Source organism: Patella vulgata, chromosome 2, assembly GCF_932274485.2.
Source record: "Patella vulgata chromosome 2, xgPatVulg1.2, whole genome shotgun sequence".
Classification (NCBI taxonomy): domain Eukaryota; kingdom Metazoa; phylum Mollusca; class Gastropoda; family Patellidae; genus Patella; species Patella vulgata.
Genome location: NC_065880.2, coordinates 23,639,806 through 23,711,894, shown reverse-complemented (window position 1 = coordinate 23,711,894; position 72,089 = coordinate 23,639,806). Strand labels below are relative to the sequence as shown.

The following is a 72,089-nucleotide window of genomic DNA, read 5'->3' as shown; positions in this document are numbered from 1 at the left end:
GCGGTCCATACTGTAACTGATAACAGATCTAAATCATAATTCAGAATAGTTAATTAACCATACTTTCAGATATAAATCCATGCGATACATACTACACACTACTCGATATGGGTAGAGATAGGCACTGTGAAGTTAGCTCGATTTTCGTTTTACGATATCGGCGAATAACGAAAAACAACTAGCTCGTTTTCCGATATTGGCGAATGAGAATATTCAAACTTGAATCTCAAAAAAGTAGACTTGATGGATATCTACAGAATGTCTCCAAAACAAATTTGATTAAATAAGTTTCCTAAAACGAACTAAAGATATCATAAATGAGGATGCTTGATCGATGGATTCACATACAAACTTCACTTTCTCCTTGTTTTTTGATATTGGCGAATGCCGAAAAACTAGCTACTCGTTTATCGATATTCACACTTGATGGATTTAATGGATGTATATCTACAGAATAGGCATTCATCAAACGAATCGACGCCATGCTGATTGACTACAGTTAGATACGCTTAGTCATTTCAAGGTTTTAACTACGAGGCGCCGCAAAATACAGAGAGATACATGTGATCGGGCGAGTACGTGTCATTGGAAGTCACAAATGTCAAGGTCTGACTGGGGAGGTAAGTTTGTAGGCATCACAAAGAAAACTTAGGTTTGTGAACACCTTAAGCTTTATGGTGACGACCCTGTTATCAACTATTTCAGGAACTTGGCGAAGGCGTGATCATCTGAGCCGCTGAATGGTGACTTGCCTCCGCAGGTCAAGGAGTTGGAGAGATTTGTCTATCAAGTCTACTCTTCAACTGGCCCATTAGACAAAGTCATTTATGTACCTGTGCAGAATCTTGCCCTGCCTGCCCCTCGTGCCCTAACTGAACTCACAAAATGTGTTTGTAAAACAGGATACAGTTCCCACAATAATGGTCTGCTTTGTACATCTCTCTGCAAGAGTTGTGATAGGGATTCTGTACCAATGTGATCAGGGATCTGCAGGGGGACGAGGCTGATGAATAACTGATATAGTGGACTGCGTTACATTTATTTCGTTTCTGGCGACCTCTGGCTTATGTTTACTAGTTACAATTGTCAAACTTGTCTTGGATCTCATGACAGAACATTCCAATTCTCCAAAAGTGACTGCATGAAACATTTTACCATGCTTCAATATCCACAAAAGGTGGTATTGCGAGATAAATTTCTCCAAGCTGAAATCGATCAGAGTTTGACACCGGAAATTGGTATTTCCCACCGGAAGTCAATGAAAACTACTTCCATTCGCTTTAAGTGTATTATTGATGGGATCGGCACGATGAAAATAACCCGTAATGAACTTCAGATCATGAAAATCTAACTATTATTGGCGGAGATAGCCATGGCCCCGGTCAGAGGGGGCCCCGATTTAAAAAATACCCCCCCCCCCGAAGGGTTAAGGGGTCGGAAAATTTGAACCTCGACATTTTTTGATAGCTTGGTCCCAAATCAACTCAAAACAAAAGAAAATAATCAATTTTAGCATACAAACCCTACAGGAGCTGTTTTGATGACATGTCATACCGCAGTAATAGCAAAGTATATGTAAAATAGATCCCTTGAATAGCGATTTAAGGTAAGACACTTGTTTAATTGGATAAATTAAGGATTTTTACTTATTAAGTAGACATTAATTAACCTTTCCAGACAATAATCAACCTTCGATCTTCAGTGGATTATGAGCCGATTTACTGCATAACTTTCCTTCACGATTTAACGATTTAACGATTAAATGGATAATCGAGACTATGCTGTTTATCGTACTGACTTTAGTAACGATGATCGAGGCTAGGCGAACATATCTATTGCTTAGTTCTCGGTTCATAGTGGATCAATTTGAATGAAATTTTCAGCAAATTGCCTTTACATTATCTAGTTTTTAACTATAAAGTGAGAACTGCCAACTCGTTATCGAATCTCCCATAATGTATCTTTAATATAAGATATTCTTTGTTATTGTTTTTTTTTTGGTTGTTTTCATTTTGGAATTTAAAAAAAAAATCCCTGAATCTCTTCAAACGTGTATCTTATAAATTTCACGAAAATCTTTCTGTATATAATAATAGCTTGCTTGAAATAATACCCGCGGTACATGATCGAGGCTAGGCGGACTTTTCTATCGCTTAGTTCTCGGTTCATAGTGGATCAATTTGAATGAAATTTCAGCAAATTGCCTTTACATTATCTAGTTTTTAACTATTAAAGTGAGAACTGCCAACTCGTTATCGAATCTCCCATAATGTATCTTTAATATAAGATATTCTTTGTTATTGTTTTTTTTTTGGGGGGGGGGGTTGTTTTCATTTTGGAATTTTAAAAAAAAATCCCCGAATCTCTTCAAACTTGTATCTTATAAATTTCACGAAAATCTTTCTGTATATAATGATAGCTTGCTTGAAATAATACCCGCGGTACATGAATTATAAATACTTACTTGTCGGGCCAACCTTTTGTTATGTCTAACGGATACTTTTATCCTGAAGGGGAATTAAGACAAATCAATTGAAACAGAACAATAATGTCACCTCAACGCCAGATACACACTTTAACACGCTTGTAATTTGTCCTAGTACTACCCCTTAAAGTGGGCTTAATCCGAACAATAGTAACTATTACAATATTTATGTAGTTCAACTATACGTTGCACGCGTGATTGTCTTGTATATATTATTTACTTAAGTTCTGAATTTGAGTTAGTAATTTGCCGGAATAATAAAGAGCTTTCCTGGGGGTATTGGATCAGTCTAGAAAATCATGGTATGTTCTGGCACCCGTTGTTGTAACATCAGCTTATCATATAAGATTTTTGTTAAAGATGCATTATGTAAGATTTAGATAAAGAGTTCACAGTTCTCATAGTGATATACAGGGCCATCACGAGGCCTTTGTTATAGAGTCAGTTTACAAGACCCTAACCCTAGCGAAACATAGGTCCACCACGCACACGGAAGCTTTAAATCCAGGGACAATCTAGCCTTTATGTCCATATGATGCAGGTCATAAGTGCAGGTCATAAGTTTACCGAACGGTAAAAACGAGTTGGCGTGCATTCCTTATTAGGCCGAGTTATTTCGTTATTATTACCCTGTTCTAGAGGCCCGGTCCCAGTGGCCGATGGACACAAAACGTATGCAAAAAGGACACAGCGGACGAGCAAACTTTCGGGGGTGGCTCCATCCGTTTTCATCCCCTCCAGAAATGGACAAAATTGACGAAAATTTGCAAAAACAGAACGGAAAAGAACGAACGTGGGAAGTATGTAGCGGGGATGTTAAATGGATGTTCATCGGAAGACTAGCGGATGAAAGCGGATGGAAGTGGATGACAGCTCCGAATGGGTTAGGCAAACTCCAGACATCCTTCAATATACCAGATACATCCCAGATACAAACGCTTTGTCCGTTTTGGAAACTTTATATACGAGATGCATACGCTTACATCCTTTCTATTTCTGTGCTACTAACGATGTATAGACGTTCCATGTACCTTATCTTTCCTCCCCCTTTCCGTTTTCAGCTGGAGCGGATGTGAGTTGCGAGGATGCAGAGAGGATACAGTGGGCGTTTAACGGATGATAACGGACATGGAACGTTTGGTGCTCGTATATGTCGCGCATTTACATCGTACACGGCAGAAAGTTCATCCGTTATAAAAGTTTTGTGCAGCTCAAAACGTTTTGCGCGGATGAAATCAAAGTGAACGGATGCTCGATGGATAGAGCGTATGAAACACGTATGCAATGAGTACACAGCGGATACATGGCGTTTTCAAACGGAGGGCACGTTTTTTCCCCGTTTTACATCCTCTTTGCATCCGTAAGTGCAGTGGGACCTAGCCTTAAGCGGTACCAATATTGGAATGTGTGTATTTTTCGCTTGTTATTAAGATAGTGTTTAAAACAGTTCTAATCACACTTGATTACTTGCTAAAGCTGTTAAACCAATATCTGAATATTATTCATAATATTCGAAATTCAAAACACGAATTATAACTCAATATTGGTTCATTTCAATCAATGTTAAATCAATATTTAAGACACAAATCTGTACACGACGTCGTGTAATCTATGGATTCGAGCGCAATTTGCAATGAACAAAGAAAAAAAAAATAAAATCATTAGACAAGGCGAAAATAATTAAAAATGGCTGATTCACAAACGACAAAATAATAATAAAAACACTTATAGAATGGACTAAGCAGGCGCAAACGACTGTTGTTCTATTGTGAGTATTTCACCGAACATAACTAAATATATTTACACCTATAAGAACACATTCACAGTGAAATAGCTATTGTTTTCTTTTTCATTTCATCGCTGTCTATAATCTATTATATTATTATACACGACAAAACGGTCTTTTTAAATCGCACATAGATGAGTTTTTTGTATTCTCGGAAATAAAAAAAAGAGAATAGAAACCTGATAAACAATCAGAATTGTAATCCCAGTAAAATTACAGTACAATCGATTTAAAAATTAACGTTTGTGAGGAACTGGTTCACAATTGTTGAGCGAGAATTTTATACATTGTCAGCTACTTGATGTCGAGTATAATGCTGCAAAAAGAACGGAAGTGAGGCAGTGGCAACATTCATCATTTGACAAGAAACTACGAATATTACATTATCGGACAAAATGGGTCTTGTGGACCCCCTCCCCTTTCCTTTCAACATTTTGCTGGTTACAAGTGTCTAATCTATTCTGCGCTTGGTGCTAGCTTTGTATTTGGAATCTTTCTTACTGATGATAGTGGGTTGGTCATTCTAGTAATTTAGATCTGAAAGCAAATCTAGGTATTCTACCATCCCCATCAAAAGACGATTCTACATGGAACATAACAATTAAGTTATTTGTAGATTTGTATGGTTTCAAAAATACCTTACAATTCATATCGTCACTGGTAATACCTCAAATGTTCATTTTTACTCTGATTATTATTCAGTCTTTATATGAAGCTCTAGTTTGATCGTATTTGAATAAAATTATGCATCCAAAAAACATTTTATGTCTGGGGTCTTAGATTACCTCTTGTTGCCGACAATGTTTTTCGTGCGACGTGCCCGCACAAGGGTTAATTAAATTTTATAAAATAAAAGATGAAAAGCTTTATTTAGGTGATTTAAACAAAACAAATCTATGTTAAGATAAATTTTTGGCCTCAGTGTTTATGGATAGAAATGAATTATGCTTCAGACGTTCTCTTACCAATTCACACGAAGGTCTAAAATCCATAGAAAGTAATGGGAACAATTGATTAATTTTAAAGGAGCCAAGTCTTTAACTCTATAGCATCCACAGTCTTGGACATTGCAAACACGACTTATTGGTCAATTTAAATCAACATTGATGTTGTTATCTTATTATGAAAAGTTGGGCTCATGATATCAAGTAATTTCTATATTTACCTTCTAGTTTTAACAGTTTCTCTGGAAAAGTTACGATTTTCAGCAATAAATGGAACTGAAAAAAAAAGCAAATAGAGAACAAGACTGAACTTGAATGCGATGATAATTATACTCGAAACATGTTACAGGTTCATCAACCGCGCAAGTTCCAAATATGATTATACCAGGGACGTGTTCGGGAATTTAAGGGGTCCCTGGTGGAGACTTAGGGTGAGATCTCAAGGATTAACTGAATTTGATAAACGCTGAGACGATATTTCTATGCATTTAGACGCATAAATCTATACAATAATGGAGAGTGTGACCTAAACGGCGTTATTCGACGTTATTTCGATGAATGTAAACAAATATGCTCTGTTAGTACGAGCAGGAGAGGAACTGCCCCCCCCCACCCGACCCCCGATCCCCGATCCCCGACGCTCTAAACCAACCCAAGGTAAAGTACTATACTTTTTCCACAATTAAAAGCTCATCAGGGCATGTCTGTAATAGAGTATAAATGGTGCCCATTACGATAATAATCATAATGGCTTTGATTTGACCTTCATTAATGATACATTGCCCCGAAAATACTTATCGGGTGGTTATTTATTCCAATAAAAGTATGGTAAATTTGGTATATATGGAAAATATATACAATGTACGAGCAGGAGAGGAACTGCCCCCCCCCCCCGCGACTCCCGACACCGACCCCGAACGCTTTAAACCAACCCAAGGTAAAGTATATATACTTTTTCCACAATTAAAAGCTTATCAGTGCATGTCCGTAATAGAGTATAAATGGTGCCCATTACGATAATAATCATAATGATTTTGATTTGACCTTCATTAATGATACATTGTCTCGAAAATACTTATCTCGGGGGTTATTTATTTCCAATAAAAGTATGGCAAATTTGGTATATACGGAAATTATAGACACCCAATCTTACTAGAAAAATACTGGATTGCCCGAAAAACACCCATGGGGCAAGCACTGGGAAAAAATGTCAGGGTATCACTAACTGGCAACCGGTCTGTTGTCTGCCAGCTTACTGTGTGATAGTTTGACTGAGGGGGCGATTATTATTTCTTGATCAAATGGTTAGGCGGTTTGTTGAACATTGAGGAGTGTCAGAGTACAAAAGACTCTGCGGAAAAAGAAGTCACAGAAAATAATTGAGAACTTACTTAGGCCTCAATATGTATGGTAAATGGACAGTAAATAATGAAAAACAATTCTGAAAAATGGACCCTCACTCAATGAAGCGAGGAGACAGGACTAGATATATTTGTTAAGGCCAACTCAATTTCGTGAGATGTTAATAAAGTTTGGGCACGTGATTGTTGGCGAGATTGTAGGTTAGCGTTAGAGTAAGAGTTAGGGCTAGGTCCAGGCTTAGGGTTAGGGTTGGAATTAACGCTAGCCCCGTTTACTTCTCGTGACATTGAAGTTGGCCTTATCAAGTATATCTAATCAGGTGACATCCATGGTCTCTAACGTCAGTTTATTTATAGCTTGAGGTATTCCCCCCTCTCCCACGCGTATACAAAGGTTTGAGAGGGATTTGAAAATATAATAATTAATAATCGTTTTCTATAGCGCTGAACATTCAGTCAGTCTGACTGCCCTGTGGGGCGTTACAATGCAAATTATGATTATAAAATAAACGTACATGTATATACAAATAAACAAAAGAATACAAAGGAATAGTCAAGTTACAGTATACAGATGGAAAGTGGAACATTTAAATTAAAGTTCAAAAGTTTGTTTAAAAGCAGGGCTTTTCGTTTAAAATAGAGCCAAGTTTGGACTATTGTGGACTTCCAGGGGCAATTTGTTCCATTCCTTTGGTGCTGCGTACGCAAAAGCTCTCTCACCAAATTTTGACTTCTGTACTGGACATACAAGTTGTTTTTTTATGAGATGAACGTAAGGAACGAGAAGGTGTTTTATTTAACCAAATCGGATAAATAGGATGGTGCCAAGATGTTTAAACAATTGAAAGTGATTGTGTTAACTTCGAAAATGATTCGTTGATGAACCGGTAGCCCATGTAACTGCTTTAAAACAGGTGTAATATGGTCAGATGGTTTGGTGAGAGATACAATCCGAGCTGCTTTATTCTGGATCTTCTGTAGCTGACTTACAGGAGTTTTAGGAAGAGAATACAATAATGAATTACAATAATCTAAAGATGACATAACAAAAGCATTTATTAACCTTTTAGTGGCATCAAGGTCAATGGGTCGAATTTTGCCAATTTTATACAGATGAAAGTTCGCCTTTTTGCACAGCCTGGATACATGAGTTTTCATATCAAGGGAGAGTCAAAGAACACACCAAGATTCCTGACACAGTTGGATGGGGTTATGGCAGTGCTTCCAATAGTTACATGGTTGATGTCGTCAATGTTCTTTTTATTCCCGATTCAGATTCTAATTTGTTCAATGCATGCCTCAAGGTCTGATGTAGTGGTATCTGGTGAAGGATCAAGTTCAACATATAACTGGTTATTATCCGCATAGAGGTGGTAATTAAGACCCATCTCACGGATGATATTTCCATTTGGTGCAGTATATGCTGTGAACAAAACCGGCCCAACATATTCCCTTTACATTATCTATTTCTAAAACTATTATAGCGAGAACTGTCAGCTCTTTATCTAATCTTCCACAAGATTAATTATATCTGGGAATATACGTCATTCGTTTTGTCACCATAACACACATGTGTTGATGCCCCTGCTGTTTTCATATGAACCAAACAATTGTTTTCAGATTCTTTTGTGTCCTCGCATCTTCCCAGAACTGGTTAGACCTTAAATTATGTCAGCTGGATTGCACATGAAGTAAGGCTTATGGATATCCGAGAATTAACTGCCGCCTTTCCTGATCAATACGCGCAATACGGCTAGTGTTAGCGATTGACAGATTCTAAAGTTATTACGATGAAGATGCAAGGATTGGCGTGAGCATACGACAGTAGAATAATTTGTCGTACTGGTAATGTCAGGTTTCCACTGTCGTGCGATTGCTCCTATTGAGTCCACGATCTGCTACATGCAGATAAGTTCGGATACGTTTTGATACGTTCAACACGGTTGCTATGACTGACCTCAATACATAAGACCTAATAAGATCACCACGATTACTCCACGAGTAAAACCACGATTTCAATCGTAGCACGAATCGTGATAGTGGGTACCTAGCCTAGCATAAGGTATCAAACTCTAACGATGGTGTGACCTTTAAGGCGAAGTTTTGCGGGTGACGTCAAATCCAATAGTTTGCCATGTTCTTCAAGCTACCACCGCAAGTTTTACAACATCCCACCATGGCTAGATTAGTCTGAAATTCCGAGCTTATATAGGTACGTTATATCCCTTTACCACAGACACGTGAACAATAATGTTGCCCAATCAGAGGTCGTGACACAAACACAATCAAATAAAAAATGGCGACCTCCACGAAAGCCTTGACATTGAACGAACCTTGAACTTTGCAACTCGATTATTCGCGATGATATTTTCTATCGAGAAATTTGAGACGTCCCCAGCTGGGTCAGTAGCCAATCGAAATTTGTGGCGAAATATGCAGGGTATTACGTGAAAGCCTTGATAAGATTTACCTTCTATTGAAGATGATAGTTTGCAAACCATAATACGATATCAAGAAATACATTTATGTTTCTAGCTTATGCAGAAATTTATAAATTTATCCAAAACGACATAAATTCAAGACTTAACAACTGGGCCCCCAAATTTCGTAAGAACATTTTAGGATCCGCCAAGTCCGCCATCGCGTATTATTTATGTATTCATTTATACTAAATATGAAAATATTTTTTATCCAAATATTTTCTTATTAATCCAAAAAATGTTAGTATTGACGCCTCACTGTCCCTACTTTATCGCTCTCAGTGATAACAATGGCTGAGCGAATATTTACTGCGCGTCACATTAGTAAGAAAAAATGGGCGGCCAGTTGCTATAACAGCCCTAGTAATTTGATTACACGAATACATTCTGGACTTGCGTAGATATCAAGCAATAATTGTATCACAAAAAGTACATGCTTATTACGTAATCATACCGAAAAATGTCCTGCCCACTTCAAGTAAATGTAAACTTCCCCAAAATAACTTACATAAGATTGCCAACAGCAAACTAGTTCATGATAACGCCTCACTTGCTTAATGTGCAATAACAATTTTTTCAAAGATATCTAATTATTTTCAACAGTTTCGTAATGGGTTAAATCCACATAAGCGAAATCAATTTCTTAACACATTAATTTCCCATCTAGAATTTATAATTGATGCATGCTGACGATAACATGTCATTTGGAAATCACCGATAGATAAATATTCAAATTTCCTGTCCTGTCTTGTCATGTCATGCAGAAGAGGAAAATATATTAGAATTACTACTAAAATGAAATTGGGGTTAATTTGTCTACACCATTTGGACTAATTCAGAGCAATTTGCTCGAACAACGGCAATGTGATCTAGCCTTATTTCCATTTCCATATGTCACCGAATGGTTAAAACGCCTGCGCGTTATATCATAAGGCCATTTATTGAGTCAAGTGGGGTGGTTTCCATTCCCTGCTTGTACGTGACAAGAAGTAGGATCGCCTGTCCAACCTCGGTTTTCTCAGACTGCTAAAGACCCCTACGCGCTCGCAAATTAATGAAATCGAGAGTGAACGTTAAACCCCATTTCTCGGGATCTCGGGTTCTCCGAATGACTAGACGGCCTACACCGGAATCATACCTGAGAGCTGGTTAGCGAGCCAGCTTGTTACTCACCGAACCATTGTGGTTCCTAACATTAGTACATAATTCGTAGAAATTGTAATACGCCGCTGAATATCGGGGTTGCATTTCAGGCGTTTAAAGGTAAGTCGCTTGCTCTCCAGACCTGTCCTATGCTAATGACCGATGAAAACGTTTTTGTTTGAAAATAGGGAAAATGACAGATATGTTATAGATATGCATATCCTACATATCATGTTCAAAAATTTAAATGATTTTATAAGAGTTTGACAAAATTAAGAATAACTGAAATTTTGACAAAGCAGCGTAATACCGACGGGGAACAACGATAGCTTATACTGGATGGGTCCTACTCCCAAAATATATTGCAAAAAGTGAAATCACTTAGATTTTTGATATGATGTGTAGAATATGCAAATCTTTACTATATCTTTCCTTATCGGCCACTTTTGCAATATTTTAGGCGATATTGACACAAACACTCTTGGTGATTAGATAAGGTCATTTTTGTCAAAGTTTCAATTATCCATAATTTTGTCACCCTCTTTTTATGAAGCCATTTAAATTTTGGATCCCCCCCCCCAGAAAAATATTCTAATCCTGTGATATTCCACTTCTAATTGGGTGAATACATAAGTTTCATCTATATTAAAGAAGTGGGTGACAGTCTGGGGCTCTAAGGTATAACGCTGCAATCTATTATTATAGGCTGTCAAACTGAATCTATGAAGCTACGTTTACATTAAGAATTAGTACCACACTAAAGCGGTTACGATACACTTCGCGACCAAACCAAGAAATGCGACTCCAAATAATCCCAGGTGAAACACTAGTGATTTCACTAGTATTACCTGACCTCGTGTATTCTAAACCTTTAAGTTATTGTTAAATATTTGGCAACAAATTGACATCGAGTCGCAACATAGTCAGAATTCAATTCCTTCTGTCGTCATTACGTTTGTTTAAGATTTTGCAACTGGTTCTAAAATACCTGTAGTGTATTACAATTGGTCTGAAATCATTTATGCAAATATCTTTTCAATTTCAGTTAAAGCCAGATACATACGAGGGGTGATTGATAAGTAGTGAGTCTAACACAGAAAGAAACAAGAAATTCAAATCAAATGCATTTATTTTTCAACATACTCCCCTTCAATGTAATACACGTCTACCATCGGTGTTGCAGAGCCTTTATTCCAGTTCTGTAGAAGTCTTTGTCTTGGGTGTGTAGAAAATCATCCACAGCGGCAATGACGTCATCGTCAGACGGGAAATGCCTACCGGAAAGACATTTCTTCAGAGCAGGAAATAGATATAAGTCTGAGGGAGCTTAATCAGGAGAGTGGGGTGGATGATGAAGAAGTTGATAACCACAGTCATGGATTGCTGACATGGCAACAGCTGATTTGTGCACTGGCGCATTGTCCTGGTGGAAAATCACACCTTTGGTCAGCTTTCCTCGTCTTTTGGTCTTAATTTCTTGCCTCAACTGCCTTATAAGTGCTGCATAGTATCTATCGTTAATTGTTTGACCCTTTTGGAGGTAATCCACCATGAGAACACCCTCAGAATCCCAGAATACTGAGGCCATCACCTTTCCTGCCCATGAAGCAGTCTTTGCCTTCTTTGGGGTCGGCGACGTCACATGTTTCCACTGTTTTGACTGCTCTTTTGTTTCTGGCTGAAAGTGGTGGACCCAAGTTTCATCCATAGTAACAACTTGTTTTAGGAAGCGGTCAGGATCGGTTTCAAATAAGGCTAGATTCTTTTCTGACATGATGTGTCTTGAACGCACCCATCGTGCTGAAACCTTTGTTATTTCCAAAGTTTCAGTGGTAATAGAATGAACTCTCTCCTGGCTAATACCAAGTACCCCAGCTATGAATCGTTCAGTAACTCGCCGGACATTCATTATCAGATCATGGATGTTTTGTACCATTTCAGGTGTTGAGAGTTTTTGGTCGACCAGAGCGTGGTTCGTCTTCAATGCTGTCTCGCCCACGCCTAAATTCAGCTGACCACCTTTTAATTGTGGCATATGAAGGAGCATCATCTCCTAATGTCTCAACCATATCATCATGTATGGCTCTTGGTGTTAGACCCTTTTTATGCAGATACTTAATCACAGCTCTCGCCTCGATATGGTCCATTTTATGATAACAACAGACCCTACTTGATTGTTATGACCTGTCACAACCAAACAGTTAAACCGAATGAGATGAAAAATTGTGACAGAGCCCGAGGAACATAATAGTACACGTGCAAAACGGTTTTCCAATCGAGGCTCATTACTTATCAATCACCCCTCGAATTTAAGACTTCCCAAATTTTAATTGGGCGAAATTTGCGAATTTTCTTCCCTGATTTATGTTTACTTTTGTTTGTATTAATTCAGTTACTGACGTTATCTCTTAAGACTTCCAGGAACGATTTGAAACTTGAAGAATAAATTTGTAGAATTTTATCTCTTCTGGGATGTTTGCCCCATTTCCAATTTGCTGACATGAATGGTTTTCGTTGTCTTTTATTTCAAGAAGTCTAATGCACATGTCTAATACACTGTCGCGAAAGTGTGGCTAACTTTTAATTAGACTGCCCACGGATATGAGTTTTTCTATCGGACATCTTCCCACACCCATCAATACCAGTCTTCAACACCCAAATTAATCTTTCCGGAAAGAAAAAAGCATGAGAAGTAGTTTCGGTCATTCAACTCTATTTTTGTTTGATTGACAGTTCAATGATTCTGTAAACCACATTTATCGGCTGACGGTCCCATTACTTGAGGGTTAGTTTGATTAAATCAGACTGCAAAAACTTAACAAATAAATGAGAATTAGTATAAGATATACCCAGTTTGGATCACCTCCCTGTACATTGTACCCAAGAGAAAAAATCCCCAGTTATATATAATAATACTCACAGCAACTCATTACTTATAGAAATCACCCCATATCTGCTGTAGGTGATCATAATCAAACTCACTATACAAATATTTGTTTGATATAAAATAAGTAATTCAAAATGTATCTTACAGACTAAATACTTGGAAAGAAAGTTACAATGCAATCATGCGACCGCGACCACTAGGCAGCCGTCTTAAAATAACTCAATACACCTTTTAATTACAATCAGTCACGTTATTGGGTAGGGGGACCTTTATTGAATGGACTTCACCTCAATCTGGAAAGGGAACCTTTGTTGAATGGACTTCACTTCAATTTATTAAGGGGGGGGGGGCTTTATTGAATGGACTTCACTTTAATCTAGTAGGGGACCTTTGTTGAATGGATTTCACTTCAATCTGGTAGGCGAAACTTTGTTGAATGGATTTCACTTCAATCTGGTAGGCGAAACTTTGTTGAATGGACTTCACTTCAATCTGGTAGGGGAAACTTTGTTGAATGTTCTTCACTTCAATCTAGTAGGCGGGCCTTTCACTTCGATCCGGTAGAGGAACCTTTGATGAATCGACTTCTTTTCAATCTGGTAGGCGCGGCCTTGGTTGAATGGATTTCACTTCAATTTGGTAAGAATCATCATTAATGAATCAAGATAACACGTAGTTAAAATAAAACAGCTGGACACCACAGAGGCGGAGAAAGACATTGGTGCGACAGAGGACCCCAGGATTGGATCAATGGATGGATTTCAACTAAATTTTGTAGCTATGTTGATTGGGTGTGACTTTCCACAAGAAGGGAAACAGAAGAAAACCCGAGCAGTGATTAGGCCACGTATGGTGCTATGCAACAGTGGGTAGCTTTGAAAATTGAAACAATTTTCAACCTGACCTGTTGATCAGGTTAAATGTCTTTGTTCATTAGCAGCTGTACTGAAATGTGTGACAAAGGATGTTTGGATATTTATTAATAAATTTCAGGGAGCTAATTTAGAATGCTGATTAACACAGGACACTTAAGGTGTAGTAAATAAGACTGTACACTGTTAAAGGATAGGTGTGGGTCCAGTGGTCAGTATCGATTATAAAACAGTTAAAGTAGGAGCAAACGTCACTTCGCGGAGAACAATGGACAACTAGCATAACCGGAGTTCAAATATTGGTGTATGCCTAGAAGAACCATTTAAACCTGGTTTACTGTTCTCGGCGGTGGTGCCTGTAGGAAAATATGTCTAACTGTGTACAGATCGAAAGCACATAGAAAAGATCTGAAATTCAAAGAAATATAGGCGGGAACATCTCTGTCTTAGCAAAATTGGTCTCTTAGCAATGCATTCGTAACCATACAAGTAACATTTAAAATGTCTAACTAGTCGATTTACAAACGGTTTGACCCCCCCACCCCCACCCCCACCCCAGTAAAAAAGATGTAGTTTTAAAGGTCACCCTGACTCGAGGAAAGACCCAAAATTTATGGTTAGATTTTCGAAAATCATTTTGTCCACACACTGATCCATATTTCAGTCAAGTCTCAGCCATGTAACTGTAGGCCTCACAAAAATCCCTATTTTTTGGGCGTGGTCGGAGCGATCTGACTTGGGCAAAGCCCTCAAATTTTTGGTTAGATTTTTTAAAATTGTATTTTCCAAGTATAGATCTTTGTTTCTGGTGAGTTTCAGCCATGTAACTGATGACCATATTATTACCCCTGGTAGGAGATATTGAGTGTGGTCTGACTTTGGGAAAGCCCCGGAAAATTTGGTTAGATTTGTGACATATTTACTCCAGCTATGGATACCTTTGCTTCTAGAAAGTTTCAGCTATGTAGCATATTATGATCAAATTTTTGCCCTGGGGGGTACTTTAAGGTGCTGATGTGGCTATATGGTCCAGCAGTGGCCGATCTGACCAATTGATTTTTACTCGTATGGACACCCACTACAAATTTGGGAGGTCAGACCTTTTCTAACTGATGACCATGTTATTTTGTCATTAGCTCCTGGACTATACGCTTTGTGTTGATCCACAGCGAATACTATCCATCCACAGAAATTTAAATGACTATGGTAACATACATATATATATATATATATATATATATATATATATATATATATATATATATATATATACATATCTTCATTCGTCTAGTCGGACCCGAAAAGTAAGATGTTGAAGCCCACTTCATTTCATTCATCCAAGGTACTTTCGTTTTCGGACCAGAAAAGTAAGACGTTGAAGCCCATTTCATTTCATTCATCCGAGGCACTTGTCAGACTTTCGTTTCTGCTGATTAGTGGCAACCCGTATTTCAAAATCAAAAATTTATTTCTGTCCACGTGTCGAGATTCGAACAATTAACGTGATAATCGTGTTTCCAATAGACTGTTAATCATCTATCGAGTAAGATTGACTAAATCATAAAAGACTTGTCAACATCAAATAAATGTTAAAATAATCAGTGTATGTATTTGAGTGTATACGTGTTTATTTGACGGAACACTCGTGTCTTCTTCTAGCTATATAACAAATCAATAATAAGCCTTTGTCTTACTTATATATCGGTAGTTCTTTCTCGTCATGTAGAGCTACTCGCTTTAACTATTTGCTAGAACTAACACACACGTGGTGTAATACCATTATATATTTCCTGCTATTTAAACATTCATTCTAACTCTCTCATCAGAAAAGGCGCGAGTATCTACCGAGTGTCAACTGTTAGTACCTATCGAACAACATCAGATGCGATGGTGATGGCGAATGGTAGAGCTGTGTGTGTCTTACTAGTTTTATTTTGTGAATCCATCATCAGTTTCCCGACAGAAAATAAGGTAATTATCTTTCTAAAAAAATTTCACATTTTATTAAATGTCATCCATTCTCGTAGATTAGACTTCTGATTACTATACTTCCAGGCTTTTCATAAAATGAATTATTTTTTTTCTTGGTTGTTCGAATATCTATTTTAAAAAAAAAAGTGAAAAAAAAAATCCTACAAAATATACAAATTTGTCAAACCAATTGCAGATGTATATCGAAACATTGGCGAACATTGTTTATTTATAAATGATCTGAAAAAAGATGCGATTGTTTTTTTTGTGTTATTGTTAAATCATAACAAGATTTGGAGAGTTTTTGAATTCACCTGTGTTTACTCAATGGCGCAGTGGGGAGGCGCTGGCTCACTAACCAGGTGGTCGAAAAGGTTACCTGGAAATTTCCTGCGTTGTTTCCTCTTGCTTGTCACTGGGTGCAGACAGTGTCTAGTCGTTCGGATGGGATGAAAAATGGACGTTGGTGTGCGCATAAAAAAATTGGAATTCGACATAAGTGTAAGCCGTAGCGCCGCTGTCTGGGCAAAATTTCCTTCATAGTAAATTGCATGGTGTATTCCCGCCTTTATTAGCCCAGTGGGTACAAAAACATAAGACGTTAAACCACATTTCATAGTATTCCGTTTACTGAAACCATAATGTGTTGACACAGGGTAAACAAATTTGAAAAACTGTACAAACTATGGCGTTAATGCATTTCTAATTTACATTTTATTACCATACAAACACGGTGTTGATTTGTTGTGCAACTGACGACACGGATGACTCTTTTTTCTGTTATAATTGAATATCCAATGTAAAGTTCAATATTTTCTAGGCTTTCAAACTGCACTTATTTATTTTATAACTCAAAACAAAGAGAGATATCATGCAATATAATATCACTGAAGCTACAAGTAGCGTGCATACATGCTGTGTTTTTAAACATTTCTATTTGCGTACAGTCTCGTGTTTCAAGTTTCATATAGCTTCAAAGCGTTCTCAAGAAGGGGTTTTGGAATGTTCAAAAGCTGAATTTTTATGTAGGGGAAGAGTTCAATCGGTGTTTTTACCTGATAAAATATGCAGCACAATTTTTGAAAAATAGACAATATTATGTCAGCCCAGAAATGATTTTTAGCCCCCCCCCCTCTCTCTCTCTCTCTCTTAAAAAACTTTGTCGTTTGATTCTCGATTTAATATTGAAGAAAGCAGGAAAACATCACACAAAGCCTCCATTGTAGAGCACGGACGACTTTAATGATTCCATTTAGACAGCTTACAAAAGTCCATGTTGGATATAACATAGATGTGATTAGTTGCAATGCATTTTCACATTTAGGTTATTCTTTTGTGTTAGCCATCATTCATTCAGTAGTTTGGTAATGGAGTACAAGATAATATAGACGACAAAATACTGAAAATTGGAAGGCAACATGTACATTAACGCATGTTTGTATCGGTTCTAATATACATGTATAATTGATGACAAATGCAATCTAACATCACAATTGTATTGATAATCACGTATACTCATGTGCTTTCGGTTAGATATATTCCTACCTAATGTCCCAGAAGTGTTCTTGAGGCCATAAAGAAAATTTAATACATGGCGCGGAGCTTTAGGCCACAATAATTTAAATCTCAGTTTATAAAAGGCCAGCCTCCAATTTCTTCAGGAAAAAAAAATAAATCTGAAAACAAAAGTACTTAGTTGTTATTCACAATAACTTTTCATTCCAAATATTTCAGTTCTGAAATTTGAACAAAACATCGCACACAAGAAGAACTAAAAAATATTAAATTGCGTGGGCCTTAAGAAGACGCAGGTGATATGGAATGTTACAATAGGTATACGATGTTTGCGACAAATAAGATAGGTCCCCCGACGCCCTTACATCCCTACTTGGGCTTTGGATCCGTCTCCTCATATGATACACAGAATTACTCCATACGGCCAAGGAGATGATTAGATTAATACGAATTCGTAAATATATGAATTAGTACAGCCAATTCGACAAACATGATTTCGTCTAGAACGATTTCGTAAATGTGAGAATTCGTTATATCCCATTCACCAAAGGATATAACGCGATTCTTCCTAGAAAGTATTCTTAAATGTATCATTAGTGTAGAATCAAAATTATATGTTTTTAAATTTATTATACCCATATTTGACCAAGGGCCCTACATCGCCGCCTGTGGAGCTGAGAGTTGCCAGTCATCCTTCCATCAGCCAAGGTATTACTTTCCGTCGCTTTTTAAAATAAATTATCTGGTTTTTGTTTTCATTTTGACTTGACGCGATTTGACTATACATTGCAAACACGTTTATTTTAGATTGTATGTCGAATTGTGATAGATGTGACAATCCATATAACGGTTTAAAGATTCAATTTCATATTAGGCCTGGGCATGTAGTTTTCCGGGCAAAATATCTCTCAAAACACACTGCATGGTTTAGAAAAGTAGGACGTTAAACCCCATTTCATTTCATTTCTTGTATCACTAAAGAAAATTAATTAAAATAAAAGAAAATAAATGTAACCGCGAGAGAGAGAGAGAGAGAGGAGAGAGAGAGAGGGAGGGGGGTAACGTCCACTCCACACAAACTAGTTCATTTCGGGACAAACATATGGTTCAATTTTATTTCAGGCGACCTTACTCCATGTCACGTACAACCGGGGAATCGAAACCACACCATTTGACTCAATGACAGACCTTATGATACAACGCGCACACGCTAACCATTCGGCCATCCAACCCTCCAACGTAACCGTGACAATATTTAATCTGCTTTGAATGCCTTAACGTGTAAAATGTATGAGACAAATGAAGTGTAAGGAGATTTGTTAGTCTCGATTATATACCATGACTTACTATGTTGCAAAAATACATGTGATTTTTTGAAAGGAAGAAATAACGAATTTGTAACTCACTGATATTAAGATTGATGATTACTACCAAGATATGAGATCCACGAGAGAGACTATAATTCTGATGTATTTACCATATTTATCCATTCACATGATGTGGTGTCATTCTCTATATATTTTAATGCGTGATTTTTTCCAATCTAATACTGTTGGTGATAAACTGTGCCATTTATATTTATCAATGAACTAAAAGTATTAACATGCAGTATGTAGGAATCAGATAAAGAGATATCCGTTCTTGCTATACTAGTTCAAAAAATTAAAATATAGAAAATTTCAGTCAAATTACTTTCTTCTTTGTGAAATTATGAATGTTTGAAGCTTGTGACAAAATGTATCGTAGATTGCTTATTATCATAGCAACTGTGCTTGATAATCGAGACTATCGTTTAGCTTTGAAATATCGGAGCCATCTGATGGTCTAAAGATTTGATGCCAGAAAACGATTGCTATAGGCAGATTTAGATCTTGCATAATTCACCTTTAAATGATATAATGGCGTTTGCGGGATTTTGATAAAAACTGGATGTTATAATTCCAAGCAATACACGACACTCAATATGACTAGAGATATCACTATTTATAGTTTTGATCACCATTTTGGAGTTATACCACCGGAGATTCGATACTACAACAGAGAAAACCCCACTTCGCTCCCGCTTTCCTAACCTTTGACCTAGGGTTTAAGTAGGTATGTCCGACCATTATCCCCCTGGGCGATCGCTCATGGATCCCAACCTTTGTGTGTTGAAGTAAACCTCAACTCGTCACAGAATAGAGCACTCTGCTTGTCCCGCACGGGATCAAACCTTGGTCCTTTCAGACCTATTTCACACAAGAAATCGTAGATTAACTCGAAAATTTCCTAGATAGAACAGATTAGGAAGGACCACCCTATATAAGGGCAATATAATAGTACTCCTAGGCCGAGATTAGACACCCAATTAAATGTCTCGTTAATCGAAGACGTTCTCAAGAATTCGCGGATTTTTCTGTATCATGAGTTTTAATTGGAAGGATGAGACTAAGGAAATCTGCGCATAAGGGAGTATTGTTAGACTTTGCTGACTCGGTGTAAACAACGGGGAGTGAAATTATGGTGAACATTTAATTAGACTGTTTCCGTTACTTACGGGTTTTATTCGTAAAAAGAAGTGATTTCCCTAGTGGTTTTATTATTACTCCACAAAAGCTAATACACATGCCCATATGATCTCGTTTTACTTGATAACATTAGTTGAGTCAAGACCTTCACAACAAATAACCAAACTGGATACTGAAGACGGATATACGCCAGGCAGTGTGCTATGAGGTAAATGTTGACTTGCACGCAAACGTGTAAACGTGATCTCGGATTTCCGTCCCATTCGAACGACTGGACGCTGTCCCTTGTAAAGCACTCGGTTCTTTGCCATTGATATAGGGAAACCAGTCCTATTTTACTGCACCGGACAGGCTAATGAAGCCCATGGAGTGTGCTACAAGTAGTACTAGGGACATTTTGATCGGAGAACTACGTTTAAGCCTATCATTTATTGAATTCCAACTGCTAAGTTAGCGTTCTTTTACGGGCATCCCAACGTGTGTGCGGGGCCTGATAAAGGGAGACAAAGTTGAAAAATTCGAGGAATTCTCTCGGTGCCATATAATATCGTGAAAAAATGGCTTTAGATTTTTTGCCTCTCATCCCCTCCATTCGATCTACATGAACATCGCATTATGAATATATCTAAATAATCAACAACTATAAATGATTTTAGATTTACGCATTCTGTGTTCTTAATTCTTAGTTTGTAATTTATAGAAATGAAATCGGGTTTAACGTCTTACTGTTCTGCTACGACTGGGCTAATGAAGACGGGGATACACCATACAGTCTGCTATGAGGGAAATTTTGCCCGGACAACCATGCTATGGCCTACTCTTACATATACTTCCAACTGCCAATGGTTCTTTCGCTCCATTCAAACGACTATATACGTTGTCCCTTGCCATGCTCTCCATCCTGCACCACTGACAAGAGGGAAACAACGACGGAGATTCCCGATGAAATTTCTCAGTCAATACACGGGGTAACACACGGGACCTCCAGGTTAGCGAGCCAACGTTTTAATCACTGAGCCACCGTGGCCTCCTTTTTTATACGCCCACGAAACTGCCCGACAAAATGGCCGCTCCTTGTACGCAGATTGTGTAGAATTGTGTAATACGAAGGTTGTGGACCCTCTAGAGGTCACAATTTTTATCCGATTTTGATGAAACTTAAAACCTATCTTTATATCTCAAAGATCTCAGTCCCGTTTGATATTTGCACATTTCAGGCCATAACATTCTGGATTATTGCCCCTGATTGTACAAAAAATCGCGTTTATTTTTAGCTTGTTCTCTATCCATCTCTTGCAAAATGTGGGTGTATCCTGCCTGGCAGCCGCTGCTTATACAGCAGAATAATATACTGTATAGGTTCACAAAAAATGCGTTTGTCTTTTTGTGTATTTGGTTCTTTTTCTTTTTCTTTCTATTTTTAATTGCATAAATTAATAATGTCAAGTGATATTTTGGATTACAAGAGCTTGTTTAATGCTTGACAATTATAGATATAATTTGGCCAAATTCCACTAATAGCTAGAGATTTGTCGATTTAATTCAGTGATTAAGTTAATTGACTTGATTACGATATAACTTTAATACCACCGATATATAAGTATTCCTGATAATAATGGACGTGATCTGACGAAATGCCAAGAACACCGCCTCTCCTTCACACTTTCACTTATCTCAATTCTTTTTCTCATCTCATCTTCTAAAATTGTTTCAATCATTCAGATAATTCTGACGTCTTTTTTTTATTATTTCTAAGCATTTAAAAAAAAAATCGTAAGTCAATTTATTTCTCTGACGCAGAATAAACTATTAACCAATTTCCTCCCTGGTACATATCATATTACTTTTCTTTTAAATTTATAGATATTTTGCTGAGCCGTGGTGATTATAAATTTCATTTCATTTTTTTTTTAAAATTCATTTGCGCAATCTTATAGCCTTTTGGTCTATATAATTTTTTTCCATTAAGATATAAACGAAATCGTGTGTAAAATATATAATATTAAAAATAATGTAACAATTAAAGTGGGTTTTTTTTTGGATTTTGTACATTTAGTTCGTTTCAAAACGCCTTTCTAATCGCTGGAATTATGATTAAGATAAATTGCGTTGCCACAGTTTCTGACAATTTTGTTTACAGAATGACGTCAGCTGGATTAAGTCAAGTAGAATATATTAAATTATATACCCCTGTGTCTCCCAAAGCTTAATTTTGTTTAAATTTTATTTCTTATACTACTATTGTAAGATGCATTATGTAAGAGCTAAATTTTCCCACTGGTCTCAAAAGTTCTATATATTATTAATTAAATCTGATTAAAACACAGATCTTATTTCGTTTCGTTTTTTATAGTTCAAAATTTCGTTTTACTTGTCTTTACTAGGCTAGGATCTGGAAGAGTTGTTATCATTGATGTGTTCTGGATGGTATTAGGGATTAGCCAAAGAAACGGTCTGTTACGGCGAGCTTTAGGCGTGTTTTTCACGGAACTGTATGGGTAATCCATTAGAAACATCAATGCTGATAGGTTAATCAAATGTCTGACTCATAGGGTCAAAAGCCGCTCGTATGGCCTCTGACGCGACCTATCGCTACAACTTGTCAGATCTCCATCTAGTGTAAGCCATCCAAAGTATAACAAAACGAAACGAAATATAGATCTGTATTTTAATCAGATTGTTATTTATTTGACATATATTAACATGACAAGATCAGAATAAACCCTCTAGAACATTGGATACGTGCGATTTTAAGTGGATTGAAACAAGATCGTAATTTAATTATTTAATTAAACGATAAATCGAGACTTTGTTTACTATCGTAACAATGGTAGCAATGACAATCGAGATTCTGCTATTCTCCAAACAGCCATAACTGCGCTCAGAATGCAATAATTTTACTGAAATTTTCAATATATCCATATATCCATCTTTCATTGTCTATTTTTAAACTATTGTCTCGTTTTATGCCCCATTCGAACGACTAGACAGTGTTGATTGCCAGATCCTCCTTTCTACACAACCAACAAGGGGAAACCATGCTGGAAATTCCGAGGCGTCACACCCTCCCCCCCCCCCCCATATACCCCCACCCCAGTCCAAAACCTGGGAAATAAATTACCACGAAATGTGAAAAACTGCCCTTCATTAAAATCCCTAAGAAAAATATATGTATTAAAGAACATTCTGTAAATAACAATTGGTATTACCATTATATCTGTATTTTATTTTATGAGCCGCGGTTAATCAGTCAGTGCCTTGGCTCGTGAACAAGGGGTCCAGTGTTACAAGGGTGCAAGATTGAGGGGGCATGGCAAGTGACAACGTATAGTCGTTCGGGTAAAACCGGGTACACATTGGCATGCACGTAAAAGAACCCTTGGCAGTTGGAATTGAAAAAAAAGAGTAGACCGTATAGCGCCGCTCTCCGGACAATCTGTTTAAAACACATATCCTATTTAGTTCGTTTTTTATACTTCTAAATTTTGTTTTACTTGCTTTTACTACACTATGATCAGGAAGAGTTTGTTATATAACCCGCGTTCTGGTCTGGTTGATGTGACGGATTAGCCAATAAAACGGTCTGTTACGGCGAGTTCTTGGCGTGCGGTGCACGGAACTCTGGGTATCCCACTAGAAACATCAACGCTGATTGGTTAATCAAATGTCTGACGCCATAGGGTCAAAAGCCGTTCATGCGACCCCCGAAGCGACCCTCCACTGCAACCGGTTAGATCTTTTGTAGTCCAGGCCATCGAAAGTATAAACAAACGAAACGAAATATAAACTGATGTCCGGGCAAAATATCCCTCATTGCATACTGCGTGGCGTATCCTCGTCTTCATTAGTCTTGTCGATGCAGAACAGTAACATGCTAAACCCATTTCATTTCGTTTTAATTAATTTCTATTTTTCCTGTATGTGTATATATTAATTTACAGTAGTCTTGAATACACGAATGATGTAGCAATGAGGGCCATATTTACATACATTTACAACATTAGTTCAAATCAACATTAGGCAGACTAAACACATTATTGTTTTTAGGTTACATTATCTTATTTCTAGGGCAATAATATTTTCGAACTGCAACACAGTGTTGACGGGTTTCAAGTTGTACCCTTTCTGTGGAACATAGTGTTCTAGTGGTATATTTTAAAGATATTTTTACATTACGCTTCTAATGGTATTTCTTTAATATACCAATCGACTTTATTAAGAGTTGTGTTTTCTTCTCCGGGTTATCAATGTTTATGCCCCTTTTGGCTTGCCTTTTGGATTTCAGTCTAATGCCGGGCGGGTGATGCTTGAATGTGGAGTGGGTGGTTGGGCAACATGCATTCTTTAATGGATTCACCTACGACTTTCTGGTTTATTCTTTACTACAGTACCTGGTTTGGCATACCATCTGGCCCATTTATAAACGGGACGCACCTTAGACAAGTGTTAATGAATACGTATAATTTACGCTCAGTATCCTTGGTTTTCCTCCTATCCATAAAATAACAATCGGTAAAACTGTTATAAACAAAGACATCGAGTAGTTCAGTTTCAGTATAAATATAGGGTTTTCTGTACAGATATAGAAATAATTGCCCTATTCATGAACATACAATCGAACTAAAATTGAATTAGAGACAAATATATTGCGGAAAAGCATGGTTTTATACTAACATATGGTACAATTTTATTTCAATAATTCATTTAACCGTTAAGTCTTTAGCAGTGGGAGGAAACCAGAAGACCGAGAGAAAAACCCTGTGTGGGATCGAAACAGCCCCAGTTGACCCAATGTCAGACTGTATGATCTAAAGGGCATGCGTTAGACCATTCGACCACTCAACCTCTATGTTTTTATAAGTATGTGAAACCCGATATGTTTCCTATGTTTTTGCTTTTTTTCATACCGATTTTAAAGTCAGAGCTCACCAATGTGTTTTAAAATTTTAATATCTTAATTTATATCAAATAATTAGGGGGGTTGGGTGACCGAATTGTTAACGCGTGCGCCTTGCACCAAAAGGTCTGTCATTGAGTCAAGTGGCGTGGTTTCGATGCCCCGCTTTTACGTAACAAGGAGTAGGATCGCCTGTCCGACCTCGTGGGTTTTCTCCAGGTCCTCCGGTTTCCGCCCATTGCTAAAGACCACTACGCGCAAGCGAATTAATGAAATAAAACTGAACCATATGTTAGTACCGAAATGACCTAGTTTATGTCAAGTGGACGTTAAACCCAATGACATTTAGTATTGCAAACAAAATAATTATATCATAACCTTTCAGCTCTTATAGCTGTCTAGATGAATCTACGGTAAATATAAAAAAAATTTGTTTACACGCACGTTACATATTCCAATATATCCTGATGGTCGATCATTTTAAATTTGCGTAATGCTGCAAAAACAGAACATTAATCTAAATAAAATAAAACCGGAATCAATGGCCTCGTTTTGTTATGTTTAAAATCAACCAGTTTTAATAGTATCAACAAGCGATTGTTAGAGCATAGCTTCCCGACGCGTTAATGTGCGTACAATTTTGATTCTCCTCAATAGTACCAATTTGATGAGATAATATTTAAGTACACAGTATGCCCCATTGCATGTATATATATAGTTCCACCTATTTTATTTCTGGTTTGATATGAATGTCAACAGTATTTGATATGTGTAATTAAGATCGCGGGTCACGTGATATATTACCACTTAAAGCGTTTAAATGTCACCATAAATATTTCAACCAGTTCATCGCCATAGAGATCTAGTTTCAACTGTAATAATTGGCAACGCGAATAGAGCTTTGAATATATGAACTAGAATTTATTTTAAAACAAAGAATCGTACACTAGTAGGGGCAGGTTGAAAAGTATGAGACCATATCCATGACAAAGCTAGAGCCTGTGCTGACAGTGACGGTCTCTGACCCCCCCCCCCCCCAGCTAAAAATCTGAACACATTACTCATGTCTACCGAAAAACATGGCGTTGGGATTTCTTTGAATATGTACCACAGGCGTCCAGATATACTTGCTTGGGAATTGAAGTAAAAGTTCGTAGAGCCTTCGGCACATTTATTAAAGATGCATTATATAAAATATAGATGATAAAGATAGATTTAGCTCTTACATTATGCATCTTTAAAAAGTTTTATTCACCAAAATATATCTGGGTTTTCTTTTAGTCGCATTTCTACTCATTTCAATTGACAACTGCTAGTTCCGGTTCCACTAACGTCACGAAGTTGAATCAGTGTATCACTTTACGGCGGCTTCTAGAATGTTTCCATAACTTTCTCCGGTCATTATGTATTTATTGTTACAATGCAGAAATAGGTGGAACATCTCTTTTAAGATCACCAAAATTCGACAGTGTTCATTTAATGGCTAGTTAACTATATTCAGATCATATGTTGAACTGAGGAAGGGGGAAGGGGGCGAATGCGTGCACTTTGGATCATAAGGTCTGTCTTAGAGTCAGCTGGCTTGGTTTCGATTACCAGGTTGTACGTGACACTAAGTAGGGTCGTCTGTCCGTCCTTGTGGGTTTTATCCGGATCCTCCATCTGCTAAAGACCCATACGCGCAAAGCTATTATTCTACTTTCTCTAGATTTTTAATTGTCAAGGAATCCGGTACGCCAATTGGCAGTTCCCCTAGTGTTCGATTTGTCGACCGAATTGTATCAGACAAAAGACATTCTCTCACGAATAACTGCTTAAATAAATGATAATTTTGTTACACCCATTTGCTCAGATTGTAGATGGGATATCGATAAGCCAATATCGAGACGTAGAAAGATAATTAGTAAATTGTGAAGTTTGATCGTGACGTGCCGATACCTAATACCTGTAGAATCAGATGTTAAACCAACCTCTAAGGAGATTCAGAGGCGACCATTCCTTATCGATTTCTTGACAAATTCCAAACGTTTCAGTGAGTTTAAACCGGGCAAAACTATATTTTAGTGTGCCTTAAGACTCATCGAACTCTTCTTTAACCTCGGTGTAAAGGCTGTAATCAGGTGGCCAATTCCGTCAACAGTTCCTGCAAATTACTTGCAGATTTGACTCAATTATCTGAACATCTTCTTAATGTGATGAAGTTACATTTCCCCCGACCGTATAATCCACGACTGTGTTGACTTCATTTAAAAGGCAGATGACTTGCTGTGTCTATATATTGGTTAACTATTGTGCTAATTTACAAGTTGATGTCATGTGTTATTAACATACCAGCTGTTTGCTCTGACTTTAATGTGAACTAAGACCGACTGCTACATAAAAGTCGTATAAATGTTCAACGATTTCTGATCAAATGTTACAAGTGTATAGTAAAACCCCGAATGGAATGTAAGTCATATAGAACAAGAAATAAAAACATATATATTCCGCTATACGTGCTAGAAGAGCAATGGTATAATTAGCCTAATTTCTTCTGAGAAATCAAAAGCACCATATTCCCAGGATAGATTAAAGAACGCAATATAAATTGGCACCGGTTTCAGACTTCTCGCGTATCTCTAATTTGTAAACCATCGATATTGGAGAATTTTTGTTTTTCTACTTTAGTGCTTATTTAGATTTTGATTTAGAGCGTGCAGGGACGTAGAAGAAATGTAATATGCCACTACAATGATGTTTATACGTTGTCTGAAATTGTTTTAAAATTATATTCCTTAATTACTTTACCCTACGTTGAAGAATACTGGTAAACACGAAGAAAGTATTGTTAATGGTCGACAGGACTTGAATATTAATAAGAATTGGATAAAAACGTAATGAATGAAATGGGATTTGACGTCCAACGTTTCTGCACCAACAGAGCTACTGAAGACAGGCATATATATACGCTATGCAGTGTACTGTAAGGGCATCAAATATCAAATATTAAAATTACGAGAACGCCAGCAAGTCGCGGATTGAATTCGTTTTTCGTATCACCCGAAGGACTAGATTCATTTTTCTTTGTCAGGTCCTCGATTTGCACCACTGACAAGGGGGATACCCGAATTTAAAATCTCGAGGAAGAAGAACGATAGCCTATTGTCTTAGTTATTTCAGAGAGAAATCCCCGGAGTTTTTTCATGAAGAGAGAGGGAGAGAGAGAGAGAGAAAGAGAGAGAGAGAGAGAGAGAATTTGGACAGATGTTATGATCTAACGCCCACGTTAAACCACCCCACCCCCTTACTTGTAAAGACTCATATTGATTAATGCTTTAATAACACAATAATGTTTCTTGACCAACGTGGTTACCCAAGAGGAAACTGCGAATTAGCTATATGAGACACATGGGTCGAAAAATCAAAAAGCAATTTAAATTCTGTTTTCACATTGTTGCCTTCGCGTTAACTAAGTGCGTAGGCGAAGCCAAGAAGTCGCGAAAAATAGTCGTAATTTCGCTCCGTCGTTGCTTTGCTTTGAGTTAATAGCGTGAAGGCACTCCAAAGTACCACACGCTTTCTCTTTGTATTTATATTTATATTAAGTTATAACACTCGGATGGCCCGTTCGCAATACAAAACACCAAAACAATGTCTACTAGATAAAGGAGTTAAATCCCTATTATTTGGCACCTAGAAATGAACACAAATGGGTCGCAACGTATATAATAATGTAATGTGAATGTATATAAACTGATTTGCATTCAATCGTTTCTCTTTTTACTGTAATTTCTAATCAGTTATATTTGGTGAAATATGCGAATAGTCCAAATTAAATGGCAGTATTTGGCGTCTGGTTAATCGAGTCGCTTCATTACAACTGGCACTCGAAAGCATTCTGGCACACGATTCGTGTGCCAATTTAAAAAAAAAACAAATTTGTCTTAAATATTGGATATCAGACAGCCATCCTTTCACGGTAAGATAACAACATCAATGTTGATTTAAATTGACCAATGAATAGTTTTTGCAATGTCGAAAACTTTGGATGATGTTGAGTTACCGACTTGCCTCCTTTAAATGATGTATTCGTTCTCAAACATTAGAGCTAAATAATTACAGTAGAATAGTTCTATAAATCTAATTTAACCAGTCCATTTATTATGTATACTCTTACTATACGTATAGGTTGAATTACTTGAATTCAGTTCAGATGTGTTGTGTTGAATTGCGATGTGTTGAAATTTGATTGACTGAAACTATATCATTACATGACAGCACCATTGGTGTCACACCACTACTAATTTGGCCATTATACCAAGAACCCGAGCCACTTCTTAACTTCGCGTTGTTCATTTCTTGCATTCGCTTCGCTATGGGTCCATAACCGGAAGCCCAAAACAAAGAAGCAGCGAAGACAAGAAGACGCGACGGGGAAGATTAGGACCATTTGTTGGGGCTTTTTAGTCTCTCTTCGCACTTAGTTAACACCATGGCACTTAGTCAATGGGTCTTATACGGACACACCAACGTATACAAGGCACAGGACTGAATTAACCATTAAACAAACTGAACACATGTTTAGGGCATCATTTTTCACTGTTTTTGTCTTTTACTACCATTACCTGCTTTGTCTCAATTACTAGTGACGTATATAAGCCTTTATATTGTTTTATATATATGTATATTTGGTGCCCCCATATATATCGGGGCACCAAATATTTTAAAGTGTCTAGGTTCTCTAGGAGTCTTAATCCAGCCCTGATAAGGGACGTAGGTTTTTCGACTTATCTAAGCGACTAGATACTGACGGGCGGAAACCACCGTGGAAAATTCTGTGGGAACTTTCTCGAAACCCGGATGTCCTGGTGAGTAAGCCACCAATGAAAGGATTCCATAACAAAACCGAGCAAAGTATTTCTAGAACATTTAGGAGCAATAAAAGTAAGATAAGACTCCATCAGTTGACACTCATTTACTCTATAAGGAATCTATCTTTAACACCTTGGGGGGTTGGATGGCTGAATGGTTAGCGTGCGCGCGCTGTATCATAAAGTCTGTCATTGAGTCGACTGGCGTGGTTTCGAATCCCCGGTTGTACGTGGCAAGGAGTAGGGTCGCCTGTCCAACCTCGTGGGTTTTCTCCGGGTCCTCCGGTTTCCTCCCACTGCTAAAGACCCCTACGCGCACGCGAATTATGTAAATAAAATGAAACCATATGTTAGTCCCGAAATGACCTAGTTTGTGTCGAGTGGACGTTAAACCCCATTTCTCTCTCTCTCTCTCTTTAACACCTTAACGAGGGACCAAACAGAAAAGAAAATCTATTTCAGACATAAAGTAAGCAATGACTGTTCTTATTTTAGATGTAAATGAAACTTTGATCAATGGTTTTTGTAATTTCCCCAATTCTCTACAAGCAAGTAGAAAGAACGCTATTAACTTTGTCTAATTAAAAATAGATCTTACTTTCGCTTCCTTTTTTGTTTTTATCAGCGTTAAGATATTTGCATTCAGTTGACCTGATATGACCTTTGAGACGCCCAGAATTGCGCAACTATTATTACCTTTAATCAGTAGCAGTATCTACTGTTAGAATTAGATCGCCATGTCGGTTGATTGGTGTGCATGATACTGGCTCGCTATAAATTATGACCTACCGGATTTCATCTAAATTCTTCGGGATTTTTCAGTCTGGTTTAAGCTTGCGTGGCGTGCACGTAAAATAACCTATATATGGCAGTTGGAATTTGGATAAGAGTAGTGGGACACACCGGTGTCCCTGCAAATTTTCAAAATGTATGAATTTTGATCATCTTTAATAGCACGGCTGATGCGAAAAGTAGGATATTAAACACATAGAGAGGAATGGGGTTTTACGTTCACAAACTAGGTCATTTCGAGACTAACATACGGGTCAGTTTTATTTCAAGGATTCACTTGCGCGTAGATGTAGATGTCTTTAGCAGCGTGAAGAAACCGGAGGACCCGGAGAAAACTCACAAGGTTGGGCAGGCAACAATACCCCTGGGTAGCTCAATCCATTTTTGTACATATTTTAGTGATAAGGTGACACCCCCCCCCCCTGTATCAATATAAGAGAAATTCCAATTAGGATTTAGATTTCCGGTTAGGGATTGGAGGTTAATGATACTCCTACCTTAGACCTAATACAATGACATTCATCCAGTGTCAATTAAATTTCATTTGGAGTGTCCCCAGCCCACTGCTGTAGCGGCGTAGGGGTATGTCGACGAGGGACACACTCAGGTCACTGCGGAAGCTGATCATGCCTAATGAAACTACCACCGCAAGCCAGAGTATGACCGCCAGCTAGAGGTCGAAGTGCCACACTCTAGACCATTAGGCCACCACAAGCCCCCTGCTAAAAACTAATCGCACTCAATGTACGTACGGAATATGTCCGTTTTTAATTCATAAAGGCCCAATGCAAGCTCAACCAGACCCCGATCTCCACGGATGACTTCCAGAATAGATTTCACAACCGGATTCAAATTTCCACAATATACAGAATCAATTAATTTGTCTTAGTTTTATTTATTTATCTAAATGAACTTAGGAAAATTGTGAAATAAATTCGCTGTGTGCTTCAATGGGTTTGACCATCTTGGCTCAATTTTCGAGGTTGGTGATCGAAATCGGACATGACCACGACGCTGCGTCCACAGTGAGCTAAGAGTGGCCCCTTTCGTCATGCCTGTTACGCTGCTTCCGTAGTGAGCACTGGTCGGCCAGAGAGTCGAAATGAAATTTAGTTGATGCTTGATGAATGCCATCGTTTTACTCGATTACTCTTAATCCCCAAATCTCCAATGGGATTTCCACATATTTTGACCCAGGGGAACCAGTTAATTACCAAGATGAGAAAATGTGTCAAAATTGAATCAGCTGGCTCCAAAACGTATATTTTGACACCAAATGTGGTCATTTTGTAAAATTCTAATCTTCCCACCAAAACCGAACATGATCGGTATTTCTATCGCAGCAACTTCCCGGAATGGTGTGAAACTGAGTTAAAATGTCTGGACTAATACCGCTGTTCATAATAAATGGAATATGGCCCTACTTCTCACAATATAATACTTCGTTCATTTTGAAACTAACGGTAATGTGTCTCTCTACGTGTACAATGTCAGGTATAGGCGAATTTTGCTCGGACAGCGGCATTTCCGACTACTCTTCTTCAATTACCAACTGTCTAGTCTGCTTTTATATAAACAACGTGTTCACGAGTCGATATCGATTTATCGTCCCATCTGAAACACTAGGCACTCTTTCTTTGAAAATTCCAAAAGTTTTCTGACTGCTCAACTACCACGAACACTGCTATTCCTTAGAGATTTATCTACATGTGCCGTCAATAATTTATCGTTTACATTAACGCTAGAACTATATGCCGTCGAGACATTGTTATTGAGCTGATCTTTAATACATGGCAATAATTCAGCAGCTGAGATGTTACATCAAGCTAAATTTATTTGTTCTTATCAATTGTTACTTGCCAAGTATATGTCTGTTTCATGTACATTACCGTTATTAGTAGGGATATTAAATGAAATGGTGTTTAACATAACACTTTTATGCACCGACTGGACTAATGTTGACTGGCATACGTCACACAGTGTGCTATGGCGGCAATTTTGCCATGACAGCGGCGCTATGGTTTACTCTTATTTCGAATTCCATCCTCAACGGATCTTTTACGTGCATACCAACATGTACACGGGACCTCTGTTTTTGTACCTTCCAAAAGACTAGACACAGACTAAGGACGAAAAACCGAGGTCTCTTATACACCAGTGGTGCAGGATGGATGGAGGGCATGACAAAAGGGACAACATATAGTCGTCGTTCGAATGGAACGAAAAACCGAGGTTCCATAAAAGAAACCTCGGCAGTTAGAATTCGATATAAGAGTAGGCCATAGTGCCGCTACCCGGGCAAAATTTCCCGCATAGCACACTGTATGTCGTGTGCTCATCTTCATAAGGCCAGTCGGTGTAGAAAAACAGGATGTTAAAACCAACTCATTCAATTTACACGTTCCAGGATTTCCCCTGAAATAACTGCAGACATCATTAATAGTCGAATTTCACGAATCCTGACTCAAAAGGATGGTTATCATTACTAACCCCATAAGTTACTACATCTAAGTTAAATAAAACAGTGTGGGCGAAGTGACCAGAGACGAACGTTTCAATAAATTAGACATTTTACGCTTAAGAAGTTTAAATTCAGATGTAGCGGAAATTGTCACGGCTGGGGTTTGGGCGCAATTTCAACATAACCGAGATGAAACCACATACCAATAAATGTGATGTGAACACGTGATACTACTAATACATAATTGCAAGAACTTAGATATTCTAATGATCCATGTCAAAAGAAAATCTTAGAAACAAAATGAGAACAGGTGTTCGATCCTCTTTTTTATTTAATCTAACGTGGAAAATTGTCTCCCTTAAAGGGCCAATCTCGATAATAAAATAGATAATAAAACTGTTCAATTTCATGTTAAAAGCCCTTAAAATCCTCTACCTTAGGGCCGAGCAACTAACTTCATATACGTGATACGTTTTCAAACTTAAACCCGTCAGTATCCATCAGGAAATGGAGACTGGTGTCCCAAGCTGTATTATACGGTGTCTCGATAAAACCATATGTATAGGTGAAATTTACCTTTCGTTATCAAGTACAGCACGTGTGTCATTTATTGTATAGACCTCCAAAGGAACGGGAATTGATTATCAGATCACCCAACGAAAAAATTGACCCGAAATCTTAAAAGGGTTACGTGTCCGGATAAGCGGGTTTGATGTTCACGTCCAAACGACGCAATATTTTGAGCTGAAGTTTTTACACAAGGTAAATACACCACCTCTCTGTATTAAGGCGCTTAAATTTCATACGTACACAGACTTTTATTTCTAAGACTCTGCTCAAATCGGGATGGTCCCTTTAAGCCAACATGAAAACATGTTTCAGACTTCGTCTGATTTAATTTAATGTGGAAAATTATATAGGCGGCTCTATCTCATTGAAGATCGTCGATTTCGCGATCTATTATTTGTGAAATTGTCAACTGACAAATATCTAGACACATATTTGTAGGTAATATTTACTTATATACATTTAATAATAGCATATCTTATCCTATTACAAAAAAGCCCAACCATAGTTCAATTCAGATTGACATCATGACAAATGGATTTCAAATGGGTTTATTGATTGTGCCTTTTCGATTTTCTTCCGAATTTCAAATTCAATCCTGTCTCTAATGGCCGATCTGTGTACATGAATAACTCAGAAATGAACTTTTTACATTTATAAAGACGATAAACTTAAGGAGAAAAAAATTGTAACAGACGCAGTTAAGAGGATCGTTTTAAAGTTTCTGTCAATACTGTAAATAATTAAAGAGGAAATAATATACATGATAACAACAATCCTGCGAAACTAGATGTCTTTTTTATCTACTACTCTCAAAAAGATTAACTTTTTTTTAAGACATGAAATTAAATGGAGTTTAACGTCCTGCAGGCTAAGGAAGATCCGCATACTTCATGCTGGGCAATGGCGTTATCGTCTACTCTTTCGTGAAATTCCAACCGCGTCAGCTTCCTTTACATCCAACGTGACGGGACCTTGGATTTTCGCACCACTCGACATTCTAGTCGCTGTATCTTGCCAGGCCCTCCGTCCTGCACCACTGACCAGGAAATCCCGAGAAACATAGCCACACATTCATCGAGAGAGAATGCGCAACTAACAGCAAGGACTGCACGACTGGAACTCGGGCTTTTCGTCCCATCCGAACGACTACACCACTTACCTGCGAAACCCAGCTTTGGAACTCCCGAGTTACCATCTCGGCCAATATCGGGATCGATCCCGCTAAATCCTGGTCGTTTAGCCAGCGCCATACGGACTCATACAACTTACAAGATACAATAATTAATGACCTGACTGAATAGTTGATATTTTATGTCACTGTAGTGATATCACAGACACAAAGTAAAGAATATCCATTCGTATATAGCTCTTGGTGGTTTAACGTCTGCTTCCGGTAATATCGCATACACAAAAAACATGAACATTAATGACAGCAGGTTTAACGTCTGCTTCGACAGTAAAGATATCGCAGTAGAAACGTGATCCTGTATATTATATGATTTTCCAATCTTTCCATTTGCAATCTACGACCATAGATTGATTAAATGGGAATTTCTTGTCTTTATTTATAAAGACTTTATTTATTAAACATGTGTTATGGAAGAGCTAAATCTGCCTATTGCAGGCCTTTCTTTAGACCTTAAATGTTATAAAAACTATATTAATTAAACATTTATCAAAATGACTAAACCATAGTGAAGTCTCGATGCCATTTAATAATTTAATTTAAAAATGGTGAAGTGAGGCTAAGGCTTGAACAACCAGTACGGTGGTTACAATCAATGCACACATCTTGTCAAACCTTCAAAGGCTAATATCGTCTCTCAGAATAAAGTAATTTGAATGATATTTTCAATATATTCATTTTACATTATCTAATTTTGAACCAGTATAGCAAGAACGATCAGCTTTTCATCTAAATCTTGCATAATGTATCTTTAAAACATAATGGGCGTTTCTAACCGAATTGCTTCAATTGGTGGTGTATCTCAGGGAGCATTTACTCTTACATCTCTACTATTGGTGTAAGTGTTTCCTTTAACATGATGAATTTATTCTAATCTGATGTTGGTGGAATAGTGTTTAGGTGCCGGATGCGTTTAACCTACATATTAATGGACACTTGAAGCGATATTTATAAGCATCTTCATCCTTGTTTTCGTATCCTACATACTGTAATTCAGCTATAAAAGTGTAAACATTGCAACATGCACAGCGGCCTTTCCTGTGGAAGAAAACCGTAGTACCCGGAGTAAACCTACGAGGTTGAGAAGACACCCCTTTGTTTAAACCATCTAATTTATGGAGAAAGGAGTTATTGGGGAAGGTAGTTCTAACATAAAGCATTCTAGATATATCTGTACTGTATAACAGAGATAATGTAAGTAAGTAAGTCACTGATGACCAATTACATATCTCTAGAGACAATAAACAACTCATTCATCCCATTGTTTAGTCGTCAGCTGGAGTCTATCTCGTCTACCAAACACCGCTATCTGCCACGTTATTGACATTTGTTTCTCGGCCCAAGGGATGTCTATTGTAAGGATAGGGATGTTGATTACACGTCAAGACGTGTTTATTACATTACTAACGTCACCTTATTTTGTCATCTTTTCCGCTGTTACTAAATGACCGATATGTCCATTTCTTTTGTACACGTTTAATTTCGGATATTGATATCACTAATCATGATTTAGGTGTGGTCTGTGGGCGTATTATATATGAAATACCTTATGATCTCAAGCGCGCGTTGGGTCAGCAAGTCTGCCATTAAGTCAAGTGGCGTGGTTCGATTCTCCGCTTGTCTAACCTCGTAGGTTTTCTCCGGGTTCTCCGGTTTCTTCCCACTCCTAAATACCTCTACGTCAAAGAATTGCCGGAAGACCTTGCGAAGGTTCATTTCCGTGGTGAATTCGTGAGGACGTGAGGCCCTCGTGAGGACGTTTTGTAAAATCGTGTCATCTTCGTCTTTACTTCTATGATCATCGGTATCACTGAGCATGTTTCTCCTTACGAAGGTAATATGAAGTAAATACGATTTTCTTAGGAAGGCAACACGACTACCGGAGGCCTCCACAGTGCCGTCATGTAGCCATCGTATTTAGAGTACGATGACATCGAGATTGGACCACATTTGTCATAATGGTAACGTGGACATATAGAGTTGAATTAAAGTTTAATTAAATCTGAAATACAGTTGAAATGTACTTTGTTTTCGCAGACATGTGTTTCCTAAGACGCCACAGAAATATATAGATTTGTTCCAGCTTATTTGAGTAAGACACATTGTCTTTACCGGGAAGCGTCCGAAGTGAAATTCATCCAAAGGAGAAAGCTCCGGGTGCTGAAGATAAATGGCGAACGTGCGCAGTGTGGCCCGCTTTGCAAACCATAAATGCTACGATCTTAAATAAGATTGGTAGGTATATTAGGTCTGACTGTCTGCCCTTCACGTAGGGACGTCCGACTAGCAGTAGCCCTCTAGATGATAACTTATGGATCTCCGACGTTGAGTCTTGGGGTAAACCTCAAGTTTTCACAAGGTAAAACATTCTTTTTGTCCCTCCTGGGTCACATCATAATATCCAGGATACCAATCTCACATACGAAATCGTAGGTTAACCCGTGGATCTCGTGTTTGCTTATCCTAGGATAGAGTAAGTTCGAAACGCCGAGAGCCGTGTTAATCCGTGTGGGGTTCGAAACGCTGAGAGCCGTGTTAATCCGTGGGGGGTTTCCTTTCGGCTGTGAGACGAGCACAGTCTACTAGAATATGAGCTGGGATACATCCGTTCCCCAGCTACACCTTATAGGTGGTTTAAAGATACCATGTCCGAGCGTTTCTTTCACCTTCATCTGTTATTAACCGGCAAATTTTCCTGATGGAATGATTTACATTTAACGTAACGTTTAAGCACTCATCGGATCTTAATCAGTATGTGTTGAGCTCCGCAATGGAGTATTCCCATTCAGAGCTGACACGTAGCCCCCAACCATACTTTTAAATTCATTCATGCTGTAAGGGAGTTCGACACTTGGTTCCTCCAGTTTTGACCCTTTCAGGGCGAGCATATCTGCCTCTTCGTCACCCTCTAGATTTACGTGCGAGGGGTCGAACGAAGGTTTTATTGGGAGGCTACGCGACACCTTGCTTCGGCTGCTGACCCAGTTCCGGGCCATCTTTGCACGAAATTAAAAATTCCATATTCGTATGGTCATCTGGTGTCAATTTCGGGGTTGTGTGATGCCGCATTACTAAAAAAAATAAGTAGAAATAAAAACAAACAGCAAATTCCATAAAGACACAAGGAATGGAACCTAGATAAGCCATTATCAGTTTGCGATGATGTTTTATATAGCCAATTGGATTACCGTTATTGAGGCCAATTTTTCCATCGAATACGTCATTAAACACACCACTCATACCCCAGGCATATGCTGTTATAGAATGCCCATGTGAGATACTCAAATAACCTATCATAATAAACACTGCCTAAAGAAACACATCTTGTTTGAAAACAGTCTTGTTATTTACTCGATCATACAACCATCTGCAATTTGATTCATCACAAAAGAACAAAACTATTATGCCGGCGAAAGCATTTATCTTAAAACACTGAAAATGGCACGGGGTTGCCAATCAAATGTCAAAGTGTTAACCATTTGTTTTTGTTGTATTATTGTATTAAAAGGAAGTGAATTGAAATTGTGTTTAACGTCCTACTTTTCTGCACTAACCTAGTTAATGAAGACGGGTATGTGTAATACAGTGCCCATTTGATCGAATTCCAAGAGTCGAGGGTTATTCATGTGCACACCAGTGAATACACGAACGGACCCAGTATTTCTTCCCATCCGAAGGGCTAGACGTTTCCTCGCCAGGCCCTGCGTACTGACAAGGGGGTAAACGGGGTTTGGAAAATCCCGAGGAACCTTCTCGAACAACAACGGGACAGAAACTAGGACCGCCTGGTCACTGAGTCAGCGTCATAATCACTGAACGAGCTATCATGCCGGGGATAAAACTGAAAACGTTTATCGAGAGTAAGAACAATCATACATAAAGATAATAATCTGAAGGATGATTAATTTGAAATCGTCTGGCCACGACATTTTACAAGACATTTAGATTATCTTACATTGCAATGATGTAGCAATTATTTGACTCCAGACTTTTGAATTGATATAATATCATTGTCGCACTGCACAAATTATTAAGCAACTATAGCATATATCCGAAATGTACCCTAATCTCACTATTTCGTGTCCTATCTTAATCATATAAATTATGTTTAATATAGTTCTTCGCAACAGGCGATGCCCACCAGACCTTTCTCCGTATTGTACTGAAATAACCGGAGTGTTCAGAATGTAGTCCCCGAACATCTACATAATAATCCAATTTCCATCCCAGTCTCTCAATTTCCGTGGTTTCCAGATGCCAGTGGAATAGGTCCCTTGAGAGAAGCCAGATCGAGGGAACAAGGCCACATGTAGTTTGTGGTTAAGTATTAACTTCTCTGTTTAGATTCCTGGATTAGGAGTTCAAGCGATTTAAAAGAAGGTCGAATATGGCCAAAACATATAATTGGATCCGGGCACCCTATTTTAACCAAATCGGAATAAGATCAATTTATACCTACCTTAGATTAAAATGAAACTAGAGAGGGGGGGGGGGGGTTGCACGTAGGGGTCTTTAGTAAAAAACCCACGAGGTTGGACAGGCGACCCTACCCCTTACTATATATAATCTGGGGATCTAAACCACAGCAATTGACTCAATGACAGACCTTATGATTTAAAGCGTACGCGTTAAACCATTCGGCCACCCAACCCTCCAAATGAAACTTTATTGAATCATATTATCTCTATTCATTGTAGGCACCAGGATGTCATTCACCTCTAGGACTATCTGTAAACGTTGAACCACTTGTTGATATTGAGCTATCTGCTCCGGATGGGGAAGCTACAGCCGCCCGCCTACACGGTGATTCAGCCTGGAGGGTGGAAAACATAACTGATAACACATATCTTCAGGTAATATTAATAAGCTTCAATTAGTCCTCACTTTAAGAGCAGACACAGACTATAAATCATAAATAATGTCATGTAATGCCTCAAAACAAACCAGTTCGCTTTCTTTTATGTTTTTATTCTGGATTGTTAGGAGGCTTTGCGACATAATTAAATTATACACAATAGAAAATATCCCCGCTATATGTATCTTCCCTAACTTCAGATATACTTTTCTATTCAGTAATTTCTTTATCATTATCTTCTTATTCGGCATTTTGTATATCTGAAAGTTATTCAGCCAATTTTTATTTTTATTTTATGTCGATTTCTGATGTATATTACCCAAACAACTTCTAGAAAGTTGACTGGGGCCAATTTTCCTCAAATTCACACATAATCCGTATATGCCCATTTATTTACGAAATGGTTTCTTCATAACCCAATAACAAAATAGTTGGGGTGTAAGGGGAATGGGTTCTGTAATAATTATTAATAAGTGAAATATTACACAACGTCTCTAGCTCTATATCCCTCTTTTAGGAATGTTTTTAATATTCGCAAATAATCTGTACATGTACATGGTCCTTTATGGATGAAAAAAGTTTTATTATGACCCAATAACATTACATTTTGTAATAATTCTCAAAATATATATTTTAAGCAGCGACCAGTGGCCATCACTACGTCTTTCTCAATTCCAGGTAACTCTAGAGAAACCAATGTTAATAGCTGGTGTCCAGTCTCAGGGTGATCCAAATTTAGACGATTGGATAATTTCCTTTAAATTTGACTTCAGTTTTGACTGTGAGACTTTCACCTCGAATGACAGGGTAAGCGATTAACCTTATAATGTATGAAGGCTTTTTTTTAATGAATTTTTATCACGAAAAGTCCATTATATACGGTACATTTAAATTGTGTTGTAATTCTATCCAATAGCTTTTAGCACTTTAAGAAAAATTGATGACACCGTGGCCCAGTTAAAATACAATATTTTAATATTTAATGGGTCAAAACCAGCTGTATATATTTTAATGTCACTTTTTGGCATTTCGTTCACAATTTGTCAATATTATGTACTATTTTAATTTAGAGGTTGTTGCAATCATTTAATTAAACACGAGCTGAATAATAAAAACAACCCAAAACAACGTCATAAAGAATGAGCTAGTAGATGTATTATTACATTATGTATCCAGGACATTTACAGATGGCGGCATGCATTCAAAAGACGCCAATATAAACTTGAAATTGTCATAACTTCAGTTAGAATTGACCTTTATTTGTGTCCTTCTTTTTTTTGTTTTAAATATTTGTGTGTGTATTAAACCCCATATTTAAAAATACTATCCCGAGTACAAACCGCGTGTGATTTGAGATATATTTGAACTAAAAACATATTCAAACGGATGATGAATCTATCAAAAATGTGCTTCAAATCCCTTTTAAAACTGTGTATTCGTCGGGAGATACCGCAAGCTATAAATAAGCTGTTGTTAGACGCCATGTCAGTCAGCTCAATTCATTGAGGGAGGGTCCATTTTTCAGAATGTATTTTTTTTCGTTACTTACTGTCCATTTATCATACCTATTGAGGCCTAAATAAATTCTTAGTTATTTTCTGTCAACTATTTTTCCGTCGTTTAATTGCAGAGTCTTTTGTACGTTGACACATCTCACTGTTCCCAAAACCGCCTAATCATTTGATCAAGAAATAACAACCGCTCCTAACCATTTGATCAAGAAATAACAACCGCTCCTTCAGACAAGCTAACACACAATAAGCTACCCTGACATTTTTGCCCAGTGCTTGCCCCAAGGGTGTTTTTCGGGTAATCCAGTATTTTTCTAGTAAGATTGGGGGTCTATACTTTCTATACATACCAAATTTGCCATACTTATATCGGAAATAACCACGCGATAAATACTTTCGGGGCAATGTATCTTTAACTTTTACTCCGGCGTGTTGGGGCTTTAAGAATGGACTGTTCCATTAAACCAATCTACGTAAAAATAAAAACGAGTTATAGTTCGTGTGTGGACCATATAGCATGTATTATTTTATGGGATCTCAGACAATCGAGCTAATGAAGATCGACATTATTTTGACGGAAAGTTTGCCGCCGAAAAACGGCGTTTCCGCCACCTCATCATCGTTTGTCAACAGCCAAGGGTTCCTTTGTCTGCACTGCAGACTAGAAACTTATGTGGCCCAATCAGACATCGATCCTGCGACCTCTTGGACAGTGGCCTAGTGCCATAGTCACGGAACCACCGAACCGCCACGTGGACAATATGATGACACACTTATAACACGGGTCATATTTATATACAACTAGCGGTTGACCCGGCGTATAACCGCGAAACCGGAAGTAGTAGACCATCGCCACCAGGTCTATGTTACTCCCCGGTCAATGTGTAAACGGGACCTCGGTTTTTCGTCCTATCAGAACGACTAGACGCGGTCCTTGACAAGGGGAAGTCGTGCGGGACAAGGAATTTTCAAGTAAGGATATGCAAATACTGATAACACCATGAACACCGCCACCAACTACTAACTAATCACCCGATTAGATTTTATTACATACTTCGAGAAGGTATTTGTTGAGTAATAAAACCTTCTAGTAGTTTATCGAGGGCTGGCCGTCCTTACCGCACGGTACAAATATTATCACCACTAGAAGCAACAAATTCCAGAACAAGCCAGAACTCATACCAAAATGGCCGCTTTATACAAATGAGTATTTAGAGGAATACTAACCCGAACCCTAACCCTAACCCTTTTAAGAGAAGTAAAAACTAAATTAGACCCAAGTTCAGTCTTTTAAAAAGGGTTAGGGTTAGGGTTCGGGTTAGTTATCCCCAAAATTCTCATTTATATAAAGCGGCCATTTTGGACTCCGGAAACACCCGAACCTCGATAAACTACTAGAAGGTTTTATTTGTACCGTGCGGTAAGGACGGCCAGCCCTCGATAAACTACTAGAAGGTTTTATTACTCAACAAATACCTTCTCGAAGTATGTAATAAAATCTAATCGGGTGAACTAATATATAAAAAACAGCTAATAAATGGAGTTTGAGGTCTAACTTTTTCTGACTAATGAAAAGCGACATACGCTGTGCAGTTTGCAACGGGGACAATTTTGCTCAGACAGCGGGACTACTCATGTGATCGTTAACTTGTTTCTACATGTTTCCAATCAGCCGCACCTCGCGTTTTCGTCCAACACGAACAACTAGGCACCCTTCTTGTCAATAACCAATGATGAGGGTAAACAGCCAAAATTGAACGAATTAAAGATACATTATGTTAGATTTAGATAAGAGCTAGCCATTCTTGCTATAATAGTTCGAAATAGATAATGTAAAATGAATAATGTGAAAATTTCATTCACACTACTCTATTGCGAGCGAAGATATTAGCCTTTGAAGGTTTGACAAGACGTGTGCAATAATTTCAACCACCGTACTACGTCTCGCTCCTCCATTTTTAGCTTAAATCAAAATATGGCTGAACTGTTCTAATCTATTTAATATCGGAGAAATCCGATGCCATCGAGAGTTGATTATGGAGTGGATAAGTCAATTAATGTCTAATTATTAATTTAGAAAACATTTCAGGCCTAAAGAAAGACCTGCAATAGGCAGATTTAGCTCTTGCATAATGTATGTTTAAGTAGCATATATGAATTTTTGGGAATGCAAATAAACGATTGATCGGTTTCAATTTCTAAGAGTTGTGATTAATTTCCGTTTTAATATGGTTTTATTCTTATGAATTTTACAACTTCAGCCATTGCTTTATTTCAGACGTACTGGGGTAATCTGGATCATGAAACAACATTAACTCATTTCTTCCACAATATGACTGTAGCAAGATGTTTAAGAATACGACCTGTGGCTTTTCAAGGTTCCGCTGCTGCTCTTAGACTAGAAGTTATAGGTTGTGGTAAGTTTCTATCCATTCGCTTATGGCAAGAAACCACAGTGAAAAATGATTGGCGCAATTGCCTTACTGTATCTCTTTCGTATCCATGTTATTCTGGTTATGACCTTTACGTTAAAATTCACGCATCTTTTAAATGCGATTTTCAAAATTAGAGCTGAAGATAAAGATTTTAATTGTATTCGCCCAGGCTTGGATAATGACATTGTATCCGCAACGATTTAAGACAAATGGCTTAAAGGGGCATCATGGGAGATTAGATAATTGCTTCACTCTGAACCGAGATATTAGCGATCGAATTTTAGGCCTAGCCTCGATCATCATTACTGAAGTCGGTGCGATAAAAATAAAGTTTCGATTATCCATTTTGACGTTAAATGATCCATCACAAAATATATTCAAATCCATGAAATATCGCAGGCTAGCGCTAATGTCCAATTAATAATTTAGATAACATTTCAGGACTGAAGAGAAACCACCTGCCAATAGGCAGATTTAGCTCTTGCATTGTGTATGTTTAACCATGTTTTGACATGTTTTCTTCTACAGATATAGACAGATGCCGGAAAGAGTTGAGTATTTATGAGAAAGAGTCTCTGGCTGATGGTGATCAACTGTTAAAGTTCTTCTCCGAGAAAGTGTTGACTTCTTTACAAATCTCCTACATTGGTAATGGTACCATTAGCGCTGATAACAAACTCATGGTGTTCTACAGCAGATCGTGTGCTAACTTTGAAAAACTTACAGGAGCTTCTGTAAACCCTGTGGTAAGTTTTGAGAAATATACCTTGGTACAGTCTACGGAATTATTGTGACGTAGTCTAAGTAGATAGTGTCCCTGAATTATTGTTACACGGTTTATATACACAGTTTCCCTGAATTACTGTTACACGGTTTATATAGTGTCCCGGATTTACTGTTATACAGTTCGTATAGATAGTGTTCCGGAACTACTGGGGCACGGTCTATGTAGATAGTTTCTCGGAATTACCATAACGTGATCTGGGAATTACTGTCATGTGTTCTAATAGTAAGTGTAGGGCGACTGCACCCCACAAGACACATTTTCTGACGAGACACAACACGCAGAAATCACAAACAAACGTACATATCAGATAGTGTTACGAAATTACTGTGACGGAATTGTTGTGACACGGTTTATGTATAATATAGTGTCCCAAAATTACTGTGACACGGTTTTTGTAGATAGTTATAGTATCCCGGAATTGCTGTGATAGGGTTTATGTAGATAGTGTCCCCGGAATTACAGTGACAGGGTTTATGAAGATAATATCCCGGAATTACATTGACGGGCTTTATGTAGATAGTATCCTGGAATTACTGTGACACGGCCTATGAAATAGTAGTGTCTCGGAAGCACCGTGGCACGGTTTATGTATATAGTATCCCGGAATTACTGTGGTACTAAGTTTCTCAGAATTACTGTGTTACTCAGATAGGTTCTTAGAATTACTGTGGTACTTAGATAGGTGTTCAGAATTACTGTGGTACGTACACAACCAAGCCATCAAGTAATTCTATTTTCGTCAAATTTTAGCGGCCGTTTTGGAAATCGCACAAACATCAACCAAAGATAACATCATACACGTGTATATTGCTCACAAAATCGTAATCGTGGAATATTTAGCCTCAGAATCGACAGTCAAAAATATTTTTGCTATTGTGAGACCCCTAATGTTATTGAGATAGTTACCCGGAATTACCAAATATCTAGACAAATACTGTCTATTTATATTCTATATGAATAAACATCAACCTATTGGATTTTTAAGCTTACGTCAATTGACAAATGATTTTCACACAGACACAAGCATCGTATAATTTGCGAAAACACCAGCATACATCATTTCGTAATCCCTCTTCTTTGCACTTGTGACATATCCCATTTTTATTTGACACAACACCGTAGAATTACTACTGCTTCTCATGTTAAAGTGATAAATTAGATTACATTGCGCATAAAATAGATTTAACTTTGTCAAATTCTAAATAGGCTTTACACATTCAACTTTGTAGTGAACGAGGATAAGATCACGACAACATTAAGACAGTTGCCGAATTCCATACAGTGTCAACCAATAATTCTTTAAACATGCATGTGTGAAATATGTAATTCTAATTTGTCAAATATTCATCAATTGTAATCTTTAAGTGGCATTTAGCGATAGGGAATCACAGTAACAGAACACAATTTTTATGGGAAACATTCACTGGTTTATTCTAAAAGCACGACGTTTCTACAAGTATCCTCTTATCATTATCAAACTTTATAATAAAACCAGTGATTGTTTCCCATAAAAAACTGTGTTCTATTACACATCGATTGATGGATTTGGGTAAATAAATGTACTGGTTTTATAATTTAGTTTATGTGCGGTATAATGACTAGAACGTGGTTTGTATGTGGCATAATGACCATAACCAGTTTTATAAGTGGCATAATGACCATAACCAGTTTTACATGCGGCACTATGCCCATAAGCAGGTTTATAATTATGTGGCATAATGACCATACCTAGGTTTGTATGTAACATAATAACTATAATCAGGTTTATATGTGGTATGATGACCACATCCAGTTTATATGTGTCACAATGCCCATAACCAGGTTTATAATATTGTGGCATAATGTTTATACCTAAGTGTGTATGTGACATAATGACTATAACCAGGTTTATATGTGATATAATGACCATAACGTGGTTTGTACCAGATGAAAATTTTATTATATAAAGAACAAATAAATTTGAGACCTAGTTTTATCAATTCCAGATTAAAGACCCCGGTGACAATAGTCATGAACAGGTTATTGAGATAGAATTTCCTGGACCTGTTCGAGCACAGTGTGTACAGATACTACCAGGTGGAGAATTTCAGCCAGTTAATGTGAAAGCTATTGGCTGTGGTAAGTTAGAGCAAAAATAGCTGTTATCAATCCAGACCAATAGGCCTCTCAGTTTGAGGAAGCTTATAAACACGGGCGTTATAACACGTGTGATCGCCCTACTCTCGTATAAGAAACCAAGTCAGCTTAACTATTCTGACGTATTGGAGTTCTTTTACACATATGAGCATGTCATTTTGCTAGTATAGATCACTTACTACGCGTGCCCAAAGCTGGAGTCAGTGGTTTTAAGCTGGTAAATTCAGACGGCCAAGATAATCCAGCAGATACAATCAGCAACCTCGAAAAATATTTTTAAATTATTGTAGTTGCACTACCTCTACATTCAGATAACAAAGCAAGATTAACATAATCGTCTGAACGGCATATATGGTAAGAGCCATTTGGATCTCCGTGCTTATAAAACTCAAATTATTCTAAAGGAGGCAAGTCTCTAAATCAATATCATCCACAGTATTCGACATTGTAAACACGACCAATTGGTCAATTTAAATCCACATTGTTGGCACTCTTTGCGTTTTTCGCCGAACATAATTGATTAGAAATTACAGAAACGATTGAATGTAAATCAGTTTATATACATTCATATTGCATTATTATATGCGTTGAGTGTCCATTTGTGTCCATGTTTAGGTGCCAAAGAATACAGATATAGCTCATTTTAATGTAACAACCCTATAACCCATACTTATTGAAGAAAAATTTACTAATTTATTTGGGAAAACTTTTGTAGAGTATTCCTTTAACGTTTTGGAGCAAATAAATTAGAATTTATTGTTCCATAATTATACAATTACTACATGATTATTTAAAAACCCGGAATGGGTACATTTAAATTATTAAGAGCTGTGGAGCTGCACAGTCCCGTGCACTACGGTAGAGGATTTATCTAAATGCATACGCAAATTTCACCAAGCAAGACAGCATTTCGTTTGTGAAAGCCGTATTAATTAAAATCGTCGTATGCTTTACTTGTTTGAATCACACGAGTGAAATCCCACACTTATAATGTCATTAAAAAATGCTTTTGCTTGAAGCTAGCTTTGTTTTTTAGTTGTTTCAGGTCTTTCAAAATGCTATAATGTCACTTTTAATTAATATACTTAAACTTTTCTCTTTTTTTTCTATTATTGACAGATACGAGCTCGACTGAAAGTAAGTTTATTTTGTTTTTTATTTTTTAATTTACAATAGATCTGAAACAATGAATGATAAATCGACGTTTATAGTGTAGAATTAATTTTTTTTCTCTTTCATTAACTATGGGGTACCGGGCTCGACCTTGATGCTGACCCAGAAAGCATAAAACGATATGAAGAGTAAATGAAATGAAATGAAATGGGGTTTAAAGTCCTATACTGTTCAGCTCCGAACTGGGCTAATGAAGACGGGCATACGCCATACAGTGTGCTATGAGGAAAATTTTGCCCGGACAGCGACACTACGGCCTACTCTGGCGTAGGCAACTGGGAACAACTGAAAGCAACTGAATGCAACTGAAAAAAGTCGACCTGAGCGCCTCTTACAACTCAAAGCAACTAGTTGCAGTCAGTTGCAGTCAGTTGCACATGTTCAACTTTCTGCAACTAGCGGCAACTAGTTGCAGTCGACATGAGCGTTCTTACAACTGGAGTCAACTCGTTTCCATGGAAATAACATCACGTGATAAGAAACATGTGTCATGTGACCTTATTAATAAGCAAATGGAAGCGAACGAAGACATCCACTTTTCAAGTTTTGACAATAATATACTAATAGAATTGTAGAAAGACTGACCATGCCTTTGGGTTGCTTCTTCTAAGTGATTCGCCATTTTGTTGAACACGTGATATATAAAATAACAGTCACGTGTTCAGTGTTATCGCTATCAGTTCCGAGTCGACATAAGCGCTCCGAATTCAGTTGCTTCCAGTTGTCCTCAGTTGCTGATATGATCGACATAAGCACTCTTGCAACTGACTGCAACTAGTTGCTTTGGGTTGTAAAGTCGACATAAGCCCCGCTTAAAATCGAATTCCAACTGTCAAGGGATCTTTTACGTGCACGCCAATGTGTACACGGGACCTCGGCTTTTCTTTCCGTCCCATCCGAACGACTAGACAACTGTCGTTGTCAGACCCTCCGTCCTGCATCACGGACAATAGCGAACCACGCCCGAAAATATGGATAAACTTTCTTGATGTCTTACACACTTAGGATATGAACAGTTGGCGGCAACTCTGTCCAGCCAAACTATGCCTCCCAGCAAACTGTCTGGTTGGTGCAGCAGATTGGGGCGTTAACCCCATTGCATTTCACTTCCAATGGACTGAATAAATTTACACATTTCATTTCAATCATTATGTCATTCAAGTTTATATTTTCCTGTAACGTTTAAAGATACATTATCCAAGAGCTAAATTTGCCTATTGCAGATCTTTCTTTAGGCATTAAATGTTATATGAATTATTAATTAGATATTTATTAAGATGCCAAGGACATAATAAACTCTAGATTTTAACGACATATAGATTAGAACGGTTCGACCATTAATATGGGGAAACGAGATTAAGCCTCGAAAATACCAGTACCGTAGTTACGACCACAATCAATGCACACATCTTGTCAAAACTACAAGTAGCGATAACTTGGCTCAGAATAAAGTTATTTGAATGAAATTTTCAATATATTCATTTTGCATTCTATTTTTGGATTATTATAAATTTTACAAAATGTATCTTTAATGTATTATTTTATCTACTTATTTCAGTAAGTACTACCAATGCTAATACGTGTGGTAAAAGTCGTAACACATCCGGTTTAAGACGTAAGCGAGTTGTTGGTGGGGCTCCCGTTATACATGGTGATTGGCCCTGGGTTTTGTCATTCCATTTCCTTCGACAACATAACTACACCGATAGATCAGGACTACGACATCTCTGCGGCGGTAGTCTCATTCATCCACAATGGGCAATATCAGCAGCTCACTGTTTCAGGTACGTTACAATAATCATGGGCTTGTCTCAAATTGGTGTTTGTTGACGATGCGTTCAGATAAGATTTGACAATTCAGGAATCCGTATCTTACTTTGTGTCGCAAAGTTAACTTAGAAAATTTTATATGTTGACACCACTCGAACATAACAAACGTCACATATACATGGGCCAAGCATGCAGTCAAAACTGTTGGGTAGAATATATACCTACCCTTGGGTGATAGTCGGAAATACACCACAAAAGCTAAAAAATAGTAACTATAATAAAATAATCCTGATATATAATTATCTAGTATGTCTGAATTCTGTTTAAGAGAATACTTTTTATTATACCTAGGGCGGCTTGCATGCTGACCTCGAAGTCTGCGCGCGCGGATTATAAATGACGGGTGAAAAACATTTAAAGGTAACATGAACATCTCAGATACGAGACTATCCTAGTTTTTATTGCATTTACAACCCCTAGTGTAATCATCTTTACGCTTGTCACAAAACCCCTCTATAAAGTGTGACTGTCGCTGTACGTAACTGAAACTATCATATATTCCGTGTTTTTGTCGCTCTTGCTGTTCAGATTAAATTTGTTAACGGTGTCAAAGCCGTCATGTAAAAAATGCAATTTTGCCATGCATTGAAATATATATTTCGTAAAGACTTTGTGATTACTGTCGACATGATGTCTTTAAATATTTCTAGAAAAACGTAACATTGATCGAAAGGAAAGGAAGAAATATAGACATTCAGAGAAAAACTGCAACGTATATGTCGACAAAAAGTTTGTTAAAAAAAAATATGGCAGAAAATATTTCTAGAAAAACGTAACATTGATCGAAAGGAAGTGAAGAAATATAGACATTCAGATAAAAACGACAACGTATATGGCGGAAAGAAATGTACAATCTATTAAGGCATAACGTCTCATAGTGATCAGTAATTAGGTTTGTTAAAAGGGGCATTATTCAAGAGCTAAATCTGCCTATTGTAGGTTTTTTTTATGCCTTGAATGTTATATAAATTGTAAATTAGACATGTATTAACATGAAAGGACCATAATCAACTATCTGTGCCATCGGATGTTTGAGATTTTCAAGCGATTTAAATACGATTGACGGTTAATAATTTAATTTAGAAATGGATAATCGAGACTGGGCTCAGAATGAAGTAATTTGACTGACATTTGCAATATATCCCCTTTTCATTTGTGGACACTCTATACAGGTCCCAATTTTTATCCGATTTTGACGAAACTTGAAATATAGGTCTATCTCCCAAAGATCTCTGTTCCTTTCGGTATTGGCATGTATCAGACCATAACTTCATAGATTATGGCCCCTGATTGTTCGAAAAGTCATGTTTGTAGCTTGTGGACACTCTAGAGGTCACGATTTTCATCTAATTTTGATGAAACTGTAGGACAAAATGACAGCCCCTCTTACGCAAATAGTGTAAATATATGGTATATCAGGGTTGTGGACCCTCTAGAGGCCACAATTGTGATCCGATTTTGATGAAACTTTAAATTGATGTTTATCACAACGATCTTGGTTCCTTTCGATAACGTAACTTTCTGGATTATAGCCCCTGGTTGTTCGAAAAATCGCATATTTAGCTTGTGGACCCGCTAGAATTCACAATTTATATTCAATATTAAAAAAACATTGAAATATACCACCGTTACACATCAATGAAGGTTGAGTTCGAATTTCGTAAAAATCTGACCCAAACTGCCGGACAAAATGGCCGCTCCTTGTATGCAAATAGTGTAAAAGTATGTAATATCAAGGTTGTGGACACTCTAAAGTCACAATTTTTATCCAGTTTTGATCAAATTTGAAATATATGATTATAATCCACAGATCTTGGTAACTTTTGGTATTTGCGCATATCGGACACTGACGGACAGTAACTTTCCGGATCATGGGACTTGATTGTACGAAAATTCACATTTTTAGCTTGTGGACCCTCTAGAGGTCACAATTTTTTATCCAATTTAAAGAAAAACGTTTAAATTTACCACCGTTACACCCTAATGACCGTTGAGTTCGAATTTCGTGAAAGTCGGACCGAAACAGCCTGAGAAAATGGCCGCTTCTTGTACGCAAATAGTGTAAAAGTATGTAATAGCAAGGTTGGTATTTGCGCATATCAGACACTGACGGACAGTAACTTTCTGGATCATGGGACTTGATTGTACGAAAAATCACATTTTTAGCTTTTGGACCCTCTAGAGGTCACAATTTTTTTATCCAATTTAAAGAAAAACGTTTAAATTTACCACCGTTACACCCTAATGACCGTTGAGTTCGAATTTCGTGAAAGTCGGACCGAAACAGTCTGAAAAAATGGGCGCTTCTTGTACGCAAATAGTGTAAAAGTATGTAATAGCAAGGTTGTGAACCCTCTAGAAGTCACAATTTTTATCCGATTTTGATGAAACTTAAAATATATCTTTATATCCCAAATATCTCAGTCCATTTCGATATTCGCTCACTTCTGGCCATAACTTACTGGATTATGGCCCCTGATTGTACGAAAAATCGCTCTTTGTTTTTGGCTTGTTCGCTATCCATCCCTATTATATCGAGAACTGTTAGTTTGAGCTTAGGATTCCTTACAGTACAGATATGTATTTAGTACACTGTCAGCTATAATTTGTTCAAAGTTGAAGAACTATAACATTTTGACTTCAGTGGTGCACGGACGATATAATATATTTTGTCCAGATATAACCTTTCTTTTCTTTTTTTTTTGCAACAATATTTTATTCAACCTGCATTAATGTCTAGATTACAATGTCTTTAAGCGACTGTCGCGTTCTTGGGACACAAATTCTAACCATGTTATTTTTAACATTTGGGTACTCTTTATAGAAACATCTGCATTGTGGAATGTTTATTTTGCCAACTTCAATTAATTTATTGTATATTTTCTGTATTAACGTCGTAGGTCATATACAGGAAAACTGATAAGTTTTATAATGTTCATTATCAATGGTCCAACGGGCCTTAAGTTTCCTTATGCAGTCTTAAATTAAATCATGTTCTCACGACAGAATTTCATACAGCTATTTACATGTGCTATTATAAGAGCTGCGGATTATACCATGACCATTAATTATGTAATTTGTGGCTTGTCTTATGAGGTTGTTCAAATTAATGATTGTTGATGGGTCAGTGTTGTGGAAGCCACTGTTGCTCAGTGAGTCTGGCGCTTTCTCACTAACCAGGAGGACCCAGGTTCGACCCCCACTAGTCAGTCTGTTAGCTAACGGATATTGAAATTGACTTTCCTTTAAAAGAAATATAACGGACCGTTAACAAACGACACTTTAGCAAGATAACGATCGGTTAGAGTTTAACAAATCCTTAATACAACAGAGTTTTGATCAACCTGATCCTAAACGTTCGATCATAATAGACAATATATGATAACTGAAATTCAACACAAAACAACCTAGACACGAAATCAGCAGAATCAGTACAATTAAATTAGACATGCTGTCACAGAATAGAGATATTAATGAACCATTCATAAACCATAAACTGTTGAAAGTAACGAATCACGGTTTGTATGGAACAGGAACTGGGTCATAAACGCTTCTCATTTTCTTGTTGTTCTTTTTCTTGGGGGGCGATGCTCTTCGAACAAAATCTAAGGCCCCGCCAATTCAAACACGATGGACTTAACTCGTGTCGTGCTTGTGTGTTTCTTGGGCAATTGCGCATCGATTGAAGAACTTTGATACCATCATTGCGGTGATGAAGTTATAATCGGCTCCTGGGTCATAGTAGGCCTACACTCGTATAGGTGTGGGAAAGCTTTTTTTTTTAACCTTACCATAGCTTTTTGTTAAATTTACGTTAGTTTTGGCTTTGGTTTTAGTAATGATGTGTACGAAGGATTGGATGTTACTGATAATTGGCGAGTAGCTTTAGGTGAAAATGACCAGACAACCAATGATGGTACAGAACAGATCCTGGAAATTGAAAAAATCATAAAACACGAACGGGCACAATGTAAGTATCACAATATGCCCTTTCGCTTTCAAAAGAAAATTAAGGTGATGTATGTAAATGGCCTCTATTTAGTCGCGATCACCCAGCTTTCTCTCTCTGTAAGCGAATGAATTAAAACGAGTTAAGACCCTACTTTCCTGCAATAATCGGGTTAATGAAGACGGGTATACCCCACGAATTGTAGTGTAAGAGAATTTATAACGAGACAGTGGCAGTTTTGCTTACGCCTTTTTCCTTGCCAGGCCATTTATTTGCACAACCAAAGGCGGATCTAGTGGGGGTGGGGGCACACACGGCGCAACCGGCGCCCCCCCCCCCCCCCGCCACACACACTATATCTGGATCCATGAGGCGCACTTTAGAACCGCACTTTAGATCACGGTAAAATGCATTTCCGGGCTTCTGGTTTTCGAAATTTTCATGGTTTCCCGGTCCGCCCTTGACCACAATGGACCTCCGGAAAAGATGTTTGTGATCCAGATACCCCTGTCTAGGTTCCCACTGTCGTGCGATGCGTTACGATGGGATTGATCCTACTGAGTCCACGAAGATACGTTGGGATACGTTTCGATACGTTCAAGACATACATGTATGTTAAGACCTGATAGGATCAGCACGATTAATCCACGATTAAAACCAAGATTTCAATCGTAGCGCGAATCATGATTGTGGGAACCTAGCATATGAATATACATATGAATACTAACCTTGACAGTTGAAAAGTGATGGCAACATACACTGTAATCAGATATAATCTACATGAGTTGCAATCATGATAGTGATTGTCACAGGTCAACTCATGAGTTTATTTTATCTGAGAATATTGGTCTATAACGAACGGGTAAAATAATCATACTCTTATCATTAATTGATATAAAAATTGTCCAGCCAGATAGCCTCAAATTATGCAAACACATAAACTGAGATATTGTTCTGGCAGTCTGAACAATTTTTAAATTATGACAATAGACCTGTAGACCTAAACATTTATTTCTCAAACTTGAAAAACTTTCCCCAATGACTGCTGTATTTGGCAAAGTAAATCAACGTTACATCCATTTGCATAATATACGAAGTGACAGGACTCGACCTTATGGCAGACCACGCTTTACTTCTAGCAAACACTTCTTGATGTACTTTAATGGATGAAAACATGGTTGACTTTGTATTTATTTTGTTACAGTTAAAGAATTCCCGCTTCTGTATGATATAGCACTGATCAAACTTAAACAACCTGCTGCCTTGTCAGACTATGTTAATGTCGTATGCTTAGACACAAAAGGGGACTTTCCAGAAGGCTCACGTTGTACGGTGGCCGGTTGGGGTCAGGATACAATGGGTGAGTAAATCGTTTTGATAGTATATAAATTTGGAATCAGAGGCCATCTGTAGGTCGAGTTCGGTGATTATTGTACTCAAATTTAATGATAAATATTGCCAAACCAAACAATTACTAGGTTTTACGGAGCACACGGCGTCTAGTTGTTTGGATGATACGAAACCTGGTTGCCCCGTGTGCACGTAAAAGAACCCATGACAGAGTTGGAGAGTAGGAGGTAGCACCGTTGTCTGGGCAAAACTTATTTCATATCACACTGTATGGCATTTGCCCGTCTACATTAGCCCTGATTGGGCAGAAAAGAAGGGGGTTGGGATGGCCTAGTGGTATAGAGTGCCGCACCTCGACCTCTAGCTGGTCGGTCACCTCTGTGTTTTCGATACCTGGTGTGAGCGTATGTGGCTTGGAGATAGGGGAGCCTTCTCAACCTCGTGGGTTTACTCCAGGTACTCCGGTTTCTTCCCACAGAAAAGACCCCTAAATAAAAATCAAAAATAAGACTTGTCTGTGATATCACCTTCGGTGGAAGCGGACTAAGAACAACAACAGAAAAAGAAGGACCTTAAATTCCATTTCATTTCATTTCATTTCCGGAAACAGCAAGCCTACCTTGCCCGGGGAGCGACAACGTAATTACCAGAAAAAAAATATATGTCAATGACAAACATGGCAGTAGTTTAGACAATTTTTTTAATGAAATAAAATGGGGTTTGAAATGAAATGAAATGGGGTTTAACGTCCTACTGTTCAGCTCCGATTGGGCTAATGAAGACGGGCAGTATAGCTATCTACATTGGCAATAACTAGATCCATTTGTAACTTTATTTTATTTTTGAACAGAAACGCCAGGAACTAAACTTCCGTTCAAAGCTATTTTACCCATCGTGAACTCGACACAATGTCGCGAGCAGTATGATTCACTGCCTGGATTGGATGTACGAATTGATGACTCGGTGTTCTGTGCGGCCTCTGAAACAGGTGGTCGAGATGCCTGTTGGGTAAGTTAATTAGTAAAAGATTAAATTAACAGTGTTTAAACTAGTCTATATTACATCCTGGAGATAAGTATACAACGTAGAAACAGTCATTTGACATTAATTACAAATTCAGCGGATTTAGAAAGAACATTAGTTAGTATTTCCGTATGTGAAAATAAATTGAGATACAGATCCTTTTGAACAATTTTACATCAATCGTTTTGTAATGCTTGGGTACTACTGTACTACCGATGGAAATTGATGATCTTTGGGAGGCGTCGGGAACAGGGAAATAGGCCGCGGAGGCATCTCCAGGGCTTTCCAGATCCACGGGGAAGCGCGAAATATTCCCCCCCCCCCCCGATTCAAATATTCTCGAAGGTCCCCTGATACTTAGGCGAGACACCAGAAACATTAATACTTAAAATATATAAAGACATCTTACATATAATATGGAACATCAATTATTATCCTTTTTTGTTGCTATAGAATTGGTAGCTTTCTACCTCTCTGGTAGAAGCTTTAATGTTAACAGCAATCAAACTAATTCAACGCCAGTCGATATAAAGTTTTCTGTTCATCAAGGTAGTATAAACGGTCCCATTTTCTTCACATGATATTCTGGAGTACGTTGTTAATGATGGCCTTAATCTTGTTCTATATGCCGGTGATCATAACATCTACGGTAGTTTTAAAGCTGACGAGATCTCGTCGGAAATGGATACGATCTCACTTTTGTCTTCCACAATGGATCACATTAAACATTGGATGCTTAGCAACCGGCTTAAAATGAACGCTGATAAAACAAAGTTTATAGTTTTTGGTAGTAACAGATGCCAAAATGTACAACAGAGATTAAAGTTGAAGATGTTCCTGTCAAAGATCAAACTTTGTTAAGATTCTCGCTGTCTCAATGGATGAAAATCTCAGTCTCTAAAAACATATCCCAATGAAATCACGAACTGCAGCAATATCACTATTCAATATCAAGAAAGTAAACCGCTACCTTGAAAATAGGTACTTGTTTAACACTTACTAATGCTTTGAGTTTCTCTCATCTGGACTAGTGCAATAGTCTCTATACCAAAACATACCTTGTTACCTCTTCAAAGAATACAAAACCACACAGCAAAAATGATCCCCGGACAGTCAAAATACGCAAGTTCAACAGATGCTCTGAAGGAACTTCATATTTTGCCTATACATGCTCGTGCAGAATATAAACTACAGCTTCTAGTATATAAGTGCTTAAACAATCTCGCTCCCCAGTACTTGATAATTTTCTTAAACCCAATCCTAATCGATATTCGACACGATTTTTTAACAGCCAGTCATTATTCGTTCTACGAAAAACATTTACGGACAGGTCCTTCAGTGTTGCCGGCAAGAAAGTTTTAAGAAATCACTAAAAACCTATATCTTTCAAGGGACCTTCACGAATTAAGTATTTATTAGTATACTCTATTTATAGTTATGAGTACCTGTATGTACATAATAAATTATTTATTTTATTAATCGTACGGAGCCATGTGACCCGTCATGGCATAATAAGTCGCAATAAGTTTTGAAAATTGAGTTATTGTTATTTACACATTCTACAACTCAATAGCTTCAATTTGATGTATAGTTTGTTTAAATCGGGCAACAATTGACCGAGCTCAAAATAAGTTTTGAGAAAAATAAAGTCAAAGATTTGGTATGTTTCAAAACAAAATCCAACAGCTGTTTTGTCGTTGAATATTGTTTTCTAGAGGTTTTCATGGGTGCTGAAGACGAAAATTGTAGTAAAAAATTGATCCGACAATTTCCGCCATCTTTTTTTCAAAATGGACGCCAAAATGACAAATTTTCGAGTTTTCACAAGTTATGTGTTTATTAATGTCATTATATTGGTTTTTAGGGGTGCTACATCAAACAAATTGCAGTATAAGGGTCAATCCGATAATACCCGCCATTTTGTTTTTCAAAATGGCGACCGAAATGATAATCGTCGTAGTAAAATTTTATCCGACAATATCGACCATTTTAGTGGGGGTGGATGGCCGAATGTTTAGCACGTGCGTGCTATATCATAAAGCCTGTCATTGAGTCAACTGGCGTGGTTTCGAATCCCCGGTTGTACGTGACAAGGAGTAGGGTCGCCTGTCCAACCTTGTGGGTTTTCTCCGGGTCCTCCGGTTTCCTCCCACTGCTAAAGACCCCTACGCGCAAGCGAATTATTGAAATAAAATTAAACCATATGTTAGCCCCGAAATGACCTAGTTTGTGTCGAGTGGACGTTTAACCCCATTTCTCTCTCTCTCTCTCTCTCTCTCTCTCTCTCTCTCTCTATCGACAATTTTGTTTTATCAAAATGGCGACAAAATTGATAATTCTGTTTTTTTATTTCGCCGTATATTTGTAACCGTCTGGCATCAGGGGTCGACCGGACTGTATCCTCCATCTTGTTTTTCAAAATGGCCGCCAAAATGGCAATTATTGGAGTTCTTATACTTGATACTCTATCGTGTAATATATCATTTTAGAGGTTATCGGGGACATGAATACGAAAAATATGGTTTTGGAAAGATACAACGAATATTTATCATTTTACATATCCAATACACCTTAAATGAAAGTAGTTATTATAGCCATATATACTATGGAGTTTTTCGTATGTCACGGTTACGATACCAATGTATAGATACATTGTAAATGTAAACAAATGCTATTTACAGTGGATATAATTGCATTATGAGAATTTAATTTATTAATTCAACGGGCATGGGTGACTGTTTAACGTTCGAGAATGGAAAAGGTTGATCGCGAGAGCTCTCAGTTAGTTGCAAATGAATTGAATGCACTGCAGTTTTTAGAAAAAGCCAGTTAAAGGTGTCGGTATGTTCTAAGACAATATCACACAGCAACCATGCAATTAAATCATTCGTTATTTTCTTCTTTAGGTTTTCGTAGTAAATGCACTCTTTTCATAACAAAACATCCACAACAAATGCGGCATATTCGCATTTCCTATGATAGCGTTCTAATTTAGAACAATCTATACATTAGTAGTCTAAGTTTGTATATTATAACTTTGGTGAGACTAACTTCAGTCAGTTAATCTCATCAATTAATTAGCACCTTGGTGCCAGTGGTCAGAAGATTAAGGTTGTTGATTGGGTAATCATAAGATTTTGCGTGTACAATAGGTCAGTTGTTATTTTCAGGTACCGTAACAGTATCAAAATATGAGTCCTTAATAGATTAGAAATTTCAATTTCATTGACATGAAATGCTTATGTTCACTTTCGTGCATTTTGGAGGCGGTGAAATTAAACAATAGCAGATTATTTTCCCCACTCGAGAATCGTCGCGTTTCGTCTCGTTGGTCGTTCTCATTTTTCCGACCCACAGTGATAATAGAATTTTAAACAATAATATCCAATGTACATTCTTTACTTTGCATGCCGTATGAAGAAGCGACAGTAAACGGAATTCAGCTATCAATAAAATTCTCTTCGGAAAGAAAATTATTGGCTATTTTGTTTATTTCCATTTAAGGTCTATAAATTATTTTCTAACAGACGAAACGAGATATTAAATAAATACCGCTTTGATTAATTATTTGGAGTAAATAATGTGTTGTCGCTTGCCTTATCATTTCTAATTATCAATCAACTAATCAATAGCAGTAATGAGCGTTATATTAAATGTAATAAACTTATTCATTTCCAGAAGCTTTGTTACCACAGCCGAAGCATCAATGAACGTTCACCGAACCATACCCGGTGCATTATAAGCGCCTTTTCTCATGAGATTACACAGATTTTTTGGACAAAAACATCGCGAGCCATCGGAGAAAATTTGTTTGCTTCCACATCGACGATGATTTTTCCCCAGTGGAACCTAAGCATTAGAGAAAGTGGAAGAAATGGGGTTTAACGTCCATTCAAAATACACTAGGTCATTTCGGGACCATAACATTAGTTGGACTGTGTATAAGTACCTTGGGCCATGGGAGGAACTTGTAAACCCCTTAAGGTTATGGAGGCGACCCTACTCCATGTCACGTAAAAGCTAAGAATCTAAATCCCTGAATCAATGAATACTCCTTTGTCACTTACGAGTTAGGGACTCAAAGCATTCCCCTTTACTCAATGAAAAACCTGTGTTCTAAAGAGCGCGTTGACAGTTGAAATTTGATGAAAAGTAGGCGACAAAATTCCCTCGCACCATATGTCCATATTCATTAGCCCAGTTAGTGAAATGTGGGATGTTAAACCGGAAACCCTATTTCATTTAATATAGATATTCTGAGCTTTTTTATATTTAATTTCCTATAAACATCAATCATTATACAGCCCAAAGCTTAACAACGAATTATACTAGTAATCTGGTTATGTCCGTAACAATTAGTGTGTGATACAAAGCTAATATTTTTTTTATAAACTAATGTCGTACAAATTAATAACCTCTATGACTTGTTAATCTCTTTTATACTTAAGGGCATAATACATAAATCGCTCCATTCTGTATTTATTCTTCATAATTGCTTTAAGACTTTTTTCTCTTGACATTTATGCTATTCGAATATCATCCATTTATGTTTCCTCTAGCTAAAATTACGTAGTAAAATGTTTTGACGTCAATGAATTTACGGCTCTGTGTTATTATTGTTACTAATTCTGTACCGGACTCAACAATTGACTCAATAATTTACGGTTTGTTTGGAATAATGTTATAATTATTGACATTGATATAATATAGGTGAATTAAAGAGTTAAGAGGACAGCCCTGGCGTTTGTTTTGGTACGTGACAAAGTGTGTGGTCGCCAAACCAACATCGTGGGTTTTCTTTCTCCAAGTCCCCCGCTTTCCTCCAACTGCTATAGAACCAGTTATTGAAAAAGAAATGTACCATGTCTTGTTAAGGAAATGGTTTAGTTTATATTGAGTGAACGTTAAACCTCATTTTTAATGAAGGTTGGCATAGGCTATGTAGTGTGCTATGGGTGTGTGTATGTGGGGGGGGGGGGGCAATTAGACAACCTACTCTTTTTTTGATTTCTAATTTTTGGGATCTTTATCGTACCGCCAATGATATAACCGGATCATCATGCATAATAGGATTCTTATATAGTGCTAAACCCCAAACAAAAAATTCTCCTCAAAGCGCACACACATTTTGGAGCCACGGTGGCTAGGTGGTTAAGACGCTGGATCGCTAGCCTGGAGGTCGGGTGTTCGATCCCTGCATTGGCCGAGAAAGTTCATCTGGATTTTCCGACGTGGTTTCCCCTTGTCAGTTGTGCAGAACGGAGGGCCTGACAAGGACAGCTGTCTAGTCCTTCGGATGAGACGAAAAACCGAGGTCCCGTGTATACATTGGAATGCACGTAAAAGATCCCCTGGCAGTTGGAATTCGATATAAGAGTAGGCGATAGTGCCGCTGCCCGGGCAAAATTTCCCTCATAGCACACTGTATGGCGCATGCCCGTCTTCATTAGCCCAGTATAGGAGCAGAACAGTAGGACGTTAAACCCCATTTCATTTCATTTCACAAACATTTTATCGTATTGATAAAGTTGGAACTGGTTTTAAAGCTAACGACTACTCCAAAATCGCTGAGCTGAAATGTCAAAAGATTTATGAGGGACATTACATCTATTTTAAATTGACCTTTTAAGCACTATAATATTTATATATAATATTTGTAAACGAGAGAAATATAAAACTTGTCAGGAAGTTGCAGTTTTAATTTTAAGCTTTTCTCAAATATACGGCCTCAGCTTATTTCAACTAAAATACATATTTCTGAAGGAGATTATATCGATTTTAGATTTGATATTTAAGCATCCTACACTTAGGTCTAATTTAATCTTAAAACTGTTGACAGGAAAAGATGTAAAAGGCCAAACAGTATAATTATAGTTAGAAATGCTAAATAAAATCACTGTTTTATCTTATTAACAATATTTATTACACATTTAATGTCTAAAATGTCGACCAATTTTTTAATAAAATAAGTTATTGAACAAATATATAAATGTCATTTGTCGTTGAACAAACCTTATCGATTGATGAATCCAAAAACAGAAGGATAACGTTGATTCCTGTCAGTGATAAAATTTCGTTTTATTTCTAATATGATTTCGACATTTGAACATAGTGGCATTCCCAGGATATATTTTCCGAAACCCCACGTTAAGCCGGCGTCACACTGCCCCGAAATTGATACCAGATGGACACACGATAGAGTAAATACTCAAATTCGGCCCTGATCGTAAAATCATCGGGTCAAACGTGAGGGCATCTTAAGCTATCGTATGACCTCTTGTGGAGTTTCTCGGGCTCCGGTAGCAACTTACTGAGCGCTGGCAAAACCTTGCGAATGTCCATTTTCGTTTTGAATCCGTGTGTCCATTTTGTCCTTCATAAGACCATCGTGAGGGCATCTTGTCAAATCGCGTTGTCTTCGTCTTTACTTCGTCTGATCATCGGTGCCACTGGGTTTTCTTATACGCCCACATGTTTATGTGGACCTACATGTATATTGTAGTCGCCGCCCCTGTCCGTCTGAACGTCCTTCTACAATTTGTGTCACAATCTTTATACGATTTTGATGAAACCTGAAATGTATGTTTATAACCAAACAATCTTGTTGCCTTTCGATATTCGCGCATATCGGATTGTAACTTCATGAATTATGGCCCAAAATCGCTTATTTAGCTTGTCCTCTATCCATATCTTGCAAAATGTGGGTGTATTTTGCATGGCAACCGCTTGTTCTCCAAACGAACACACCATGAAGTAAACAAGAATCTGCCCGATTGACTGAGGGGGGCAACACGACTACGTGAAGCCCTTGCAATGCCCTGGCGATGGCCTTATGAAGGGCAAAATGGGCAAACGAATTCAACACGAAAATGAACAATTCGAAGGTCTTTCGGCAATTTTTTGACATGCCAAAGATTTTCCCAGCGCTCAGGAAGTTGCTGCCGAAACCTGAAAAACTTCACTGGCGGGTCATACGATGGCTTTAGATGCCCTCACGAATTGCTCGATGTTTTTCCGATCTGAGCAGAATTTACTTTATCGTGTGACTATCTGGTGACGCCTGATAAAACATCTTCCTGGCCTTCGTGTAACCTGTATTACCTTCGTGCGTGGTTTGGAAGTCATCGTGTGACCTCCTGAAGGCATCGCACTTGTTTCAGCTGTTGATTGCTTTTGACCAAGTTCGGGGCCATCTTCGCGCAAATTCAAAATTCTTCGTATGGCCATCTGGTGTCAATTTCGGGACAGTGTGACACCAAAATTTTTTTTTAAAAAAAGAAAAGAAAAAAGGAATGGGATCAGTAGCCCAAATCTTGTTATCACGGAGCCATGGATACTAAAATGGACACCCTCTGTTAACCCTCGCTTAGTTCCATCCTTTCAACCGCCCAGGGTTTGTTTGCAGAGAATATCTTACAAACTGTTCAAGATTTCACTTATGAAAAACACATCAACCGATTATATCAGTTGTGCCTTTTAAATGAGAAGTTTCTCAAATTTGATGTTAGCGTTTCCATGGAAACACATTTGACTTACTTATTTTTTGGTGGTCGAGTCTTCTTGTAGTCTTTTAGTTTGGGAGATTTTTAAGGCATAAACTAGTATTTTTCGTCACAAATCAAAATCCTCACTGTTTTTTAAAATTTTTTCAGGGTGATTCTGGGGGACCATTTTTCTGTGAAAAGGATGACAGATGGTACCAGGTTGGAATTGTTTCTATTGGTTACCTGTGTGGGAATAATGCATTCCCAGGAATCTATACCAGAATATCACATTATAAAGACTGGATTGAGGACAAAATGGCCAATAATTAATACAAGTGTTCTAGGACTTTCATCATCGGTTAATAATTAATATTTGAAGGTGATTAATGTCTATAAAGACATTAAATATCAAGAACTGCCTCCATATCACGGAACACTCCTATTTAATCATTCATTATAGGCTAATTTATGAACTTCATTTCAGAAGAGTGTATTTATTATTTAAAACATAAGATATCAGGAAATAGTTGCAAGCATTATGTTTCAAATCATTATTACATTTAAAGGATCCATGTTATAATCTAATCAAGAAATAGTTGCAAACATTATGTTTCAAATTATTGAAGGGTCCATGTTACAATCTTACCAGGAAATGGTTCCATACATTATGTTTCAAATTAATGAAGGAGACATATTACAATCTTAGCAGGAAATGATTCCACACATTATGTTTCGAATGATTATATTCATATTTGAAGAATTCATGTACAATTTAATTCCTTCGCCAGTACCCAGATAATAAATTATATGGGCTGTAAGTAGTCTAACTTTGGATTAGATGAAAAATTAACCTTAAATAATACAGATGACAAAATAATTATACAGATAAATTTTGGAAAGAAAACCCGAATCTGTCTACTACTCATTACCTGTATTGCAAGTGTAGAGTGCAAGGGTTTGGGTTAGAATTACATAAATGAGTCGTTAATTGTGTGCGGTAGGAAAACTGACTAACAAACAAAACACAGAACAAACACATCAATCGATACAGATAATTTCTACAAGATTAGTGAATCCCCAAAGTGCCAACACTGAATCTAAATATCAATCTGAATACGAAACAATGATCAGCATGCGTACCATTAATAAACTGAATACGAAATAATGGTGAAAATAACATTAATAAACTGAATACGAAATAATGGATATCGTGCATTTAACATAAACAAGTAAACTGAATACGAAACAATAGTTAAGATACATTGATGAAATAACAGACAATGCAGGAGAACTGCACAACTAGACATAGGCATAACAAATGATGCCTGAATTCGGCCCACTTAGAAACATAGCCCCAGAGAAGATATACAATCTGAGCAGAAAACTGAAAAATATTTAACGAAAACACCCGGCGGTCTCAGCAGAACATGCAACTTTAAGAGGCTTATCATCTCTAAATTTAATTTTCATGGAACCTCATAATGTCACCTCGAATTCGGGACATGATTCTTAAAGTCTTTAACATGTAGTAAGAGAAATGTAGATAGCCTACTACCACGTTAACATTAAACCGATATCCATACTAAAGTCGAAGAATGTATTATACATGGTAATACAACACTGCACTAGTTTCAGTACATATGTTCTCAGAACTTTGGAATTTTAATTTGGATGAAGTTTTAATGTTCACAGACATAATCATTTTCTAAGTTGATTACTTTGTAAGATAATTACACTGGGGGTTTACTACCTTTTACCTAATGGTGCATTAAAGTACCAATCTTTTTAAAAATAAACTGTATTTTCTATACGATGCTCGAGCTTAGAGATAAACCCGGATTGGAACTACACATAGGACAACTTTGGGGTTGAATTAACCCTTATTAACATTCGGATATAGAGCCCTAAATGTTACAAAAACATCGTTTGTTGTAAGTTCTTATTTTCTTTAGATATTGTCAGAGTTAGGATAACTGCTATTTCATTCTTTTAAGCACAAACTGATTTTCATTTTTAAAATGTGTTTATATTATTAGTCCACCCGGTAATGTCGGGTGAGCTAATCACGCGAAGGGAACTGAAAGATAAACTTAATAGGTTTGACACATACATTGAGTTGCTACTTACACAAACGGCCGATTAACGTGGTCGAAGGATGCCAACACACACACCTGTTTATTGTGGAACAAATCGAGCCGAACCCGATGTTTCATCGCCAATTTTATCGGGTGCAATCAATTTTTGCGTAACTATATGTGATGTACAAGCCGAAGTACGTTATTCAATCGATGATGATTTGTAGGGGACTCCTTATCGAGCCCAATGACCCGACGGATTGTTTCAAACCAGCAGTGTGAACTGGCCTTTAACATTATTTCAACGCGCACTCATTTATTTAAACAAACAGTAATAATTATGTTATGTCTTCTTGTCATTAGTTGAATTATGTTAGTCATTTTTCATTACATCAACATTCACAATTTAATTAGTAAAGAATCTGTAGTAATTAACATGTTTATATTTTAACTGATGTACATAATAATGATGTTAAATTTAATGTTCATTGTGTGCTACAGGACATGAACAATGTTACAGCAAGATGTATATTATTCAGAATTAAATATTTAAATCATTTATAAAATGAGTTAAACCAGAAAAGGGTGGACCAAAGCAACTTTAAAAACATGTCTGGTAAAATTTGATGTAAGGAATTAAAGAAAAGTGCACTATAAGTACACTGGGTCCGTGGGGTATTTTCCCAGGAACACGCCGTTTCCACCTGCTCTTCAGTGAATATAACGTTTCAATTAAATGTGTTTACGTCCACGCCAATTTGTAGACGAGTGGATCTTGGCTTTTTGTATCACCCGTTGGACTAGGCAACTATTTCCTTGTTAGCCCGTCAATGGTAGTGTTTGTGAGAACCTTTTAGTCAATTTTCCCCACCACACGATTAGCCTCGACATCAAAGGTACAAGGTGATATCGATTTAATTTGTGATGGGGGAGAGAGAGAGAGAGAGAGAGAGAGAGAGAGAGAGAGAGAGGTTTAACGTCTACTCGACACAAACTAGGTCATTTCGGGACTAACATGTTGTTCAATTTTATTTCAATAATTCGCCCGCGCCTAGGGTTCTTTAGCAGTGGAAGGAAACCGGAGGACCCGGAGAAAACCCACAAGATTGGACAGGCGACCCCACTCCTTGTCAAGTACAGCCGGCGAATCGAAACCACTCCATTTGACTCAATGACAAACCTTATGACACAGCGCGCACACGCGAAGCATTCGGCTTCCAACCTCCCAATTTCTGATGGGAATGAGTTAGCATAATCTGGTAGATAGGTTGCCAGGCAACGAAACATACGCCCACAGCAGCAAAATGGTCCGGGCGGCCAACAAGAGTTGTCGCACATTTTTACTTTTGTAATGAAACATTTATAATACACTAAAATCTGATTAAGAGTAACAACTCATTAAGTAATTATCAGAAAATCATTAGAATTTGTTTGTCCCATGCTAACGTTTAGCATACAAAACATTTAATATTATGGATTTAGTTGTTCAATTTATCAAAAAACATTGAAATATACTTGTTCGTCTCAAGACCTCCAACTCTGTTTATCAATCTAAAGTCAATCGAAACGATTATATACTCTTCAAAAAAGTAGGGGATATTCAGAAACAATACAAAACTGCGGAAATGCACTGCTGTTTTTATTAGAGGTAACCAGTGTATGTTAATAACAGGCCAATTGCCTACATATGAACATAAACAGTTCATATGGGCGGCTTATCTAACGGCCCCATTTCACTCGCAAAGAGATACACCGTCAACAGGGAAAATGGACGTTTTTGATTTTTGTCTTAATAATGAGTAATTACTCCACCAATCCTCAGACATTCAGCAATCCGTCGTGGCATGCTCCTAATCAACCGTCCAATCACGATTTGGGGCAATCTGACCCACTCCTCTTGCAGTGCCACGGCCAATTCTTGCAGTGTTGTCGTTTGACGTGGACGTCGACGAACACATCTCCCGATCAAATTAAACGTAACACACTAATGCAAGAACCGATAGGAAAGCAAACATGGATAGATAAACCAGCACGCGGCAGTTTTCATCAACCCTTCCTTGAAGTGTCAAATTTGACAATGAACCCCTCCCACGTGTATGGCGCCATTGCATGTCGCATGTGCAGCTCAGTGGTTTTGTTGGGGCGTTAAGTTCTTCATCTATGAACATACTCTCAAAGCATGTCAAATGTCCATGACTATTTATCTTATCGCAACCTGCATGGGTATTTGCATTTCAATATTCCCTACTTTTTTTTTGAAGAGTATATATAGGCGTAAACACAATGTATAAAATGGTCATAAAGCATCCACAAGATTTTTCAAAGTGATCAATGGCCATAGCTCTGGCAGTAATCAACGGGATTCTTCGTCTGATGACCTTATAAACACTGTGCATAAATTTAAAGTCAATCGGATATTAACTTTAGTATCTAGAGTTCCCACAAGATTTTTTCAAAGTGTTCAAGGGTCATAACTCTGGCAATAATTAACGGAAATCATTGAAAATAAAGAGGCTTATTCGTCTCATGGCCTTAAACACTGTGTATACAGTTAAGGTCAATCGGATATTTACTTTAGCCCCAAGAGCGTCCACAAACAATTGTGGATGCCGGGCCGACGGACGGACCGACAACAATATACGACCAATTTCAATGTGGGCGTATAAAAAATTTAAAGACTTTTACTGTACTAAGAGTTTTGATACACAGGTGGGATGGTTGGAAAGAAAACTGAATGACTGGCAAACACGTTTGTATATGATTTAAAGAAAGAAACCTTTTGGATGCAATATCGCGTGTTAAGACTAGTGCCTTCAAGTAGTATAGCGTGGGTAAATTCTATAAACATTATATACCTGCATAAGTTTGAATGTCACAATATCCATAACGTTTATGGGACTGTTTCGGAACTCGAAAACGTCACAGATGGAAAGGTTATGAAGTAAGTGGGGGGAATCACCTCTTCTAAACGGAGGCAACTTGTCACTGATGTGTACGGCTTCATTGCAGCTGGTAACGTTGTTTCACCTATGCTAATATTCCCATGGTAAAACATATGTGAGCCAAGCAACCATTGCTTATCAACAGATGTCGTAATGTCTTACAGGCAGGGACAATAACGCTAAAATAATAATAGATATGCGTTGAGTTTTCGATAGGATTATAGCAGCATTAAATCTTTATGAGAACCATAAAAAAAATCGTTGATTTTCGATACCGTTCATTCTTATGTTGATTCATACACACTTCGAATTAAAAGTAACTTCTAGTATGCAATTTAGCGGGTTTTAGCGGCAAGAGCGGTAATTCCGTAACAATATAACATCAAATTAAAATGTTGGGGTATGAAAAAACATGACACAATTAAAATTCAAAGTATTTAATTCATCTTGTATAAAATTACACCGGTTTTAAATATACAATAAATACTATATCAAAATTAAAATATATATACCCCATCTCACCAAAATATTGAATTCATTATTAACAAACTAAAACCGGAAAATTATTTGCAGTAGATAATTATATGCGTATTATATTATTTCATAATTTTAAAGTATATAATGGAATGATACAAGTGTACTACTAAATTTAATTTAAAATTAGTATGATTTCAGGGAGGCTTTTGAATAGTTATCTTGGTCATATAACTATAAATTATAAACAAGTCAACAGTGAGGCATTATCCCAAATTAAATAGATGACCCATATAAATTAATTGCACATTTATCTTGTTGAAAAGTATGATCCAGCAATCAAACCGATTATCTATAGTTAGTCTACAATAAGTTTCATTATTCTCCATCAGTTTGAAACAAAGTTAACTTGTCCAAAAGCATCCAGCAATGAAATTGCTTAGTCCAGCTTTAAAGGAAAATGTTAATTATTGAACTCAGTCAAGAAATTTACCCTATGCACATACACACCAAGTTTATTATAAAAGTATCTTATAGCATTTAGACACACAAAGATTACTAATTACTTCAATCACAACCTGTATTACAAAACATTGTATTTGGTTATATTTATAATTATTATATTTAAATACAGATATTTAATAAAGGTTTAAAACCTAATTATCTTAGTTTTATTTACACTGATTTACAATATTAAAGGGGCATTATGGAAGAGCTGGCTGTTCCCACTATAATAGTTAAAAACTAGATAATGTAAAGGGAATATGCTGATTTTGCAGTCAAATTGCTCCACTCTGAACCGAGATATTAGCGTATGAAATTTAGGCCTAGCCTCAATCATCATTACTAAAGTCGGTATGATAAAAAACATAGTCTTGATTATCCATTTTTGGATTAAATCATCAATGAGCATTGAGCAGCAAATCAGATTCAAATCCAGTGGAAATTCGACACATGAGATGGCATTGAGAGTTGATTAGGATCTTTTAATAAATGTTAATAGTTTATATAACATTTCAGGCCCAAAGAAAGACCTACAATAGGTAGATTTATCTCTTGCATAATACAGGTTTAATATCATAAATTCGACATCTTACACATGTAGAGAAAGATAACCTATGTTGTATAGATAGGGCAGGGGATTAAATGCTGTATTGTTACATCTATTAATGGGGGGTGGGGGAGGGGATTGTCAATATCATATTGTAACATCCAGTAATTCCTCCATCTAACATCCATTAATTCTTCCATCTAGGACTGGTAGATATAAATGGGAAGTTATAAACATTAGGAAGACCTGTGTGTGATACGTTAAATGTTGGTGTCCATTTAAATGGTGGTAAACCATTACCAAGTGTAGGGCCATTAACAATATCAGCTTCTAAATTTAAAGCCATATTAAAATCCATCACCTGCAAAAAGTGAAAGCATATTATATTTTAATGATATCACTAAAATGTCAACAGGAAATATCAGATTTATAAAAAGGTCTTGACAATCTAAAGCTGCTGAACATTATTTGAGGGATCCCTTAAAATTTAGTTGAAATTGAATCGCTTAAAGGTCCAACATTCCAAAAATTGTTCAATGAATTGAACATTTATGACATTCAGCATCGTCTATAGATTATATAAACAAGCCATTTGTTGCATAAATCTTTTGACAGGCCTCCTTTTAATCTATTTGAATCCAAGATGGGAGATAACCTAACACTGATATTATTTTTTACTTAAATAAATGTTAGATAATGAATGTTTGAGTACATTTTAGCCCAGATTTAAAGCCTTGAAAAATTAGATATTATCCAAAATATGCACAATCTACATTATCTAATTAAAGATATCTCTCTGAAACATGAGAAAATATTTGAAATTTAAGTATATAAACAGACATCCTTTGCTTGGATTAGGAACAGATTTAGTTTAAAAGTATTTCAAACTTATTTTATTGCATCAATATTACATTGTGGGAAGTTTGGTGGTTGAATGGATCATAAGGTCTGTCATTGAGTCAAGTGGTTTGGTTTCGATTCCTCACTTGTATGTGATAAGGAGAATGGTCGCTTGTCCAACCTCATTGTTTTTCTCCGGGTCCTTCGGTTTCCTCCCACTGCTAAAGACCCCTACTTGCAACGAATTATTGAAATATTATTGAATCATGTTAGTCCTGAAAGGACCTAGTTTGTGTCGAGTGGACGTTAAACACCATTTTTCTCTCTCTCAACATTACATTGTACAATACAAAAGTTCTAACAACTATTAAAGAGGTCCTCTCCTTAATAAGAGTATGTCTTCTTCCTGATATAATGATTATCATATTTCCTTCTAAAGAACATCTGTTATTATAGAAACATGTTTTGCAAATATTGTCATGGTAATAGAGTTTCAACAGGAACTAGTAATGACACTCTGAATATATGAGGTGTCATTTGTAGGATGTAATTAATACCAAGCATTAAAATAGATGTTAAAATAGTTAGCCTTTAATTTGTTTATCTCACCTTTGTATCATAGCAACCATCAGCTCTAGGTGATTTTGCATCCAGGTCACCACGACAACAGATCGTGTTACATGGGTTATCTTCACTGTATTTATCGTTTTTATAATCTGTAATAATTACAATAGATCAGTTTTTTTAGATATGTGAGTAAATACATATGAAATAATTATAGCACGGAAGTTTTCAACTGAATTTTATGTTGAATGAAAAAAGAAATTATCTTATAAATCAGAAGGAAATTCATCAATGACTTCTTTTTATGTGGGATTAAATGTTCCCCATGACAGTAAAATGAGTCATTGTTTGATAATATGATCAAAAATGTTTAAAAGATAAAAACAATTTTTTTAAATTAAAATTTGCTTTATTTGTTAAATATAGGGGAGGTCAGCGAGTATGGGGGACTAGAGGTTGATCCCTGTGTTGGACAAGAACGTTCCTTGAAATTTGCCAGCCTGGTTTCTCCTTGTCAGTACTGGAGGATGGAGGAAATGGGAATGAAAAATGCCAGGCCTTTCAGAAAGGACAAAATAACAGCTAAAAATTAACAGTGGTTGCCAGGCAAGATACGCCCACATTTTGCAAGAGTTGGATAGAGAACAAGCTAAAAACAAAAATGCGATTTTTTGTACAAACAGGAAGTTTATTATACCCGTCATTTTACATCATGACACACATTAAGTTTCGTTGTGTCCAGGAATTTTATGATTTAGCACAAAATATGTTACTTTGCCGGCAAATAGGACAAAAATTGTGATTTATAGTAGAACGTCCACAATCTTTGTATTGCATACTTTTATATTATACTATTTTCGTTCAAGCAGCGGCCATTTTGTCGGACAGTTTCGGTCAAGTTTT

General features: G+C 37.2%; 2 protein-coding genes across 3 annotated transcripts in view; one reads left to right on the top strand and one right to left on the bottom strand.

Moving 5' to 3' along the window:
* The first annotated feature begins 15,706 nt into the window (after positions 1–15,706).
* LOC126811127 (transmembrane protease serine 4) lies at positions 15,707–65,863 on the top strand. Its single transcript, XM_050536606.2, has 12 exons — positions 15,707–15,929; positions 39,405–39,560; positions 40,241–40,369; positions 43,352–43,490; positions 44,037–44,254; positions 46,281–46,413; positions 47,551–47,568; positions 49,163–49,388; positions 53,271–53,404; positions 54,588–54,743; positions 55,584–55,741; positions 63,409–65,863. The coding sequence occupies exons 1-12, from the start codon at positions 15,846–15,848 to the stop codon at positions 63,568–63,570; spliced, it is 1,713 nt and encodes a 570-aa protein (XP_050392563.1). The 5' UTR covers positions 15,707–15,845; the 3' UTR covers positions 63,571–65,863.
* A 2,831-nt stretch (positions 65,864–68,694) lies between these two features.
* The window catches only part of LOC126811128 (phospholipase-B 81), a 19,295-nt gene continuing 15,900 nt past the window's right edge, over positions 68,695–72,089 (bottom strand). The window contains exons 9-10 of one of the 2 annotated variants that reach the window (XM_050536608.2): positions 71,232–71,338; positions 68,695–70,143 (exon numbers count right to left, since the gene is read on the bottom strand). In XM_050536608.2, coding sequence (XP_050392565.2) covers positions 69,970–70,143; positions 71,232–71,338 — 281 coding nt within the window. In that variant the 3' untranslated portion in view covers positions 68,695–69,969. The remainder of the gene's footprint in view (positions 70,144–71,231; positions 71,339–72,089) is intronic. The other variant, XM_050536607.2, reaches the window with a different exon arrangement.

Excerpts from the sequence above, each read along its gene's own strand:
- LOC126811127 (XM_050536606.2), top strand. The coding sequence starts at position 15,846 with ATGGTGATGGCGAATGGTAGAGCTGTGTGTGTCTTACTAGTTTTATTT. Across the intron at positions 40,370-43,351 it reads CTTTCACCTCGAATGACAGG|ACGTACTGGGGTAATCTGGA; the intron begins GTAAGCGATTAA and ends GCTTTATTTCAG. Across the intron at positions 43,491-44,036 it reads ACTAGAAGTTATAGGTTGTG|ATATAGACAGATGCCGGAAA; the intron begins GTAAGTTTCTAT and ends TTTCTTCTACAG.